Below are 61,537 nucleotides of genomic sequence, written 5' to 3' on the forward strand. Positions count from 1 at the left end.
TGGGGCCACAGTGTCTCCTGACCCCTCCTGTCTCAGCCTCCAGTATTTATGCTGCAGTAGTTTATGTGTCGGGGGGCTGGGGTCAGTTTGTTATATCTGGAGTACTTCTCCTGTCCTATTCGGTGTCCTGTGTGAATCTAAGTGTGCGTTCTCTAATTCTCTCCTTCTCTCTTTCTTTCTCTCTCTCGGAGGACCTGAGCCCTAGGACCATGCCCCAGGACTACCTGACATGATGACTCCTTGCTGTCCCCAGTCCACCTGGCCATGCTGCTGTTCCAGTTTCAACTGACCTGAGCCCTAGGACCATGCCCCAGGACTACCTGACATGATGACTCCTTGCTGTCCCCAGTCCACCTGGCCATGCTGCTGCTCCAGTTTCAACTTCCACCTGACTGTGCTACTGCTCCAGTTTCAACTGTTCTGCCTTATTATTATTCGACCATGCTGGTCATTTATGAACATTTGAACATCTTGGCCATGTTCTGTTATAATCTCCACTCGGCACAGCCAGAAGAGGACTGGCCACCCCACATAGCCTGGTTCCTCTCTAGGTTTCTTCCTAGGTTTTGGCCTTTCTAGGGAGTTTTTCCTAGCCACCGTGCTTCTACACCTGCATTGCTTGCTGTTTGGGGTTTTAGGCTGGGTTTCTGTACAGCACTTTGAGATATCAGCTGATGTACGAAGGGCTATATAAATAAATTTGATTTGATTTTGATTTGATTTGAGATGCAGTGCCTTAGACCGCTGCGCCACTTGGGAGTTCTCAGATTATGTATTGTAAACACTGGGCAGGCAAAGGGCAGGTGGAGGACAGGCAGAGGTTTGTAATCAGGTCAGAGTCAGGCAGGTACAGGGCGGCAGGTAGGCTCAGGGTCAGGACAGGCAGAGGTTTGTAATCAGGTCAGAGTCAGGCAGGTAGGCTCGGGGTCAGGGTAGGCAGAATAGTCAAAACCGGGAAAACTAGGAAACAGGAAGATGGGAAAGCACGCTGGTAAGATCTGACAAGACAAGATGAATTGCAACAGACAAACAAAGAATATAAGTATAAATGCACAGGGGATAATGGGGAAGATGGGCAACACCTGGAGGGGCGTGGAGACAAGCACAAAGACAGGTGAAACAGATCAGGATGTGACACATTATAAATAGCAATATGTTCAGTTCAATTGTTTGTATTGATCAGACATGTATTTGATCATAGGCCAGCATAGCCAAAATGTTGATCAACATGAAACTCATGAGAAAGAACATTTTTATTAGAGCCATACGCCTAATATAGGAACCTGTTCACCCTACAATGTGCAGTACCCCATTGATTCGTCCAATTTGTAACACTCATCTCCCGTCTGAATGCTTGTAAAAAATAATACAAAGTAACAAAGTGTCATGTCATATAACATAGAAGTTAATTACTTAGGCTTTAGGAAATACAACCATCTACAGAGATTGATGGGGAGTGGAGTGGGAGAGGAGAGGGACCCATGTGCCCCGATTCAATTAAGCAGGCTTCAGTCACCCACTTGGCTTCAGTCACCCCCAAGATTTAAGCTGGAGACAAATCCAGCTATATACTCCTCCTTGTCAGGCCTCTCAGACTGGACAGAGGGGTCCTGGGAAGGACAGCTCGCACAGCTTCCCCACATATAGGTGCTGCATCAAGGGTGACCTCATTTAAGAGACAAAAGGAGTGTGGAGTGTGTTTTTCCGGCATGCTGTTAGTTTGCTAGCTAAAAGTCACAACACAGATAAAAAGGGGTATCAGTATCGTTCTGCCACGTTCTGCTTGAGCTACAGTATCTTACGGTTTGCAAACAAAGCCGTATGATGCGCACATGTGGTTTTAAGGAGTTACATATTTAAATGAGTTGAGATTATAAGACGCTACCATTGGTGTATAATATGTCCGGCAATAAATGAAGTTGCATTATCCTGGAAGTAATGCCTGCTTCCTGATTCGAGAGTTACTGGAAGGGACCAGTAACTTTATGATCAACTTGTCAGTGTAAAAGCTGCAGTCATTTGACAATACTTGGGTCAACCTACTGGTTTCATTGAATTTGATGAAAATCATGATTTTCACTATTAGTGACCTTTAAATGTTACTGTACGTGGTGGTTCCAGGATGACAGCCAATGAGGGAGCACAGAACAGCAGAAGAAGATAGAAGTGGTGGAGAAGCCATTGGGCCACGCAGGCCAGTCAACTGATACTGTTAGTTGTTGAGCCAGGTACTGGAGCTAGTTACTGGAGTGACAGACAGTAGCTTCATCTCATAGTACCAATACAGATTATGGCCCCTTAGGTGTAGGTTGAAGTTTCACTTAGGTACAGATCTAGGATCAGCTTCCCTGGCCCATTGAGAGAGAGGGAGGGGTGTCACAGACCATGTGATGCACTGTGGACCTTTTGAACCGATACTAGATAGGAACATTTCATACTCTTATGAACTTTAACATATTGCTATTCTATATTTATAATATTTCAGTATTACAGAAAATGCCTGATCATACATGGCTCAACTGTTTTTCTATTAATCTATTGCTTTTATTAAACCTTCTTCAATTCAAACAAATGACTGAATTGGACTTTTCTGCTGTGGAAAAGCACATAGAGACAGCCTCAATTGTAGTTTAAAGTCGGTAACTCATATGCCTTTTGCACCCTCATGAGGATGTGGTCGGCGACACTTTGCTTCTTGAATGTCCAATATCTTGAAACCTTGACTGCTGACATGCATAACATTTTGGCGCTGTATTAACAGTGGACTAATGAAAACCTTTTTGGAGTGGATATTTCCTGTAAAGCCTCCAGGTTTGATACATTATGAGGCTATTGTAATGCTTTGTAAGACGTGTCATGTCATGAGCATGTATGCCTCTCTTAAAATATCTTATTACCTGACTAATGATCCTGACTAATGATGATCCTGATCCTGACTAATGATCCTGACTAATGATGATCCTGATCCTGACTAATGATCCTGACTAATCCATTTTGTGTCAGGTGACATTTTGATACATAGAATAAATAACTTATCACAAGACATTATAAAAATTCATACATGCTTTTAACAAGCTATAAAGCATTTATATTGGCAGGCTTTAAGTAAAGTGAAAGACACATGAGTTCCATGAACCACACGTAGCCTGCTGGTGTTACTTCTGTCAGTGTGGTTTGAGCCAGAAATAGATTTTAATTGTAGCTTAACTCAACAGGAAACACAGATACAAGCAAAGAGACTTTTTACACAGTATCCTCTTTTCTACCTTTGTATGGACAATGAAGCCCCCTTTGACTACCATCAGTGTTAAAAAAAGTATCTAATTTGGGGGTTTGGATTGATGACCTGCATAACATGTTCAACCAAAAAAATGTCATTCAAACAGAAGGGGGAACTAACAAAGAGTCACTAACAACAACCAAAACGAATCAGGTTATAGGAGGGGTTCTGAAAGACACTCAGGTGGGGTTATAGGAGGGGTTCTGAAAGACACTCAGGTGGGGTTATAGGAGGGGTTCTGAAAGACACTCAGGTGGGGTTATAGGAGGGGTTCTGAAAGACACTCAGGTGGGGTTATAGGAGGGGTTCTGAAAGACACTCAGGTGGGGTTATAGGAGGGGTTCTGAAAGACACTCAGGTGGGGTTATAGGAGGGGTTCTGAAAGACACTCAGGTGGGGTTATAGGAGGGGTTCTGAAAGACACTCACAGGGGTGTCCACTGAAAGACCACACTAAAAATAAAATGGTTCTTGGAGGACCTTTCAGGATAATTGAAGGTTAAAATAATTCCTTAAGGTTAATTTAAGAACCTAAACACTGCCATCAGTTCTAATTATTTTGACCTTTGTAGACTTAAGGGGTGCTTTGATGAACCCTTTTCAAAATAAGGGTTTGTTTTGGAACTAGCAGTGCGCTCGTGAGTAAAGGGCGCTCGTGCATATAATTGAAATTGAGAACGTTGGTCAAAAGATGCACTGGGAAGAGGGAAGCGTGTGGATGGTTGGAAACGCACAGATAAGAGATGACTTACAACTGATCAATGTGAAAGGTGAGTAAACATGAGCTATTCGCTAGCTAAGATAATAATTCATCAAACAACTCTATCATCAAAAAGCTCTACTGAACAAAATTATAAAGGCAACGTGTACAGTGTTGGTCCCATGTTCCATGAGCTGAAATAAAAGATCCCCAAAAGTTTCCATAAGCACAAAAAGCATATTTCTCTCAAATGTTGTGCACAAGTTTGTTTACATCCCTGTTAGAGGGCATTTCTCATTTGCCAAGATAATCCATCCACAGGGGTGTCATATCAAGAAGCTGATTTAACAGCATGATCATTACACAAGTGCACCTTGTTCTGGGGACAATAAAAGACCACTCTAAAATGTGCAGTTTTGTCAGATAACACAATGCCACAAATGTCTCAAGTTTTGAGGGAGTGTGCAATTGGCATGCTGACTGCAGGAATGTCCACCAGAGCTGTTGCCAGAGAATTGAATGTTAATTTCTCTATCATAAATCGCCTCCAACGTCATTTTAGAGAATTTGGCAGTACGTCCAACCGGCTTCACAACCACAGACCCCATTTAACCACGCCAGACCAGGACCTCCACATCCGGCTTCTTCACCTGCGGGATTGTCTGAGACCAGCAACCCTGACAGCTGTTGAAACAGGAGTATTTCGGTCTGTAATGAAGCCCTTTTGTAGGGAAAAAAATAATAATTCTGATTGGCTGGGCCTGGCTCTCCATTGGGTGGGCATATGCCATCCTATGCTCACCCATGGCTGCACCCCTGTCCAGTCATGTGAAATCCATAGATTAATGCCTAATTCATTCATTTCAATTGACTGATTTCCTTATATGAACTGTAACTCAGTCAAACCTTTTCAGGCTGCGTTTATATTTTTGTTCAGTATAAATAAACAGTAACCAGCGCTCTTCCTGTAGTACAATACATGTTACAATGATATTCAATTATGATAAATTAAATACTGGTATTTCAATGCACACCTCAAACTACTGTGCTAATGCTACGCTCGGTTGCAGCAGCTTTTCTATAATAAAACAATGCTAGTGGCAAATAGCAAACCCACAATGGGAACAATAAAATAGCATAATATTCACAATAGCTCGGAAACGCTGCATTTTCCCGTAGCATCCCTACACAACTGGTGCTGTAGCCTCCAATGAAACGGCGGGAGAAGTTGGCAAACCCCAGGAAACGTTGTAGCTGCACCCTGGACGTCGGGTTGGGACCAATTCACTTCTGCTTTCAACTTTTCAGGGTCCATCTGGACATTTCCTTCAGTGATGACATATCCGAGAAAGGTGATTGCAGAACGGTGGAACTCGCACTTCTCCGCTTTCACAAATAACTGGTTCTCCAGGAGGTGCTGAAGGACTTGTTGAACATGGAAGACTTGTTCTTGGGCAGAACGGGAAAACACCAAGATGTCGTTGAGGTTTACGAACACGAATCAATTTAACATGTCCCGGAGCACATTGTTTACCAAGGCCTGGAAGACAGTGGTGAGTTGGTGAGTCCAAACAGCATGACCAGGGACTCATAATGTCCACTGGCAGTGTTGAAGGCTGTCTTCCACTCATCTCCTTCGCATATCAGAACCAGGTGGTATGCATTCCGAAGGTCCAGCTTGGAGAAGATGGTAGCCTCCTGGAGAGGTTCGAAAGCCGAGGAGAGGAGTGGTAGGGGGTTACGATTCTTGACCGTTAAGTCATTAGGTCTCTTAACAGGGCAGGTGGCAATATAATGTCCCGCAGCCCCACAGTACCGATAACAGTTGGAACTCAGTCTACGGGAACGTTCCCTAGGCGATAGTCCAGCTCTGCCCAGCTGCATAGGCTTATGAGTAACCGACTCACTCGTCGCCGATGATTCGAGGGAACTCGGGTGGCTTCGGCTCCTCTCGGAAGTACACACTTCAGGGACCTCTGGATTCCTTCAGAGGTGAGCAAGCAGCAGATGAATGAATGTTCCTGAGACCTGACCTCCTCTCACTCCGACGTTGTCGTAGACGCCCAACAATCCTAATCGTAAGGGCGATGAGGGAATTGAGGTCCAATGGTAACCCCTGCGCTGCAAACTCGTCTTTTATTTCCCCCGAAGGAAGGTATTGAACAGAGCCTCCAGGTTCCAGGCACTCTCAGCGGCCAATGTGTGAAACTCTACCACGTATTTTCTGCTGGCTTGCCCCACCACCACAGAAAGCACTGAGCTAGGCTGAAACACCTGCATTTTGGAGCTCCATTACTCAAGAAAACAAAAAAAAGAGACCATGTTTGTAAGCGGCTTTATTAACTCAATGATATATATATATTTTTTACATTGTTTGCAAACTGATATGTGACACGTACTAATGCCAAAATAACATGCAAAACAGGCAAGCCCATTGCTAAAAATGTTGGGCTCAAACACCTGCCCTGAATGACGGGTCCCACTGCATCTAGGCACCATTTACAGATCATTTCCGATTTAGCTAGCATATGCAGCATTTATTGTGAAAGCTGTCTCAGTGAATGCAGGAACATTGGCTTTAAAAGATGCTTAGCCAACAAAGGGCAATCTAATAAAATCGGAGTTAATCCCAGCCTAGAATAATGTTAAAATGCATTATTATTGTTGGCTAGTCTTTTCCCCCACCACAGCATATAAACTCTCAGGCATGGAGGTCATGGTGGCCATGGGGAGGTCCACAGGCAAAGGCTGGTGGTTAACAGGCTGGGGTTGGGGTAGTCCCACCATACTGTAGATGGTGGGTGATGCTGGACCTGGAGATTCCTGCTCTTCACCACCTACATGACTGTTACCTGGAGTCTGGAGAATAAAAACATACAGTAACATTTTCACTGTGAATTTATGAACGGTGACCCGGTTATAAAACAAGGTCATTAATTACCTCAAATCAATAAATGTAATATTTCTCAGTGGCTGTTCAATGCGCTAAAATGTAAGCATTAAATGAACGTAACGTTATCTTTAATTAAGAATGTATACATTTTCCAATAACGTTTTAGTTTTTTACCTTGAATGTAGCATACTCTGTGTTTATAATTTCCTCTTCGTCACCTATAATTCAACAACAAAAATAGAATAAATATTTAAAAGTAAGATGTTCAGAGACGCCCCATATATATATATGAACTGTTTAATATACACCACATTGTAACGGGATCTGGACACCCCTTCAAATGAGTGAATTCGGCTATTTCTGCCACACCCATTGGTGTATAAAATCGAGCACACAGTTGTGCAACCTCTATAGACAAACAATGGCAGTAGAATGGCCTTACTGAACAGGTCAATGACTTTCAACGTGGCAACATCATAGGATGCCACCTTTCCAACAAGTCAGTTTGTAAAATTTCTACACTGCTAGAGCTGCCCCGGTCAACTGTAAGTGCTGTTATTGTGAAGTGGAAACGTCTAGGAGCAACAAAGGCTCAGCCACGAAGAACTGGTCATCGGGAGCTTCATGATATGGGTTTCTATGGCCGAGCAGCCACACTCAAGCCTAAGATTGGAGTGGTGTAAAGCTTGCCACCATTGGACTCTGTAGTAGTCGAAACTCGTTCTCTGGAGTGATGAATCACGCTTCACCATCTGGCAGTGCGACAGATGAATCTGGGTTTGGCCGATGCCAGAACACTACCTGCCAGAATGCATAGTACAAACTGTAAAGTTTGGTGTAGGAGGAATAATGGTCTGGAGCTGTTTTTCATGGTTTGGGCTAGACCCCTTAGTTCCAGTGAAATCTTAACGCTACAGCATACAATGACATTCTAGATTATTATGTGCTTCCAACTTTGTGGCAACAGTTTGGGGAATACCCTTTCCTGTTTTCAGCATGACAATGCCTCTGTGCACAAAGTGAGGTCCATACAGAAATGGTTTGTTGAGATCAGTGAGGAATAACTTGAAAGACCTGCATAGAGCCCTGACCTCAACCAAATTGAACAGCTTTGGGATGAAATAGAATGCCGACTGCGAGCCAGGCCTAATCACCCAACACCAGTGACCGACCTCGCTAATGCTCGTGGCTGAATGGACGCAAGTTCCCGCCGCAATGTTCCAACATCTAATGGTATGCATTCCCAAAAGAGTGGAGGCTGTTATAGCAGCAAAGGAGGGGACCACCTCCATATTAATGCCCATGATTTTGGAATGAGATGTTCGACGAGCAGCTGTACACATACTTTTGGCCAATGTAGTGTATATATACAGTACCAGTCAAAAGTTTGGACACACCTACTCATTCAAGGGCTTTTCTTTATTTGGACTATTTTCTACATTGAGAATGCAGAAAGTGTGAAAGCTGTCACTGAGGCAAAAGGTGGCTACTTTGAAGAATCTCAAATATAAAATATTTGTTTAACCCTTTTTTGGTTACTACATGATTCCATATGTGTTATTTCATCATTTGGATGTCTTCACTAATATTCTACAATGTATAAAATAGTAAAAATTAAGAAGAACCCTTAAAATGAGTAGGTGTGTCCAAACTTTGACTGGTACTGTATATACACTACCGTTCAAAAGTTCGGGGTCACTTAGAAATGTCCTTGTTTTTGAAAATACCATGAAATTGATCAGAAATACAGTGTAGACATTGTTAATGTTGTAAATTACTACTGTAGCTGGAAACGGCAGATTCTTTTGAGTTCCTCTGTCCAGTGTCTGTTCTTTAGCCCATTTTAATATTTTAATCGTTATTGGCCAGTCTGAGATATGGCTTTTCCTTTGCACCTCTGCCTAGAAGGCCAGCATCCTGGAGTCGCCTCTTCACTGTTGAGACTGGTGTTTTGCGGGTACTATTTAATGAAGCAGCCATTTGAGGACTTGTGAGGTGTCTATTTCTCAAACTAGACACTAATGTAATTGTCCTCTTTCTCAGTTGTGCACCAGGGCCTCCCATTCCACTTTCTATTCTGGTTAGAACCAGTTTGTGCTGTTCTGTAATGTCTCACATTGATTAGCCTTCATTTCTCAGAACAAGAATAGACTGACGAGTTTCTGAAGAACATTGTTTATGGCCATTTTGAGCCTGTTATCAAACCCACAAATGCTGATGTTCCAGATACTCAACTAGTCTAAAGAAGGCCCGTTTTATTGCTTAACAACAGTTTTTAGCTGTGCTAACATGATTGCAAAAGGGTTCTAATGATCAATTCGCCTTTTTATAATGATAAACTTGGATTAGCAAACACAACGTGCCATTGGAACACAGGAGCGATGGTTGCTGAAAATGGGCCTCTGTACGCCTCTGTAGATATTCCATTAAAAATTAGCCGTTTCCAGCTACTATAGTCATTTACAACATCAACAATGTATTTCTGATCAATTTTATGTTATTTTAATGGACAAAAAAATTGCTTTTCTTTCAAAAACCAGGACATTTCTATGTGACCCCCAAACTTTTGAACGGTGGTGTAAGTGTACTGTATATGTATTTGTGTGTGTATATGTATGTCGATGTGTGTGTGTATATAATATATACAAAATTGACATTTAATCACATCCTGTTCTCACAATAGTTAATGAAGTTTGATCCTGAGCTTACCTTAATTTATCTTTCGCCAAAGAACAATGCTAATCAGGACGAATAATCCAACTATGATGAGGACACCGACAGGTATCCAGACTTTGACATCGGAGTTGTCGTCCGCTTCCTCCCGCGATAGTTCCTCTGCTTCCTCCCACAAAATATAAAAATCAGCAAAGCATATATTTTTTATTTCACCTTTTTTTTTTAACCAGGTAGACCAGTTGAGAACAAGTTCTAATTTACAACTGCAACCTGGCCAAGATAAAGCAAAGCAGTGCGGCACAAACAGAGTTAGACATGGATTAAACAAACATACAGTTTGTAGCCTGGTTCCTCTAAGTTTTGGCCTTTCCAGGGAGTTTTTCCTAGCCACCATGCTTCTACACCTGCATTGCTTGCTGTTTGGGGTTTTAGGCTGAGTTTCTGTACAGCACTTTGATATCAGCTGATGTAAGAAGGGCTTTATAAATAAATGTGGTGACCAGTGAGCTGAAATAAGGCGGGGCTTTACCTAGCAGGGTCTTGTAGATGATCTGGAGCCAGTGGGTTTGGCAACGAATATGAAGCGAGGGCCAGCCAACGAAAGCATACAGGTCGAGGTGGTGAGTAGTATATAGGGTTTTGGTTACAAAACGGATGGCACTGTGATAGACTGCATCCAATTTGCTGAGTAGAGCGATGGAGGCTATTTTGTAAATGACGTCGCCAAAGTCAAGGATCGGTAGGATGGTCATTTTTTACGAGGGTATGTTTGGCAGCATGAGTGAAGGATGCTTTGTTGTTTTTGAAGCAGATTCTAGATTTCATTTTGGATTGGAGATGCTTAACGTGAGTCTGGAAGGAGAGTTTACAATCTAGTCAAACACCTAGGTATTTGTAGTTGTCCACATATTCTAAGTCAGAACCGTCCAGAGTAGTGGTGCTGGATGGGCGGGCAGGTGCAGGCAGTGATTGGTTGAAGAGTATGCATTTAGTTTAACTTGCATTTAAGAGCAGTTGGAGGCTATGGAAGGAGAGTTGTATGGCATTGAAGCTCATCTAGCGGTTAGTTAACAGTGTCCAAAGAGGGGCCAGAAGTATACAGAATGATGTCGTCTGCGTAGAGGTGGATCAGAGAATCATCAGCAGCAAGCGCGACATCATTGATGAATAGAGAAAAGAGTCTGCCTGAGAATTGAACCCTGTGGTACCCCCATAGAGACTGCCAGAGGTCCGGACAACAGGCCCTCCGATTTGACACACTGAACTCTGAGAAGTAGTTGATGAACCAGACGAGGCAGTCATTTGAGAAACCAAGGCTGTTGAGTCTGCCGATAAGAATGTGGTGATTGACAGTCGAAAGCCTTGGCCAGGTCGATGAATACAGGTGCACAGTATTGTCTCTTATCGATGGCGGTTATGATCAGGTTTAGGACCTTGAGTGTGGCTGAGTTGCACCAGTGACCAGCTCGGAAACCAGATTTCATGGTGGAGAAAGTACGGTGGTATTCAAAATGGTTGGTGATCTGTTTGTTAACTTAGCTTTCGAAGGCCTTAGAATGGCAGGGTATGACAGATAGGTCTGTTGCAGTGTGGGTCTGGAGTGTCTCCCCCTTTGAAGAGGGGGATGACCGTGGCAGCTTTCCAATCTTTGGGGATCTCAGATGATATGAAAGAGAGGTTGAACAGGCTAGTAATAGGGGTTGCAACCAATGCAGCGGATAATTTTAGAAAGGGTCCAGATTGTCTAGCCCGGCTGATTCGTAGGGGTCCAGATTTTGCAGCTTTTTCAGAACATCGGCTATCTGGATTTGGGTGAAGGAGAAATGGGGCGGCTTGGGAAAGTTGCTGTGGGGGGGGGGTACAGGGCTGGTGTAGCCAGGTGGAAAGCATGGCCAGCCGTAGAAAAATGCTTATTGAAATTCTCAATTATAGTGGATTTATCGGCGGTGACATTGTTTCCTAGCCTCAGTGCAGTGGGCAGCTGGGAGGAGGTGATCTTGGTTCCTTATCTTCCCTGAAAAGTTGCATATTCCTGGTGCTATTCGATGCTAATGCAGTACACCACAGGATGTTTTTGTGCTGGTCAAGGGCAGTCAGGTCTGGAGTGGAGTTTATATGACGTCTAGTTTATTGTGTGTGCATGTACAGGTGTCATTGATGGTGGAGTCAGTTCACTGTCAGGACTGGAGGCACAACTCACTGAAAACATATAGAAACCATTTATTGTTAGTGCTTTAACCTTAGTACATAAGCTAGAGTCCCAATGAATATGCATTTAACCTGCACACCATGTTTAGCTCTATTGATTGATACTGTAACTATATAATAAAATAGAAAAAAAACTGTCAAACATACCTTCGACTTTTATCAAGTATCTAGCAACGTTTCTGTCTTTTTCACCATTCACTACTGCATCATAAAGTCCACTGTCTCCTTCCTGGAGGTTCTTCAGTAGCAGAGAGAAGTCTCCCTCACTAAATTCAGCCCTACCTTGGTAACTTTCAAAGGTAACTTTTGGGGGGTACTTTACAACATTGGCTGATGTGTTAAACTTCCAAAATATCACATCAACATCTTTCAGTGTGACATTTGTCTGGACATTCAGACGAACATCCTGTCCCTTCTGCACAAACACAGAGGTCTCAGCACTGGGCTCTGAAATAAACACACAGAATACTTCATGTAAAAAAAGATGAAAAAGCCCATCGTACAATGTGACAAATACAGCAGTAGGATATATGAATTTAGTAACGCAACCTCCTAAAGGAATATGTGGAAATGGATTGTTTTTGCAAATAGCCAAACTGACTGACACATCGTAATAACCCAATTTGCAGACTTTGTAGTTTGGGCTAGAATTTCTCTATACACCCTATTTGCTAAATGGTTTAAATATTAACCCATTAAGAAGATCAGCTGCCTTTAGATCAACAGAGTCAAAACTTTTGTTACAAGTCATACAGAAGTACTTTTACAATAAAGAACTGGGATATGATACGCACTATCAACTGTTCAGTTGGGGCGGCAGGTTGGGCCAATAACCAAAAGGTTGCTGGATCGAATCCCTGAGCTGACAAGGTAAAAATCTGTCGTTCTGCCGCTGAACAAGGCAGTTCACCCACTGTTCCTTGCTAGGCTGTCATTGTAAATGAGAATGTGTTCTTAACTCACTTGCCTAGTTAAATAAAGGTTAAATAAAAATAAAGTTCAGTTTCAGAAACCGTTCAGTAAAAGCAACTTGATGAAGTATACCTCCAGGAAGTACAACCTAATCTGCCTAAAAGCATAGATAACTTGGGTGCTCAAGAGAGGGGGTCTTTTTCAGCCTACATATTTGTGGTTGGCTGACAGCTGAGCATTGCATTTCCGGTAGTGAGAAGTTCCATGCTACAAATGGTGTAGTTTCCTGTCACTGACTTTACTGTAATGACACTGAACTTGTTCTTACAATAGTACAGTATGCTATCACAACCAAACATTGTTGTATTACTCATTGTTGTATTACAAAACATATTTAAAACCACAGTATTTTTTAAATGTGCCCTACAGTTAATTACATACTGTACTTTCAATTTAAAAGTCTATCAATTACTTGGTTGTAAAAATCAACATATCATGTGACTTCATCTAAGTTCCTGTGTCACCCACTGGCTAGACATCCAGTACACACTGGCTAGACATCCAGTACACACTGGCTAGACATCCAGTACACACTGGCTAGACATCCAGTACACCAATACACTAATAAAATGGTCACCCAGACCATTTACATTTGTTTTTACACTGCTGCTACTCGCTGTTTATTATCTATACATAGTCACTTTACAAATGACCTCGACTACCCTGTACCGGTACCCCCTGTATATAGTCTCGTTGTTATGTACATTTCGATTGAGTGGAGTTTGTTGTTTATTAAGTAAATATTTTATTCAATCTATTTATTGAACTGCATTATTGGTTAAGGGCTTGTAAATAAGCATTTCACGGTAAGATCTACACCTGTTGTATTCGGAGCATGTGACATACAATTTGATTTGGACTGGTTATAAGCAGAGTAATCAGTACAAATTATACTGCCTGTTACTTACCAGATTATATACACATGTCTAATCAATATTAAATATCACTATACAGATGTTTTAGAAAATGTTTTTACCTGAATGATGGAGTAGAGTTAGTAGAATAGGGAGGGTGAAACGCACAGTCGCCATACTTTGACAAATGACTAAACCTAAATGAGGAAGTTGTCACATAGGCCTAGACTTCCTTACTCTAGTAGGTTTTTATACCCATAAACAAAAAACATTGTTTACAATTCTAATGTTACATGGCATGTGAAACAACTTGATAACCTGTTTCCAATACATTTGAAATGTATTTAGGAACTTTATTTAACCAGGAAGGGCTCATTGAGATATACAAGCTCTTTTTCAAGAGCGTCCTAGCCGAGATAGGCAGCACCAAGTCATTACAAAAATTACAGACACATGAAAAACTACAAGTAATCTAGTAAAAACCATTGAATTCACAAGAGTATAAACAAAATCATAAAACAGCTAATTAAAAACATTGACAGGTCAGGGAATCAGCCTCAAAATCCTTCATCAATGATTTAAAAACACCAATCGGGACAAGTTCTTCCAGTTTAAAAGTATTTTGTAAGACGTTCCAAGACAATGGCGCAGAGTACATAAAAGCCCTTTTACCGAATTCAGTTTGGACATTTGGAACAGTTAGCTGGATAAAGTCCAGCGAACGAAGAGAGCACCCACCACATTTCTGAACAATAAAAATGCCCCCCAAAAAAGGTAGTAAACCCAAAATGGCTTTGTAAATAAAAGTATACCAGCGCCGGAGGCTACGAGTGACTAGAGAAGGCCAGCCAACCCTGGTATACAAAATGCAGTGGTGCGTAAGGGTTTTGCAGTTTAAAATAAATCTCAAAGTGCCATGGTAATGAGTGTCAATTGATCTCAAACACTGAGCGGAAGCATTTATATATAAAATATCCCTACAGTCTAGTAAAGGCATAAATGTAGCTGATACTAGCCTCCTGGCTTCAAAAGAAAAACAGGCCTTATTCCTAAAATAAAATCCCAATATCAGCTTCAATTTTTATATAAGTTGTTGAATATGCAATTTAAAAGAGAAGCAGTCAATTAAAATTCCAAGACAGGTAGTAATAGGTGAAAGGTTTCTTGCATTAAAAAAACCCATTAGTTTAGTTGTCAGTATTGAGGATAAGCTTCAATTGACACAAGGTATGTTGAACAGCATGGAAAGCAGTTGGCAAGTTCTGGAAAGCTTATGTAAGAGACGAGGCACAACAGTAAATGTATCAAATCCAGGAAAAGGGCCTGAGCTGGACCCAAGGAAAGAAATACAAGTATTCAAAAACACCCCTAAGCTAGACTAGACTATTTCAACAGCTAACTAACCAAAAATACAGTGGGTGGTCCACCCAGTTCTAACTAGTGTATTTAACTAAGTTTACCTACGGGTAGTGTATGCCCATGGGCGACTTGTCTTGGTTCCCCCTTTTCCCCACGAGCAAACAAACACTATAACCAAAAACAATACTCACAGGTGAGGAAAAAGTGATATGGAGGTGCTCAAACAAAAGAGAGCTCAATACATAAGAGATACAGACATAGTAGGCGAGAGTGAACCATAGAGATCTACAGGCATATGGCATTTACAGAGAGACTGAGCTCTAGAGAAAACAACTGACAGGGTTTTTAAACCAAGGGAAAGGAACTGTGATTGGGTAGGAAACAGGAGGAGGTGTGTTTTCTGATTGATGATTGATTGGTGACTGATTGGGGAGTGATGATTGCCACCTGTGAGGGGAGAAGGAGAGAAAAGAAATACACACACACAGGATACACACAGGATACTTGTATCCGTAACAGTAAATAACAGTATCATCAGCATAAAAATGAAGTTGTGCATTTTGGACATTTTTGTCTAAATCATTTATATAAATAATGAATAAGAGAGGACCAAGTACAGAGCCTTGGGGCACACCATTAAAGACAGACAATTTAACAGACATAAGCCCGTCAAATTGAGTCCGCTGAGTTCTATCAGACAGATAGTTAGCAAACCATGCAACTGCATGCTCCGAAAGACCAACACTCGACAATCTCTGCCTTAGTATAGCATGATCAACTGTTTCAAAAGTGCTGTTTTTTGTCAAGGGCTTCAGTGATATCATTTAAAACCTTCATGGCTGCTGTAATTATGTTATGCTTCTTTCTGAAGCCTGATTGGTACATTGATCAAATAGCGTTAGTAAATAAAAACTCTTTTAGCTGTTCACTTACAAGGGTTTCAAGTATTTTCACCAGGGGTGACAGCTTTGAGATTGGCCTATAATTATTTTAAAGAGTTGGATCTCCCCCTTTTAAAAGTGGTAGGACAAATGCTGATTTCCAGACCTTTGGAATGTCATTACATTCCAGGGTTAGATTGAACAGATATGTAAATTGTTCAGCTATGAAATCAGCTGCCAGATTTAAAAAGCAGGGATCAAGAAGATCAGGACCTGCAGGCTTTCTCTGATCTAAGGATTTCAGGGCTTTATGTATCACCTGCACTGAGAATGGCAAAAAGCTAAAAGTTTGACCAGCTCCCACTGGTTCATCCACACAGGGTTGTACAGAGACAGAGGACAGCCTACCAGATGATACAAAGTGCTCGTTGAAACAATTCATCATTTCAGTTTTGTCATATATAGCAACAGAGTCCTTAAAAACACATGACGGTAATTTATTAACATTACTGTTACCAGACATAGACTTAATAGCCTTCCATAACTTTCTAGGGTCATTCAGGTTATCAGTGGTAACAGACATAAAATATTCAGACTTGTCCTTCCTGAGAAGAAAAGAACACTTGTTTCATAACTGCCTAAAAATAAGCCAATCAGCATCAGAACATGATTTCCTTGCTTTAGCCCAGGCTAGATTACGGTTGTGAATAATACAGCTCAGAAGAAAACCATGGATTATCCCGCCCTTTAACCCTGAACCTGCGGAATAGGGCAGGAATAGGGCGGAATATGTTTGTTTACTATTTGGAAAAAAACATAATGAAAGAATTTCCAGGCAGTTTCCACATCAGGGATAAACTCAATCTGCTCAAATCAAAATAAAACAAATCATGAAAGAAAGCCTGCTCACTAAAACACTTCAAATTTCTCTTACGAATAAAACGTGGGTTTTAGATTTGTTATTGTGTAGTTATTGTCAAGAGGTGAGTGTAGCTGATGCATCGAAGTCAGGCGCAGGAGAGCAAAGATGAGTGGACAAAGCAATTTACCTAGGCAATAATTTGCACAGAACGCAATAGCGTCACAAGTGAGGGTGAGGGGGGTGACCCGGAGGGTGAGGTGCAGGGAAGTCGTGACAGTTATACTATTTCCAACACCTTTTTAGACTGGGCATTTCTGATAGGGCAGCCCCTACCAAATTACTGACACCTAAATAGGGGAGCCATGCCTTTCATTAACTAGCAGAAAACAAATAATTCAGTCGACGTTCATACCGGTCATAGATTATGGTGATATTATCTATATGACTGCAGCTGCCACTGTATTGAAGTAATTGGACACTGCACTTTATTAAGGGCGACAGGTTCAGTACACCTCACTGCACTTTATTACGGGCGACAGGTTCAGTACACGTCACTACACTTTATGAAGGGCGACAGGTTCAGTACACGTCACTACACTTTATGAAGGGCGACAGGTTCTGTACACGTCACTGCACTTTATGAAGGGCGACAGGTTCTGTACACGTCACTACACTTTATGAAGGGCGACAGGTTCTGTACACGTCACTGCACTTTATGAAGGGCGACAGGTTCAGTACACGTCACTACACTTTATGAAGGGCGACAGGTTCAGTACACGTCACTACACTTTATGAAGGGCGACAGGTTCTGTACACGTCACTGCACTTTATGAAGGGCGACAGGTTCTGTACACGTCACTACACTTTATGAAGGGCGACAGGTTCTGTACACGTCACTGCACTTTATGAAGGGCGACAGGTTCAGTACACGTCACTACACTTTATGAAGGGCGACAGGTTCAGTACACGTCACTGCACTTTATGAAGGGCGACAGGTTCTGTACACGTCACTGCACTTTATGAAGGGCGACAGGTTCTGTACACGTCACTGCACTTTATTAAGAGCGTCAGGTTCAGTACACCTCACTGCACTTTATTAAGGGCGTCAGGTTCAGCACACCTCACTGCACTTTATTAAGGGTGTCAGGTTCAGTACACCTCACTGCACTTTATTAAGGGCGACAGGTTCAGTACACCTCACTGCACTTTATGAAGGACGACAGTCTCACATTGAATGACGCTGGAGAGACGAAGCAGGTACGGGGAGGTAAACATTTAATAAATAACGGACATGAAACGAGACAAGAACAGCATCAGGAACTAATACTTAAGACAAAAAACAATCAATGCAGCAGCAGGGAACAGAGTAAGGGAACTGACAAATATAGGGGAGGAAAAAAACAGATAAGTATGTCCAGTTGAGGCCAATATCGCTGATGCGCGTGACGAGGGAAGGCAGGCGTGCAGTGGGCGATGAAGGGCAGCCTGGCGCCCTCAAGCATCAGCGGGGAGAAAACCGGGAGCATATGTGACATATTTTTGGTCTAAACTCCACTCGCCGTGTTTGGAGGAAGAAGGATGAGTACAACCTCAAGAACACCACCCCAACCGTGAAGCATGGTTGGTGGAAACATCATTCTTTGGGGATGCTTTTCTGCAAAGGGGACAGGACGACTGCACCATATTGAGGGGAGGATGGATGGGGCCATATATCGCGAGATCTTGGACAACAACCTCCTTCCCTCAGTAAGAGCATTGAAGATGGGTCGTGGCTCTGTCTTCCAGCAAGACAACGACCCGAAACACAGAGCCAGGGCAACTAAGGAGTGGCTCCGTAAGAAGCATCTCAAGGTCCTGGAGTGACCTAGCCAGTTTCCAGACCTGAACCCAATAGAAAATATTTGGAGGGAGCTGAAAGTCCATATTGCCCAGTGACAGCCCCGAAACCTGAAGGATCTGGAGAAGGTCTGTATGGAGGAGTGGGCCAAAATCCCTGCTGCAGTGTGTGCAAATCTGGTCAAGAACTACAGGAAACGTATGATGGAGAAATATCCTCTGGTCTGATGAAACAAACATTTTAATGTTTGACCATCGTTATGTTTGGAGGAAAAGGGGGGAGGCTTGGACACAGTTCAAGTTGTCTGGGTAGCCATTTGATTAGATGTTCAGGAGTCTTATGGCTTGGGGGTAAAAGCTGTTGAGAAGCCTTTTGGTCCTAGAATTGGCGCTCCGGTGCTGCTTACCATGCAGTAGCAGAGAGAACAGTCTATGACTGGGGTGGCTGGTGTCTTTGACAATTTTTAGGGCCTTCCTCTGACACCGCCTGGTGTAGAGGTCCTGGATGGCAGGCAGCTTGGCCCCAGTGATGTACTGGGCCATACGCTCTACCCTCTGTAGTGCCTTGCAGTCGGAGGATTAGCAGTTGCCGTACCAGGCGTACCAGTGATGCAACCAGTCAGGATACTCTCAATGTTGCAGCTGTAGAACCTGAGGACCCATGCCAAATCTTTTTAGTTTCCTGCGGGGGAATAGGCTTTGTCGTGCCATCTTCACGACTGTCTTGGTGTGGTTGGACCATTCTAGTTTGTTGGTGATGTGGACACCAAGGAACTTGAAACTCTCAACCTGCTCCACTACAGCCCCATCGATGAGAATGGGGGCGTTCTTGGTCCTCCTTTTCCTGTAGTCCACGATTATCTCCTTTGTCTTGATCACGTTGAGGGATAGGTTGTTGTTCTGGCACCACCCGGCCAGGTCTCTGACCTCCTCCCTATAGGCGGTCTCGTCGTTATCTGTGATCAGGCCCACCATTGTTGCGTGGTCTGCAAACTTAATAATGGTGTTGGAATAGACCTGCCAGTTGGTCAGCACATGCCGGGAGCACACGTCCTGGTAATCCGTCTGGCCCAGCGACCTTGTGAGTTTTGACCTGTTTTAAGGTCTTACTCACGTGAGCTATGGAGAGCGGGATCACACAGTCGTACGGAACAGCTGATGCTCTCATGCATGCCTCAGTGTTGCTTGCCTGGAAGCGAGCATTGAAGTGATTTAGCCCGTCTGGTAGGCTCGTGTCACTGGGCAGCTCGCGGCAGTGCTTCTCTTTGTAGTCTGTAATAGTTTGCAGGCTCTACTACATCCGACGAGCGTCGGAGCCGGTGTAGTACTATTCAATCTTAGTCCTGTATTGGCGCTTTGCCTGTTTGATGGTTCGTCTGTGGGCATAGCAGGAGTTCTTATAAGCTTCCGGGTTAGAGTCCCGCACCTTGAAAGCGGCAGCTCTACCCTTTAGCTGAGTGCAGATGTTGCCTGTAATCCATGGCTTCTGTTTGGGGAATGTAAAGTCATTGTCACAGTCTGTGGCGTTGCCATCATCATAATTGTCCTGATTTGGGGAAAGCTAAATAAACAGACTCTTACTGCTCCTACTGCAGGATTACCCTTATTATCGTAACTTATATTAATATGAAGTAAACTATATGAAAACTGTTGATTTCAGGATGTGATGATTTCACAGTATTTACATAGCGACTCTGAAGATCAAATTTTTACATATTTGTTGGATTGTTATGTGGTTGATTTATAGGATATGCTATGGTGGGGAAAACGACTAACAATAATCAGACATTTTTTAATGTCGTCTTACTCTCTTTAGGGAGCAGACTTTGTGAGTTTTGTCAATCGAGCTTTCTCAATCAATGGATAACATTTTCACTTCTACTGCAACAATTCATCTTGTGCTAAAAGCAGTGCACCAAGACAATAGCAACATCAAACACCTTTAGTAAAGACCGACATGCATAACTAGCTGGCCAGCTTGTAAGTAAAATAGTCTAGCAGTATCCATAAGAATGAATCATTGTCCATCATCCCACTTCTCCCTTTTATAATAGAATTGGTCAGTGCTCGCCACACTCTACCGTCTCCACCATTTTCAAAGTGATGGAGTTTGGCTATATCACCAACCACACTCCATTATCTCCACTAAATTCAAAGTGATCAAGTGTGTGTGTGTGTGTGTGTGTCTGTAAATACAGTGGTGTAAAGTACTTAAAGTAAGAATACTTTGAAGTACTACTTAAGTAGTTTTTTGGTGGGTATCTGTACTTTACTATTTATATTTTTGACCACTTTTACTTTTACTTCACTACATTCCTAAAGAAATATTATTTTACTCCATACATTTTCCCTGACACCCGAAAGTACTCGTTACATTTTGAATGCTCATCTAGGCTAATTCATGCACCTATCAATATAACGCGTTGTTACCCCTACTGCCTTCCAACTGGCTGACTTAATAAACACAAATACTCGGTTTTTAAATTATGTCTAAGTGTTGGAGTGTGTCCTTAACTGTCCATAATGTTAAACTATATATACATTTGTCCCGGATGGTTTGCTTCATTTCAGGAATTTGATGTATAGCATTTACTTTCACTTTTTACTTTTACCATGACAGTTGAGTACTTTTTCCACCACTGTACTTAATAAATACATTTTAAACCAAATATTTTTACACTTTTTCTCAAGTAGTATTTAACTGGATGAGACCAGCCTCCACCTGTGGACCTCCCCATGAACCCCATGCCAGAGAGTGTATATGCTACGGTGGGGAAAACGACTAACAGACAATAATCAGGAATTTGAACATCTTACTGTCTTTAGGAAGCTAACTTTGGGGGACCTAAGCGAGCTTTGTCGATCAATAGATGAAATGTTCACTTCTGCATAGCTACTGCAACAATGAATCTTGCGCTAACAGCAGTAGCGGCATCAAACACCTTCAGTAAAGACTGACATGCACAACTAACTCCCCAGCTTGTACGTATGGGCCAAGTCATTCAGTCTGTCATGGAAAGAGCAGGTGTCCTTGATGTTTTGATCATTGAAGTGTATGGTCTTGTGGATGGGCATTTAAACTCAGCAAAAAAAAGAATCGTCCCTTTTTCAGGACCCTGTCTTTCAAAGATAACTCATAAAAATCCAAATAACTTCACAGATCTTTATTGTTTCGTATGCTTGTTCAATAAACATGTACCTGTGGAACGGTCGTTAAGACAGTAACAGCTTACAGACGGTAGGCAATTAACGTCACAGTTATGAAAACTTAGGACACTAAAGAGGCCTTTCTACTGACTCTGAAAAACACCAAAAGAAAGATGCCCAGGGCCCCTGCTCATATGCGTGAACATGCCTTAGGCATGCTGCAAGGAGGCATGAGGACTGCAGTTGTGGCCAGGGCAATAAATTGCAATGTCCGTACTGTGAGACACCTAAGACAGCGCTACAGGGAGACAGGACGGACAGCTGATCGTCCTCGCAGTGGCAGACCACGTGTAACAACACCTGCACAGGATCGGTACATCCGAACATCACACCTGCGGGACAAATACAGGATGGCAACAACAACTGTCCGGGTTACACCAGGAACGCACAATCCCTCCATCAGTGCTCAGACTGTCCAAAATAGGCTGAGAGAGGCTGGACTGATGGCTTGTAAGCCTGTAGTAAGGCAGGTCCTCACCAGACATCACCGGCACCAAAGTTGCCTATGGGCACAAACCCACCATCGCTGGACCAGACAGGACTGGCAAAACGTTCTCTTCATGGTCTGGGGCCATGTGTCACAGCATCATCAGACTGAGCTTGTTGTCATTGCAGGCAATCTCACCGCTGTGCGTTACAGGGAAGACATCCTCCTCCCTCATGTGGTACCCTTCCTGCAGGCTCATCCTGACATGACCCTCCAGCATGACAAAGCTACCAGTCATACTGCTCGTTCTATCCGTGATTTCCTGCAAGACAGGAATGTCAGTGTTCTGCCATGGCCAGCGAAGAGCCCGGATCTCATTCCCATTGAGCACGTTTGGGACCTGTTGGATTGGAGGGTGAGTGCTAGGGCCATTCCCCCCAGACATGTCCGGGAACTTGCAGGTGCCTAGGTGGAAGAGTGGGATAACATCTCACAGCAAGAACTGGTCAATATTGTGCAGTCCATGAGGAGGAGATGCACTGCAGTACTTAATGCAGCTGGTGGCCAAACCAGATACCCTCTACCACTTTTGACCCCCCCCCCTTTGTTCAGGGACAGATAGTTCAATTTCTATTAGTTACATGTCTGTGGAACTTGTTCAGTTTATGTCTCAGTTGTTGAATCTTGTTATGTTCATACAAATATTTAAATAAATGCAGTTGACAGTGAGAGGACGTTTCTTTTTTTGCTGAGTTTATCTGTCGTCTACATGTGACTCTTAAGACTAAAAGGCTTCAGGCATAGCGTTTTACAAATAATAGGTTAATATCCAAAGCCACATCTCGACACACATATCTTCACATTTCTCTCAAGTGCTGACACTCATCCACTCATCTCTTTCAACTCAGTTTACCCGACAGGAAGTTCCCCAACACTAACTTGACACATGCCAGAGGCAGAAATAGAAGTGTGTGCTTGTAAGAGTCACTGGGGGTGTGTCCCAAATGGCACCCTATTCCCTATGTAGTGCACTACCTTTAACCACAACCCGAAGGACCCTGTTCAAAAGTAGGGCACTACATAGGGAATAGGGTGCTATTTGAGTCTAAAGGCTCTCTGATTTAAGACAGAGTTGTGAGCTACAACATAGAATAGACCTAGAACGCATCCTTCTGCTACCGTTGATTCCTCCAATTCGCTCTCCTTGATTACCTAGAAAAATATTATTTCCTATAAATGCAAGCATTTCGCTACACCCGCAATAACATTTGCTAAACGTGTATGTGACCAATACAAAATGTGCATCCAGCCACAAAAACAAACTGACTAAAGAGACGAAAATCATCCTAAATCATCGTTGTTATTTCACAATGATACACAATCACATACAATATGAATAGAAAGCATCATTAAAACCTTTCCTTCATTGTTAAAGTGCTTTAAGGTTAAAATCACAACTCTATAGAGGTGCCAACGTACTTAATAAAGTGCTGACTGCGGTCCTCTGTATCGACAATAACAGATACATCTGTGCAGACTGACACCTATACACAGCAACTTAAAATAGCATGTTCTCCTGTCTTCTTCATTTCCAGTCAGACCAGTGCTTTAGCTGGCATATTCTACAGTACATTGGCACATAACAACAATAACAACATCATCATGAAATCTATAGTGTATATGTTTTGAAAGTGTATGGATGAACAGATGGTCCAGAAGAAAGACTAAAGTGCATCCCAAATGGAACCCTATTCCCTATAAAGTGCACTACTTTGACCAGGGCCCATGGAGCTCCATAAAGGGAATTGGATGGCATTTGGGACACAGCGGAAGCATTCAGGGCATTTCCATGGCCTCCTCCGTCCCCAACACACTGAACTCCTTTACATCTCTCTCTACATACCAATATCATGTAAATTAACAAGTAATGAATTCATCATTTGAAGAGTTGTAGTAAATGGTAACAGACCCTGCTTAGAATCCAGTATATGCCAGACCTGGGTTCAAATAGTATTTAAAATCTTTCAAATACTTTTGAGCATTCGCTTGAGTCTACCTGAAGTGCTAAATGGGCAGAGTTGACCAATGTCGGGACAATTCTATTGGTTCCATTAAAACAGGAAAGATCAATCAAGCACAGATTAAGTATTTGAGATTATTTCTGTCAGGATTTGGCCAGGGTTGTTCCGGTTTTTGGTCACTAGATGCCCCCATTGTGCCTTTTGACCTTTTGTTTTCCCTTGATCCCCATTATTATTTGCACCTGTGCCTCGTTTCCCCTGATTGTATTTAAACCCTTTGTTTTCCTCAGTCCTTTGCTCTGTGTTTGTATGTTAGCACCCAGCCCTAGTATTCTGTTAACTCTTGTTGATCCCGGTGGACGCTCTTGTGGAATTCTGTTTTTTGTTCTTGTTTATTTATTTTTGAGTATCTTTTGAGGCTTTTTGTGCTATACCTATCACCTTGTGGATTTACCTTTTTTGTCTTGGAGGATTTCCTTTGTTCTTGTGGAATTCCTTTTGAGGTTGTGGAGTTACATGTGTTCCTGAAGGACTTCACTTTTTACTACATTATATACACCGTCTCAAGTACTGCTGTGTCTGCCTCATCTTCTGGGTTCTGCCGACTATTCGTGGCTCAGTTGGTTAAGTGACTGTTTCTCACTCTGGAGACCCGGGTTCGTAACCGGGTCCTGACAGAAACACAGAGCCAAAAATGAACCCAGAGGCAGCCAGTTCCCAGGACCTTGTTGCCATGCTGTCCCACCACCAGGAGACTGTCCAACGCCACGAAGCCGCCCTGGTTCAGCAAGAGGCCTTAATGGCTAGACATTCTCATCTTCTGTCGGAGATGCTGACTTCCATAAAGCAGATATCTGATCGACTTACCTCGGCAACAGTTCCCGTCCCAGTACCTCAGATTCACGTACCCATGGCAGTTAACCCTCTGGCTGAACCTCGTCTTCCACCTCCCCAACGGTTCTCAGGTGATCCAAGTGCTTGTAAAGGGTTTCTCACCCAATGTTCTCTCTCCTTCGAGCTGCAACCCTCGTCGTTCCCCACCGACCGGTCTAAGATCGCATATATCATCACCCTGCTGTCGGAAAAAGCCCTGGCCTGGGCTACTGCTGTGTGGGATGCCCATAGTTCCTGCTGTGCCAGCTACTCTGCCTTTGCTGAGGAATTCAAACGAGTGTTTCAAGGCCCAAGCAGTGGTCCTGACTCAGCCAAACAGCTCCTGACTCTCCACCAAGGTCGGCGCAGCGTGACGGACTATGCCATCCAGTTCCGCACGGTGGCAGCAGCGAGTGGTTGGAACAACGAGGCGCTCACTGTGTGCTTTCTGAAAGGCCTTTCCGACACTATCCAAGATGAACTGGCCACTCGGGAACCACCGGACAATCTCGAGTCCCTGATCAAGTTGGCCTCACGCATTGACCAGCGTCTGAGAGAGAGAGAACTCAACCGTAGACCTCTAGCCCCTATCAGTCCCAGCTCCGAGTCCCCACCTTTATCCTCGCTGGCTCCACCGAACCCATGCAGATTGGACGCATCTCCCAGGCTGAGAGAGACCGCCGGATGAGGGAGCGACGCTGTCTATATTGCGGCAAACCGGGCCATTTCCGTTCCACGTGTCCCGGGCTCCAGGGAAACGCTCTGTCCCGTACAGACCGGGGGAACTGTAACGGGAAACATAACCTCCTCCCATCCGTCCAACTCCCGTCTGCTCATTCCAGTCACCCTTTCCTGGGACAACCACAAGCTTCACCTTCAAGCCTTGGTAGACTCTGGAGCCGCAGGTAACTTCATGGATGGTGTCTGGGCGAAGGAGAATGGCGTTCCCTTTGAACCTCTAAGTGACACCATGAGGGTTACTACATTGGATGGAAGCCCTTTGGGATCTGGACTTGTCACTCATGTCACTACCTCCTTGCGACTTTCAGTTTCACAACACAAGGAATTGATGAACTTTCATTTGATCTCCTGTTCCGAGTTCCCTCTCGTCCTTGGATACCCCTGGCTTCACAGCCATAACCCTCACATCGACTGGTCTGTGGGCACTATCAAGCAGTGGGGTCCTACGTGCCACCTACATGTATTTTCCCGAATTCCCCGAGTTCTACTCCCGAGTCTTTAGAATCCATCGACCTGACCCGAGTTCCCGAGTGTTACCATGACCTCAAACTGGTATTTAGCAAACAGAGGGCCACCATGCTACCACCCCATAGACCTTATGATTGCCCCATCGAACTGTTTCCGGGCACTTGCCCCCCAGGGGTCGGATCTTTTCCCTATCTCCACCCGAACGAGCTGCTATGGATACCTACATCAAGGAAGCTCTGAAAGCAGGCCTCATGCGTCCATCCACCTCCCCGGCGGGAGCAGGGTTTTTCTTTGTGGCCAAGAAAGACGGTGGATTACGTCCTTGCATCGACTACCGGGGACTCAATGCCATAACCGTCCGTAACCGTTACCCGCTACCCCTTATGGCCACAGCCTTCGAGCTGCTCCAGGAAGCAGTTGTTTTCACTAAGCTTGACCTGCGGAACGCATACCATCTTGTGCGGATCAGACCTGGTGACGAGTGGAAGACCGCGTTCAACACGCCTACTGGTCACTATGAATACTTGGTGATGCCCTTCGGCCTGACCAACGCCCCAGCGGTGTTCCAAGCGCTCATAAAACGATGTGCTTAGGGATATGCTTAACATATTTGTGTTTGTTTACTTGGATGACATCCTCATCTTTTCGAGCTCTCTTCAAGAACACACAAAGCATGTCAGACAAGTACTCAAACGCCTCCTAGACAGCCATCTGTACGTTAAGCCGGAAAAATGTGAATTCCATTCATCCCGAGTACAATTCCTGGGATTTGTAGTGGAACCCGGTCGAGTCCAAATGGACCCCAGGAAGGTAGGGGCGGTAGCGGATTGGCCCACCCCAAATCCGTTAAGGAAGTTCAGCGTTTCCTGGGCTTCACAAACTTTTACCGCAAGTTCATCAAGAACTTCAGCTTGGTGGCAGCCCCTCTCTCAGCTTTAACCAAGGGTGGCAATGCAAGGTTTTTGTGGGGAAGAGAAGCTGAGACGGCCTTCCAAGGACTCAAGAAGCGCGTCCTCTCTGCTCCCATCCTGATACTACCGACTACGGATGAACCGTTTGTGGTGGAGGTAGACGCCTCAGAGGTTGGTGTTGGAGCTGTCCTGTCTCAGAGGGGTGAAGACAAGAAGCTTCATCCGTGCGCTTTCTTCTCACACCGGCTTACCCCGGCTGAGAGGAACTACAATGTGGGGGATCGTGAACTCCTAGCGGTTAAGATGGCATTGAAGGAATGGAGACACTGGCTCGAGGGGGATTCTCACCCGTTTCAAGTGCTTACGGACCACAAAAATCTGGAGTATATCCAGCAGGCGAAGCGGTTGAACTCTAGACAAGCTAGATGGTCTCTTTTCTTCAATCGATTCCAGTTTATCCTCACCTATCGGCCCGGGTCGAAGAATCTCAAACCGGATGCCCTGTCCCGAGTCTACGCTCCTGCCATTCGAGATGACACGGACATGCCTGTCCTTCCTGCTGCTAAGATCGTGGCTCCGATTTCGTGGCAAGTTGAGGATATCGTGAGACGAGCTCAAGCTATCGAACCGGACCCGAAAGGGGGTCCTGCCAATCGGTTGTTTGTCCCCAAGGCAGTGAGGACTCAGGTCCTTCTGTGGGGGCACTCCTCTCGCCTCACCTGTCACCCGGGCGTAGGTCGCACCTTGGAGTTCATCCAGCGTAAGTTCTGGTGGCCTACCATAAGAGAAGATGTTGCCTCTTTCGTCAATGCCTGCCCCGTGTGCTGCCAGGGCAAATCTTCTCACCTCCGCCCTCAAGGACTTCTTCACCCTTTACCTATTCCCCACAGACCCTGGTCCCATATCTCGTTGGACTTTATTACTGGCCCTCCATCCCATGGCAATACTACTATCCTAGTCATTATCGACAGGTTTTCAAAGGCGGCCAGGTTCGTCCCTCTGACTAAGTTACCTTCTGCCAAGGAGACGGCTGAGTTGGTAATTAATCATGTGTTCCGAGTCTTCGGCATTCCTCAAGATATGGTTTCTGACAGAGGTCCCCAGTTCGCCTCAAGGTTTTGGAAGGCCTTCTGCCAACTCATGGGTGCTTCTGCCAGTCTATCTTCAGGGTACCATCCGGAGTCCAACGGCCAAACAGAGGATGAATCAAGAGCTGGAAGCCACCCTCCGATGTATGACTCGTAACAACCCGTCCACATGGTCGTCCTTCATTGTTTGGGCCGAATACGCGCACAACACCTTGCGCTCCTCCTCCACTGGTATGTCCCCGCACGAGTGTCAGTTTGGCTATGCCCCGCCCCTCCATTGTTCCCGGACCAGGAGGCAGAAGTCAGAGTGCCTTCAGCCTTGACGTTCGTCAGACGCTGTCGGCTTATGTGGAGGAAGACCCGTCTTAATCTTATGCGTTCCTCACAGAGGTACCAACAACAAGCCAACAGACGTCGCCGTCCCGGGCCTACCCTGCGCCCCGGCCAGAGAGTCTGGCTCTCCACAAGAGACTTACCACTACGGGTGGAGTCTCGCAAGCTGTCCCAAAAATACATCGGTCCCTTTAAGGTTGCCAGGAGAGTTAACCCAGTTTCTTATCGCCTACACTTACCCAGATCCCTTAAGATTAATCCCACATTTCACATTTCCTTATTAAAACCTGTTGTTTTTTCTCCCCTTGTCCCGGCAGACAGACCTCCCCCTCCGCCTCGTGTCATTGGAGGCCAGCCGGCTTATACCGTCCATCGCATACTGGATTCCCGCCGGGTGCAGCGGTCCTGGCAGTATCTGGTGGACTGGGAAGGCTACGGTCCCGAGGAGCGCTCCTGGGTTCCTGCCAAAGACATACTGGACCCTGACCTCATTCGTCAGTTCAGGGCTCTCCACCCTGAGAGAGCTGGTAGGAACGTCAGGAGCCGTTCCTAGGGGGGGGATTCTGTCAGGATTTGGCCAGGGTTGTTCCGGTTTTTGGTCACTAGATGCCCCCATTGTGCCTTTTGACCTTTTGTTTTCCCTTGATCCCCATTATTATTTGCACCTGTGCCTCGTTTCCCCTGATTGTATTTAAACCCTTTGTTTTCCTCAGTCCTTTGCTCTGTGTTTGTATACCTTTTTTGTCTTGGAGGATTTCCTTTGTTCTTGTGGAATTCCTTTTGAGGTTGCGGAGTTACATGTGTTCCTGAAGGACTTCACTTTTTACTACATTATATACACCGTCTCAAGTACTGCTGTGTCTGCCTCATCTTCTGGGTTCTGCCGACTATTCGTGGCTCAGTTGGTTAAGTGACTGTTTCTCACTCCGGAGACCCGGGTTCGTAACCGGGTCCTGACAATTTCAAATAGTATTTGAACCCAGGTCTGCTGTTTGTGTCTGTGTGTAGGCTCTCAGTCCAGCCATTATTATGAGCAGTCCTCCCATCAGCATCCACCACTTTGTGCGTCCCAAATGGCACCCTATGCACTCTAGGCCCTGGTCAAAAGTAGGGCACTAGTTAAGGAATTGGGTGTCATTTGGGACAAAGGCAAAGAGTCCTGCACACGGACACTCTGACTTGCTTCCACAAAGCATGTTGACCAGAAGTTGGGCAAGGCGAAGCGGAAGAGAAGATGATGAAACAATTAGAAATCTGAAATTAAAGGGATTCTGGACCAATTAAATGAAGGGAAATTCTGGACCAATTAAATTAAGGGAAATTCTCTGCTAAAACATTGTGTTTATTTAGAATACTTTTTTTTTTTACGACACGACTGTACTGTTGATTCCAACAAGAAGGACTTTCAGTGGACAAAGAGTGAACTTCTATCTAGAAACAGGATATGGTGATAAGAGTTAGCAAGGAAGGCCAACATTCACTTACTGGTTTCCCTGCACTTTTCAAACCTTCCCTTGTTGAACTGAAGAGGCGATTCCTCAACTCATAGAAGGCAGTTTAATAAAACATTTGATTGTTTATTGTTAAAACCAACCTGTTTCAAATGGCCCATAGCTTTCCTCTGGGTTTTACAGATATACAAATGAAGCTTTTTATTGGCCTTCACTTTAATGCTGCTCTTTATCTTATTCTGAATGTGTTATTTAACACACTGTGTTCCCCAATATGTGTATAATTGATGTTACCAGGCAGGGACTGTAGTTTACTGCAATAGTATAGTAATACGGCCGCTGGCTAAACACACAATGTTCTTTCCTCTACATATTACTTAAACTAATGCACATACACACGACATAGAACACAACGCACACCCACACACACACACACACACACACACACAAAGTGAGGTTAAAAGTAAACACAGAAATTGCTCCGCTACAATGCAGTGTTCTAATGAGTGTTCATTACACATCTCTGGTAACTCTGCAACTCCTTCATAATTACAATGATAGTATTGAAAATGTTCTCCGTGTCCCTGTCTTCACTCTCTCCCTCACTCTCACACACACACGCTCTCTCTTTCTCGTCCTCCCGTTCTGTCTGAATGTGCGCAAACTATCTACGCAAACCATCAAGATAACAGATTGTTAATAAAAACTTCACCAAAAGAAGTGTAAACGTAACCGACCAGTACCTTTCCAGTAGGATGTATTCCGTCTCCATGACAACACATCTACTCTTGTACTGTGGTATTATCACAGTAATATCAACTGAATCAAAACTTTTCTCCCTCTAAACTACAAAGGTGTGTTGCATGTTTCTCTCTCTCTCCTTCTCCTTCTCCATCCTATCCCCATCACCTTCTTTAAAACAGTTTTTAATTTGCATATCTGAAGAAGTGCATGATATTGTTAATCCCTCCCTGTTCACAGACTTTCCCCACCTCACTAAAAACTGCTATGGTGAAACCCCTTCTGAAGAAAAATTTGCATGATTCTTCAGTCATCGGCTAATCTCCGGCATTCAATTCTTAAGCAAAATTCTGGAGAAATTGGTGTTCAAATTGATTTTTTTGAAGTGCTAACAGTATTTTAGAAAAATTACAACTCAGAGAAAATTCACCTCACATGTGGTGTTCCACGAGGTTCGATTTTATATAGAGTCCCACACCTTGACAGCGGCAGCTCTACCCTTTAGCTCAGTGTGAATGTTGCCTGTAATCCATGGCTTCTGGTTGGGGTACGTACATACAGTCACTGTGGGGACGACGTTCTCGATGCACTTATTGATAAAGCCAGTGACTGATGTGGTGAATTCCTCAATGTCATCAGAAGAATCCCGGAACATGTTCCAGTCTGTGATAGCAAAACAGTCCTGTAGTTTAGCATCTGTTTCATCTGACCACTTTTTTATAGACCGAGTCACTGGTGCTTCCTGCTTTAATTTATGCTTGTACGCAGGAATCAGGAGGATAGAGTTGTGGTCGGATTTACCAAATGGAGGGCGAGGGAGAGCTTTGTACACGTCTCTGTGTGTGGAGTTAAGGTGATCTAGATATTTTCCCTCTGGTTGCACATTTAACATGTTGATAGAAATTTGGTAAAACTGATTTAAGTTTCCCTGCATTAAAGTCTCCGGCCACTAGGAGCGCCGCCTCTGGGTGAGTGGTTTCCTGTTTGCTTATTTCCTTATACAGCTGACTGAATGTGGTCTAGGTGCCAGCATCTGTCTGTGGTGGTAAATAAACAGCCACGAAAAGTATGGGTGAAAACTCTCTAGGCAAGTAGTGTGGCCTGCAATTTATCACAATATACTCTACTTCAGGCGAGCAAAATCTAGAGACTTCCTCAGATTTCGTGCACCAACTGTTTACAAATATTCACAGTTTTTGATGTCCCATTGGTAGGAAATTCATGATCGTACCTCGTCTAGTTTATTGTCCAATGATTGCACGTTGGCGAGCAGTATTGACTGTAACGGCAGCTTTCCCAGTGGCCTTCGCCAGGTCCTGACCAGGCATCCGGCTCTTTGTCCTCTGTACCTGCGTCGCTTCCTCTTGCAAATAACCGGGATATCGGTCCTGTGGGGTGTTTGGAGAATGTCTTGTGCGTCGTCTTTGTTGTAGAAGAAATCTTCGTCTAATCCAAGGTGAGTGGTCGCTGTCTGTCACGCCCTGGCCATAGAGTGGCTTTTATTCACTATTTTGGTTAGGCCAGGGTGTGACTAGGGTGGGCATTCTATGATCTTTTTTTCTATGTTTTTGTATTTCTTTGTTTTTGGCCGGGTATGGTTCTCAATCAGGGACAGCTGTCTATCGTTGTCTCTGATTGGGAACCATACTTAGGTAGCTCTTGCCCACATGGGTTTGTGGGTAGGTAATTTCTGTATTATTAGTTTCCTTACATAACTGTTCGTTTTCCTCTTTGTTATTTTTTGTTTTAGTGTTCTGATTTTTAATAAAATATCATGAACACGTCTCACGCTGCGCCTTGGTCCAGTCATTCACAGGAAGAGGATCGTTACACTGTCCTGATATCCAGAAGCTCTTTTTTGACGTAAGATATGGTTGCAGAAACATTATGTACAAAATCATTTACAAATAACGCGAAAAAAATTGGTTGGGCGCCCATAAAACTGCTGCCATTTATTCCTGGGCCATTTTATTAAATAGTGAATGAAGACATTAAAACTATGAAATAACACATATGGAATCATGTTGTAACCAAAAAAGTGTTCAACAAATCAAAATATATGTTATATTTGAGAATCTTCAAAGTAGCCACCCTTCGCCTTGATGACAGCTTTGCACACTCTTGGCATTCGCTCAACCAGCTTCATGAGGTAGTCACCTGGAATGCATTTCAATTAACAGGTGTGCCTTGTTAAATGTTAATTTATGGAATTTCTCTCCTTCTTTATGTGTTTGAGCCAATCAGTTGTGTTGTGACAAGGTAGAGGTGATATATAGAAGATACACCTATTTGGTAACAGACTAAGTCCATATTATGGCAAGAACAGCTCAAATAAGCAAAGAGAAACACCAATCCATCTTTACTTTAAGTTTCTTCAAGTGCCGTCGCAAAAATCATCAAGCGCTATGATGAAACTGGCTCTCATGAGGACCACCACAGGAAAGGATATGTTCATTAGAGTTACCCGCCTCAGAAATTGCAGCCCAAATAAATGCTTCACAGATTTGAATTAACAGACACACCTCAACATCAACCATTCAGAGAAGACTGCGTGAATCAGGCCTTTGTGGTCAAATTGCTGCAAAGAAATCACTACTAGAGGACACCGAAAATAAGAAGAGACTTTCTTGGGCCAAGAAACACGAGCAATGGACATTAGACCGATGGAAATCTGTCCTCTTGGTTTGATGAGTCCAAATTTGAGATTTTTGGTTCCAACCGCGGTGTCTTTGTGAGACGCAGAGTAGGTGAACGGATGATGTCTGCATGTGTAGTTCCCACCGTGAAGCATGGAGGAGGAGGTGTAATGGTGTGGGGGTGCTTTGCTGGTGACACTGTCTGTGATTTATTTAGACTTCAAGGCACACTTAACCAGCATGGCTACCACAGCATTCTGCAGCGATACACCATCCCATCTGGTTTGCGTTTAGTGGGACAATCATTTGTTTTTCAACAGGACAATGACCCAACACACCTCCAGGCTGTGTAAGGGCTATTTGACCAAGAAGGAGAGTGACGGAGTGCTGCATCAGATGACCTGGCCTTCACAATCACCCGAACTCAACCCAATTGAGATGGTTTGGGATGACATGGACCGCAGAGTGAAGGAAAAGCAGCCAACAAGTGCTCAGCATATGTGGGAAAATGTGCTCTGCATATGTGGAAAGATGGTTGAGAGCATACCAAGAGTGTGCAAAACTGTCATCAAGGCAAAGGGTGGCTACCTTAAAGAATCTCAAATATAAAATATATTTAGATTTTACTTAACACTTTTTTGGTTACTACATGATTCCATGTGCTATTTCATAGTTTTGATGTCTTCAGTATTCTACAATATAGAAAATAGTAAAAAATAAAGAAAAAACATTGAATGAGTAGGTGTGTCCAAACTTTTGACTGGTACTGTAGGTTTTTGTTGTAAAAGTGCACTAACTAAGATATAGCTTTTTCTTCCACTCTGTATAGTGCACTACATTTGGGCGTGCCCATTAGTGCCCTCAATGCCCCTTTATTCTCCGGCAAGAGCGTCTGAACACAGTGTCCTGCTGGAGGGAAACACATCAAGAGAAACGTCTGTGAAGGGAATACAGCTGCTCTTCTGGTCTGCGTCCCAAATGGCACCCTTTTCCCTATACAGTGAACGCCCATAGGGATCTTATCCAAAGTAGTGCACTAAATAGGGAATAGGATGCCATTTGTGAGTCAGACCCTGGCTAATGATTGAGAGGGTGACCCAGCGTTTCTCGAATGAAAGACAGAATGAATAAGATGCAGGGGAAAATGTGAATACAATGGACAGGAAGGGCTACTGGCCAGATAAAAAAGGACACACACACACACACACACACACACACATATATAGACACACACACACACACACACACATACACACATATAGACACACACATACACACACACATACACACACACACACATATAGACAAACACACACACACACACACACAAATATAGACACACACACGCACACACACACACACACAAATATAGACACACACACACACGCACACACAAATATAGACACACACACACACACACAAATATAGACACACACACACACACACACACACACACACAAATATAGACACACACACACACACACACATACACACATATAGACACACACACACACACACACACACACACACATACACATACACACACACACATATAGACAAACACACACACACACACACACACACAAATATAGACACACACATGCACACACACAAATATAGACACACACACACAAATATAGACACACACACACACACACACACAAAAATATAGACACACACACACACACACACACAAATATAGACACGCACGCACACACACACACACACACACGCACACACACACACACACACACACACACACACACACACACACACACACACACACACACACAAATATAGACACACACACACACAAATATAGACACACACACGCGCACACACACACACACCAGAGTGTAGAGTGTTACCTCCTCTTTATTCATCTGTTGGCTCTCTCCAGTCTTTTGATGCCGTTTCCTATTCTGTCATCTGCATTAGCATTCACTTCCTCAGCACACTCTGTTTACGTTCCAAATGGCACTCTATTCCCTATATAGTGCAGGGCCCTGGTCAAAAGTAGTGCTTTTTTTTTTTTACTTTGCGACCTTTTGCCACATTTCAGGCTTCAAACATAAAGATATAAAACTGTATTTTTTTGTGAAGAATCAACAACAAGTGGGACACAATCATGAAGTGAAACGACATTTATTGGATATTTCAAACTTTTTTAACAAATCAAAAACTGAAAAATTGGGCGTGCAAAATTATTCAGCCCCTTAAGTTAATACTTTGTAGCGCCACCTTTTGCTGCGATTACAGCTGTAAGTCGCTTGGGGTATGTCTCTATCAGTTTTGCACATCGAGAGACTGAAATTTTTTCCCATTCCTCCTTGCAAAACAGCTCGAGCTCAGTGAGGTTGGATGGAGAGCATTTGTGAACAGCAGTTTTTAGTTCTTTCCACAGATTCTCGATTGGATTCAGGTCTGGACTTTGACTTGGCCATTCTAACACCTGGATATGTTTATTTTTTAACCATTCCATTGTAGATTTTGCTTTATATTTTGGATCATTGTCTTGTTGGAAGACAAATCTCCATCCCAGTCTCAGGTCTTTTGCAGACTCCATCAGGTTTTCTTCCAGAATGGTCCTGTATTTGGCTCCATCCATCTTCCCATCAATTTTAACCATCTTCCCTGTCCCTGCTGAAGAAAAGCAGGCCCAAACCATGATGCTGCCACCACCATGTTTGACAGTGGGGATGGTGTGTTCAGGTGATGAGCTGTGTTGCTTTACGCCAAACATAACGTTTTGCATTGTTGCCAAAAAGTTCAATTTTGGTTTCATCTGACCAGAGCACCTTCTTCCACATGTTTGGTGTGTCTCCCAGGTGGCTTGTGGCAAACTTTAAACGTCACTTTTTATGGATATCTTTAAGAAATGGCTTTCTTCTTGCCACTCTTCCATAAAGGCCAGATTTGTGCAATATACGACTGATTGTTGTCCTATGGACAGAGTCTCCCACCTCAGCTGTAGATCTCTGCAGTTCATCCAGAGTGATCATGGGCCTCTTGGCTGCATCTCTGATCAGTCTTCTCCTTGTATGAGCTGAAAGTTTAGAGGGACGGCCAGTTCTTGGTAGATTTGCAGTAGTCTGATACTCCTTCCATTTCAATATTATCGCTTGCACAGTGCTCCTTGGAATGTTTAAAGCTTGGGAAATCTTTTTGTATCCAAATCCGGCTTTAAACTTCTTCACAACAGTATCTCGGACCTGCCTGGTGTGTTCCTTGTTCTTCATGATGCTCTCTGCGCTTTTAACGGACCTCTGAGACTATCACAGTGCAGGTGCATTTATACAGAGACTTGATTACACACAGGTGGATTGTATTTATCATCATTAGTCATTTAGGTCAACATTGGATCATTCAGAGATCCTCACTGAACTTCTGGAGAGAGTTTTCTGCACTGAAAGTAAAGGGGCTGAATAATTTTGCACGCCCAATTTTTCAGTTTTTGATTTGTTAAAAAAGTTTGAAATATCCAATAAATGTCGTTCCACTTCATGATTGTGTCCCACTTGTTGTTGATTCTTTACAAAAAAATACAGTTTTATATCTTTATGTTTGAAGCCTGAAATGTGGCAAAAGGTCGCAAAGTTCAAGGGGGCCGAATACTTTCGCAAGGCACTGTACATACATACATACATACATACATACAGTGCTGGGAATCAAACCCACTGCCTTGTTGTTACAAGTGCCATGCTCTACCAACTGAGCAAGAAAGGACACACAACAGAAGTGTCAGTGTAACTAATGGCTTACAATACAACTCACAGTTCACCATTTGGCCAGTAGAAGGCGCCAGATGCCTACTCCTCCTCTCACCTTAGTTAATGCAAGGATGCAGGCTGATGTAAGAACCAGTTGGGTCGGTACCACTCCTGGACCACCCAAGTCAAGCTATTAGGCAGTTTAGGTCAGTCTTTGTACCTGGCACCCTATTCCTTATATATTGCACTATTTTTGACCAGATCTCTATGGGCCCTGGTCAAAAGAAGTTCAGTATAAGAGAAGGCCAAGAGGGTGCCATTTGGCCAGTCTTTCTCTGTGCATAACTTATTTGAACCAGTGACAGATTTGGCTGACAAGCCAATGTAAACACAGCTAAAAGGCCACTGATCTGAATACCAAATAGCAGTTACATAACATTAGGCTATGTAGGCTACATACCAGAACACATTCAGCTCTGTTCTATTCAACCAGGTCAGCTACTGAATGAACACAAACACACTAACACATATCTGATTTTAAATTCATGTGAAACGTTTGGCCCCCAATGAGTTTTGTGTTTAGGATGACATTGTAAGAGGTAAAACGATGTGAAAGAGGTGTGTACTGTACCCAGGCCAATAATTATATGGTATACATTGGAACACAATTTTCTTAAAGGGGCAGCGTCCTATTTTGAGATGTAAGAAAATCTTCTCAAAATCAATTTAGAAACAAAAATGTACACAATTAATACAATGCAATTCTAAAGAATGGAGTGAACGTCATTTTAATACTTATAATAACCAAATATAGCCTATGAATAGCTGCATATATAGAGAAAACAAGACCCCAATGCATTTAAATACTACACCATGTCCCGGCCAGTAGAAATTCTGTTCGGGCCAGTAGGTTTTGGATCAACTGGCCCGATCGAGCCAAAAAAGTTAACGTTGGACCCTATCAAAGCCTACGAATAGGACCCAGACCTGACCAGGTCATGAGATTTGTAAAAACTCCAGACCCCAGAAAAGAAACACAAATTTTGACACACCACTTTTGAACCTGTGCTGCCACGTCCGTTGTCTGTCTGTCTGTCTGTCTGTCTGTCTGTCTGTCTGTCTGTCTGTCTGTCCGTCCGTCCGTCCGTCCGTCCGTCCGTCCGTCCGTCCGTCCGTCCGTCTGTCTGTCTGTCTTTGTGTGGTGAAGGTCAGGTTGGGTCTGTATTATGCAGTTGGGAGGTGCATAATAACATACCTTATGTAGCCTAGTTGTAATATGTTTAGTCTATGTTTATTGATACGTTTATTGATTAAAAAGATGGCGTGCAATCTGTTTCCAATCAAATTTTATTGGTCACATACACGTGTTTAGCAGATGTTATTGCAGGTGTAGTGAAATGCTTGTGCTTCTAGTTCCGACAGTCCAGTAATATCTAAAAAGTAATATCTAACAATTTGACAACATATACCCAATAGACACAAATCTAAAGTAAAGGAATAGAATTAATAATATATAAATACATTGACGAGCAATGTCAGAGAGGCATAGACTGAGATCAAGTAGATAGTATAGATGACAGTATATATACAGTTGAAGTTGGAAGTTTACGTCGCTTAGGACACCTACTTTGTACATGACACAAGTAATTTTTCCAACAATTGTTTACAGACAGATTATTTCACTTATAAATCATTGTATCACAATTCCAGTGGGTTAGAAGTTTACATACACTAAGTTGACTGTGCCTTTAAACAGCTTGGAATATTCCAGAACATGATGTCATGGCTTTAGAAGCTTCTGATAGGTTAATTGACATCATTTGAGTCAATTGGAGGTGTACCTGTGGATGTATTTCAAGGCCTACCTTCAAACTCAGTGCGTCTTTGCTTGACATCATGGGAAAATCAAAAGAAATCAGCCAAGACCTCAGAAGAAAGATTATAGATCACCACAAGTCTGGTTCATCCTTAGGAGCAATTTCCAAATGCCTGAAGGTACCACGTTCATCTGTACAAACAATAGTATGCAAGTATAAATACCATGGGACCACGCAGCCGTCATACCGCTAAGGAAGGAGACGCGTTCTGTCTCCTAGAGATGAACGTACTTTGGTGCGAAAAGAGCAAATCAATCCCAGAACAACAGCAAAGGACCTTGTGAAGATGCTGGAGGAAACAGGTACAAAAGTATCTATATCCACAGTAAAACGAGTCCTATATGGACATAACCTGAAAGGCCATTCAGCAAGGAAGAAGCCACTGCTCCAAAACCGCCATAAAAAAAAGCCAGACTACAGTTTGCTCCTGCACATGGGGACAAAGATCGTACTTTTTGGAGAAATGTCCTCTGGTCTGATGATACAAAAATTGAACTGTTTGGCATTAATGACCATCGTTATGTTTGGATGAAAAAGGGGGAGGCTTGCAAGTCGAAGAACACCATCCTAACCGTGAAGCACGGGGGTGGCAGCATCACGTTGTGTGGGTGCTTTGCTGCAGGAGGGACTGGTGCACTACACAAAATAATAGACGTCATCATGAGGAGGGGAAATTATGTGGATATATTGAAGCAACATCTCAAGACATCAGTCAGGAAGTTAAAGCTTGGTCGCAAATGGGTCTTCCAAATGGACAATGACCCCAAGCATACTTCCAAAGTTGTGGCAACATGGCTTAAGGACAACAAAGTCAAGGTACTGGAGTTGCCATCACAAAGCCCTGACCTCAATCCCATAGAAATCTGTGGGCAGAAGCGAAAAAGCTTGTGCGAATAAAAAGGCCTACAAACCTGAGTCAGTTACACCAGCTCTGTCAGGAGGAATGGGCCAAAATTCACCCAATTTATTGTGGGAAGCTACCCAAAACATTTGACCCAAGTTAAACAATTTAAAGGCAATGCTACCAAATACTAATTGAGTGTATGTAAACTTCTGACCCACTGGGAATGTGATGAAATAAATAATTCTCTACTATTATTCTGACATTTCACATTCTTAAAATAAAGTGGTGATCCTAACTGACCTAAGACAGGGAATTTTTACTGGGATTAAATGTCAGGAATTGTGTAAAACTGAGTTTAAATGTATTCGGCTAAGGCGTATGTAAACTTCTGACTTCAATTGTATATATGAGATGTGTAATGCAATATATGTAAACATTATTAAAGTGACATTAAAGTGGCCAATGATTTCAAGTCTATGTATGTAGGCTGCAGCCTCTCTGTGCTTGTGATGGCTATTAAACAGTCTGATGGCCTTGAGATAGAAGCTGTATTTCAGTCTCTTGGCCCCAGCTTTGATGCACCTGTTCTGACTTCGCCTTCTGGATGATAACGTGGTGAACAGGCAGTGGCTCGGGTGGTTGTTGTCCTTGATGATCTTTTTGGCCTTCCTGTGACATCGGGTTCTGTAGGTGTCCTGGAGGGCAGATAGTTTGCCCCCGGTGATGCGTTGTGCAGACCTCACTACCCTCTGGAGAGCCTTACGGTTGTGGGCGGAGCAGTTGCCGTACCAGGCGGTGATACAGCCCGACAGGATGCTCTCAATTGTGCATCTGTAAGGTTTGTGAGTGCTTTTGGTGACAAGCCAAATTTCTTCAGCCTCCTGAGGCGCTGTTCCGCCTTCTTCACCACACTGTCTGTGAGGGTGGACCATTTCAGTTTGCTGGTGATGTTGTACGCAGAGGAACTTAAAACTTTCCACGTTCTCCACTGGTGTCCTGTCGATGTCGATTGGAGGGTGCTCCCTCTGTTGCTTCCTGAAGTCTACGATCAGTCTTCTTCTTCTGCTTTTATGGAGTGTATATAGTGCAACCAGGTTTTAGGCTATTGCTTCTCATGATGACACAAATATTTGACAGTAAATAGCCACCCATTGTTTCATAAGACCTGTTTTTCTTCTTCTTCAAAGCCTGAGGTGATGCTGCATTCACGTCATGTCGGAAACTTGGAAATTCTGAAATGTTTGACTTTCTAATGAAGAAAGACTTGACATGAACGCAGCATAACTCTCATCCGACATAACTCAAAACTCATGGAAACCATGTGTTTGATGTGTTCGATACCATTCAATTTATTCTGTTCCAGACATTAATATGAGCCCTTCCTCCCCAATTACGGTGCCACCACCACTTGGTGCAGTTTAAGGCCATGTGGAGGAGAGTGACAGGGGTGGTGGAGATGGGGGTGTGAGCAGGTGGGTCTGGGCAGGGGTGATGTTGTCAATGTTTGTGTCTGGCTGTATGTTGTTATTTGTACGTGGATGTTTTGTATTGTAAAAAATATATATACACTACCGGTCAAAAGTTTTAGAACACCTACTCATTCAAGGGAATGCCAAGAGTGTGCAAAGCTGTCATCAAGGCAAAGGGTGGCTAATTGAAGAATCTCAAATATAAAATATATTTTGATTTGTTCAACACTTTTTTGGTTACTACATGATTCCATATGTGTTATTTCATAGTTTTGATTTCTTCACTATTATACTACAATGTAGAAAATAGTACAAATAAATAAAAACCCTTGAATGAGTAGGTGTTCTTAAACTTTTGACTGGTAGTGTATATATCTAATTTTAACTCAGGTTCCGAGTTTCCGAGTTGTATTGAACACGGCATAAACTCCGAGTTTCCCACTTGTAAAGTGATTGAACCAATAGGAAGCTCGAGTTTCCGAGTTGTCGTGAAATCACCAAGGGAACAGCAAATGCGGCATGATCACCCGAACAACGCCCGCGTGACAGTCCAATAGGAGCGCGAGCTGTCACCATACGTCACACAGGGATGTGGCTCGTGTGGAGGGGACGGAGGTTTATATACCCTCAAAGTAAACTTCCGAAACTTTTAGAAGCGTCAGTACTGAGTTGAGTTAGGTATTATTTAAATAGGCCTATTTATCTCTTTACAAACGTTTCACACATTTAGTCTCATTGAGTCTATCCAAACTTGTCAGGTCAGTTAGTCGGTCCATAATTTATTTGAAAAGTAATTTTTGGCAACTTGCAGGAGCATCATCATGTATCCAGAATCTACAGTGGGGTAAGTGTTTTCCTACAATATCCACTGTTCATTATATCTGCGGATTCAGATATCAGAAGCATCAGTAATAATAATTGTGAACCTTATATGGTGCTGTATAATTCCATTCCATTTAATGTTATGAGTGAGTGTGGACTAATATAGATTCATGTGCGTACTTAACGGAAAGCCGTGGTCTTTTGCGCTTCTGTAGCCTGCTATACTGTATTATTATTTCTGGTCCAGTCCTAGGTTAATTTGTCAACACTTTTTCTCGGAAGAGCAGTTTTACCAGGTGACAGGCGCTAAATGAATGGTTAAAATAACATCTGTCTATAGTGGTATGTGTAGGGTTTTACTGTGTCTTCAATTCTAAAGTCTACAATTATATCATGCCAGAAGGCTAATGCATAATTGGATTAGGCTCCATTGCAGACATTTACTGGGCTGCGGAAATTCCTCAACATGGAAAATGTGGCTGTAACTTCGCGCTTGGTTCGTCACGTAGCCCAACCCCATGAAAGGAATCTGTTACTAGACCTACACATGCCATGGGGTGTGTTAACATTGTGGATGCTGGTAGTAACCTTTTACTGTTAAACCAGAATCAGATGGAGAGTATTTACAATAGGCGAGAGCGTGCGTGTGTGGGAAGTCCTTGGAAAATGTTCTCAGTTGTAATCTTGTTGTAATGTTATATTACATAATAAAAGGCTGCTTCAGACACAGCTGTGTTTCTCAATTCCCTTCTAGCTCCACCGCTTTAACTCACACTCAGGATTTGACCCAAATGGCACCCTATTCCCTTTATAATGCACTACTTTTGACAAGGACTCATAGGACTCTGGTCAAAAGTAGTGCACTATGTAAGGCATAGGGTGCCATTTGGGCTATGAACACAGATGGTCATGCCCATCTCGCTGTTTTCTTACTATGAGGCTGTTTTCCCACACATTTCCCACCTCTCTCTCTCTGTCAATTACATTTCTATTTGTTTTCCTCTCTCTCTCTCTCTCTCTCTCTCTCTCTCTCTCTCCTCCCTTTTCTCTCTCTCTCTCTCAGGTGCAGCTTTGAGGAGTGCAGTGCTACAGCTGAATGGCTCCTGTCCCGGACAGAGATACGCCCCCTGGTGGGGATAGTTTGTGGCTCAGGCTTGGGAGGCTTGGCAGAAATGCTGAAAGACCAGATGGCATTTAAATACAGCGACATTCCTAACTTTCCCCAGAGCACAGGTGTGTAGTTTTGTATGCGTGTTATGTATGTATACTTATCTCTAATCTCTAATACACTGTGTGTACTGATCTAACTGGTTTTTGTGTGTTCCAGTGCATGGTCACGCTGGCAGGTTGGTGTTTGGCATGCTGAAAGGGAAAGCATGTGTTTGTATGCAGGGAAGATTCCATCTCTATGAGGGATACCCCATCCATAAGGTTTGTTGATGTTTATATATACACTGCTCAAAAAAATAAAGGGAACACTAAAATAACACATCCTAGATCTGAATGAATGAAATATTCTTATTAAATACTTTTTTCTTTACATAGTTGAATGTGCTGACAACAAAATCACACAAAAATTATCAATGGAAATCAAATGTATCAACCCATGGAGGTCTGGATTTGGAGTCCCACTCAAAATTAAAGTGGAAAACCACACTACAGGCTGATCCAACTTTGATGTAATGTCCATAAAACAAGTCAAAATTAGGCTCAGTAGTGTGTGTGGCATCCACGTGCCTGTATGACCTCCCTACAATGCCTGGGCATGCTCCTGATGAGGTGGCAGATGGTCTCATGAGGGATCTCCTCCCAGACCTGGACTAAAGCATCCGCCAACTCCTGGACAGTCTGTGGTGCAACAGTCTGTGGTTGGTGGATGGAGCGAGACATGATGTCCCAGATGTGCTCAATTGGATTCGGGTCTGGGGAACAGGCGGGCCAGTCCATAGCATCAATGCCTTCCTCTTGCAGGAACTGCTGACACACTCCAGCCACAGGAGGTCTAGTATTGTCTTGCATTAGGAGGAACCCGGGGCCAACCGAACCAGCATATGGTCTCACAAGGGGTCTGAGGATCTCATCTCGGTACCTCTGGTGAACACATGGAGAGCTGTGCGGCCCCCCAAAGAAATGCCACCCCACACCATGACTGACCCTCCGCCAAACTGGTCATGCTGGAGGATGTTGCAGGCAGCAGAACGTTCTCCACGGCGTCTCCAGACTGTCACGTCTGTCACATGTGCTCAGTGTGAACCTGCTTTCATCTGTGAAGAGCACAGGGCTTCAGTGGCGAATTTGCCAATCTTGGTGTTCTCTGGCAAATTGCCAAACATCCTGCACGGTTTTGGGTTGTAAGCACAACCCCCACCTGTGGATGTCGGGCCCTCATACCACCCTCATGGAGTCTGTTTCTGACCGTTTGAGCAGACACATGCACATTTGTGGCCTGCTGGAGGTCATTTTGCAGGGCTCTGGCAGTGCTCCTCCTGCTCCTCCTTGCACAAAGGCGGAGGTAGCGGTCCTTCTGCTGGGTTGTTGCCCTCCTACAGCCTCCTCCACATCTCCTGATGTACTGGCCTGTCTCTTGATAGCGCCTCCATGCTCTGGACACTACGCTGACAGACACAGCAAACCTTCTTGCCACAGCTCGCATTGATGTTCCATCCTGGATGAGCTGCACTACCTGAGCCACTTGTGTGGGTTGTAGACTCCATCTCATGCTACCACTAGAGTGAAAGCACCGCCAGCATTCAAAAGTGACCAAAACATCAGCCAGGAAGCATAGGAACTGAGAAGTGGTCTGTAGTCACCACCTGCAGAACCACTCCTTTCTTGGGGGTGTCTTGCTAATTGCCTATAATTTCCACCTGTTGTCTATTCCATTTGCACAACAGCATGTGACATTTATTGTCAATCAGTGTTGCTTCCTAAGTGGACAGTTTGATTTCACAGAAGTGTGAATGACTTGGAGTTACATTGTGTTGTTTAAGTGTTCCCTTAATTTTTTTGAGCAGTGTATATATATATATATGTGTGGCCTAGTTACAGTTGTGACTTAAATCGGCTTGTAAATAATGTGCAAATATTGTACAATCCAGGTGTGCAAAGCTCTTAGAGATTTACCCAGAAAGACTCACTGCTGTAATCAAATCAAATCACATTTTATGTCACATGCACCGAATACAACATTTTACCTTACAGTAAAATGCTTACTTACAAGCCCTTAACCAACATAGCAGTTTTAATAAATAAGTGTTAAAGTATTTACTAAAATAAACTGAAGTAAAAAATAAAATATATATATACAGTGCCTTGCAAAAGGATTCGGCCCCCTTGAACTTTGCGACCTTTTGCCACATTTCAGGCTTCAAACATAAAGATATAAAACTGTATTTTTTTGTGAAGAATCAACAACAAGTGGGACACAATCATGAAGTGGAACGACATTTATTGGATATTTCAAACTTTTTTAACAAATCAAAAACTGAAAAATTGGGCATGCAAAATTATTCAGCCCCTTAAGTTAATACTTTGTAGCGCCACCTTTTGCTGCGATTACAGCTGTAAGTCGCTTGGGGTATGTCTCTATCAGTTTTGCACATCGAGAGACTGAAATTTTTTCCCATTCCTCCTTGCAAAACAGCTCGAGCTCAGTGAGGTTGGATGGAGAGCATTTGTGAACAGCAGTTTTTAGTTCTTTCCACAGATTCTCGATTGGATTCAGGTCTGGACTTTGACTTGGCCATTCTAACACCTGGATATGTTTATTTTTTAACCATTCCATTGTAGATTTTGCTTTATATTTTGGATCATTGTCTTGTTGGAAGACAAATCTCCATCCCAGTCTCAGGTCTTTTGCAGACTCCATCAGGTTTTCTTCCAGAATGGTCCTGTATTTGGCTCCATCCATCTTCCCATCAATTTTAACCATCTTCCCTGTCCCTGCTGAAGAAAAGCAGGCCCAAACCATGATGCTGCCACCACCATGTTTGACAGTGGGGATGGTGTGTTCAGGGTGATGAGCTGTGTTGCTTTACGCCAAACATAACGTTTTGCATTGTTGCCAAAAAGTTCAATTTTGGTTTCATCTGACCAGAGCACCTTCTTCCACATGTTTGGTGTGTCTCCCAGGTGGCTTGTGGCAAACTTTAAACGTCACTTTTTATGGATATCTTTAAGAAATGGCTTTCTTCTTGCCACTCTTCCATAAAGGCCAGATTTGTGCAATATACGACTGATTGTTGTCCTATGGACAGAGTCTCCCACCTCAGCTGTAGATCTCTGCAGTTCATCCAGAGTGATCATGGGCCTCTTGGCTGCATCTCTGATCAGTCTTCTCCTTGTATGAGCTGAAAGTTTAGAGGGACGGCCAGTTCTTGGTAGATTTGCAGTAGTCTGATACTCCTTCCATTTCAATATTATCGCTTGCACAGTGCTCCTTGGAATGTTTAAAGCTTGGGAAATCTTTTTGTATCCAAATCCGGCTTTAAACTTCTTCACAACAGTATCTCGGACCTGCCTGGTGTGTTCCTTGTTCTTCATGATGCTCTCTGCGCTTTTAACGGACCTCTGAGACTATCACAGTGCAGGTGCATTTATACAGAGACTTGATTACACACAGGTGGATTGTATTTATTATCATTAGTCATTTAGGTCAACATTGGATCATTCAGAGATCCTCACTGAACTTCGGGAGAGAGTTTTCTGCACTGAAAGTAAAGGGGCTGAATAATTTTGCACGCCCAATTTTTCAGTTTTTGATTTGTTAAAAAAGTTTGAAATATCCAATAAATGTCGTTCCACTTCATGATTGTGTCCCACTTGTTGTTGATTCTTTACAAAAAAATACAGTTTTATATCTTTATGTTTGAAGCCTGAAATGTGGCAAAAGGTCGCAAAGTTCAAGGGGGCCGAATACTTTCGCAAGGCACTGTATATATATTTAAAAAATAAGAAAAAAATGAAAAATAACAATTAAGGAGCAACAATAAACAGTAGTGAGGCTATATACAGGGGGTACTGGTTCTGAGTCAATGTGCGGGGGCACAGGTTAGTCAAGGTAATTGAGGTAATATGTACATGTACGTAGAGGTAAAGTGACTATGCATAGATAATAAACAGAGAGTCGTAGCAGCGTAAAAATGGGGGGTGGGGTCAATGAAATTGTCCAGGTAGCATTTTAATAAGCTGTTCAGGAGTCTTCTGGCTTGGAGGTAGAAGCTGTTAAGAAGCCTTTCGGACCTAGACTTGGCACTCCGGTACCACTTGAAGCTCTCAACTTGCTCTACTACAGTCCCGTCGATGAGAAAGGGGGCGCGCTCGGTCCTCCTTTTCCTGTAGTCCATAATCATCTCCCATGTCTTGATCACTTTGAGGGAGAGGTTGTTCTCCTGGCACCACACTGCCAGGTCTCTGACCTCCTCCCTATAGGATGTCTCATTGTGGTCGTTGATCAGGCCTACCACTGTTGTGTCGTCGGCAAACTTAATGATGGTGTTGGGAGTCGTGCTTGGCCACTGCCAAAGTATTCACTGCCAAAGGTGTGAATACTTATGTAAATAATATTTAATTTACCAAATTTGCAGAAAAAAAGCTAAACATGTCTTCACTTTGTCATTATGGGGTATTGTGTGTAGATGGGTGGGACATATTTTTTCACCCATTTTGATTCAAGCTGTATCACAACAAAATGTTGAATAAGTCAAGGAATGTTGAATAAGTCAAGGAATGAATGTTGAATAAGTCAAAGAATGTTGAATAAGTCAAAGAATGTTGAATAAGTCAAAGAATGTTGAATAAGTCAAAGAATGTTGAATAAGTCAAGGAACGTTGAATAAGTCAAAGAATGTTGAATAAGTCAAAGAATGTTGAATAAGTCAAGGAATGTTGAATAAGTCAAAGGGGTATGAATACTTTCTGAAGGCACTGTATGTATCACTGCCTGTTTTCTGAGTGTTTTTGTGTGTTATTTAAGTCCTAGTATTGGATTCCTCTCATTCTTTTTGAGCACCTCTCTTACTTTCTTTTGTTTGCTGAAGTGCAGAGGCCTACCTGAATCACATCGTATTTCACAGTATAGCTGGTTGTGCATTTGAATGTTATTAGGATCCCCCATTAGTTGATGCCACGGCGTCAGCTAATCTTCATGTGTCAAAAAAAATAAAATAATAATAAACAATTACAATTTAAATTGCCAAATGTTGCAGGTCACAATGCCCATGCGGATTTTCAAGCTGCTGGGTGTGGAGACTGTCATCCTGACCAATGCAGCTGGAGGCCTCAATCAGGACTACAAGGTTGGGGACATTATGATCATCAAAGACCACATCAACATGCCTGGGTTCGCTGGGAACAACCCACTGGCAGGACCCAATGATGAGAGGTGTGTGGTTATGTATATAGGGAACGGTTAAGGACGTACAATAGAGTGATTACGGAATGCAAATTAAAAAGGGTGCCGACGCCCAAAAATACCTGTTTTACTTTAATTAAGCAAATGTAATTACTAGGTAATGTTTTTGAGGCGTGTACCCTTTTTCCACGAATGGTTTATCAGGGACTGAAAACAGGTTTGGTTAAGTTACCACCTTCTCCTCCTCCTAGGTTCGGGGTTCGGTTCCCCTCCATGTCTGATGCGTACGACAGGGAATTTCTGCAGCTGGCACAAGGTGTGGGGGCGGAGCTTGGCTTTGGTGACTTCCTGAGAGAGGGAGTTTACTGCGTCCTGGGCGGGCCCTCGTTCGAAACCATCGCTGAGTGTCGTATGATGAACAGACTGGGGGCTGACGCTGTGGGTGAGTCCTGGAGCAGCTACACCAAATTATCACAACACCTCAGCACTACGACAATCATCTTCTACTCGAGCAACAATTTAAACTTCTAAAACTTCGTCCACTGCAATAAAAATACTTTTGCAAGCACTCCGTTGTTCTTGTAGTTTGCTCTTGCAGCATTTCATGCAGAATTATGAAGAATGCAACTCTGCAACTTTTGAATTACATTGTCAGTTAGTGCATTGCTTTTGTCCTCCTCGTTCTCGTTGTTCTAGGCATGAGTACGGTGCACGAGGTGATTGTAGCGCGTCACTGTGGGATGCGTGTGTTCGCCCTGTCCCTGATCACCAACCAGGCTGTGATGGACTACGACAGCCAGGAGAAGGCCAACCACGAGGAGGTCCTGGAGACAGGCCAGCTGAGGGCAAAGCAGCTAGAGCGACTGGTGTCCAACATGGTGACCCACATAGAGCACAACAATAACGACGCCTGATAACTCTGACTGAATCTGGTTACACCGTGTGTGTATGGGGGGAGGGGGGCATTCCGTAATCACCCTATTGTATCTGGCCACGCTGTTCTTTTTCTGTACTTTAACATTCTTCAAGGTAGCTGTTTGTTGACAACGTGAATCATTGTTTAATGTGTGTTATGGAAACATGACAATTCGGAGTAAAGTACTATTATTTATGTGCCCTGCACTAAACGTTTATAAACAGAGCTGTAATTGAGGTGAATTGACCCAGTGCACTGACAATTTCATGTGTTAACTTTATATTTATTTTTGTTCAGTTCAGAAATACTTTCCCATTTCCTAACAAGTGTGACTAATATGTAGATTTTAAAATTACATGATATAGTAAATTACCAAAACGTAAGGGTGTTCCCATAATATAGTGGGCTCTAAAGTGCGACCAATTTGGTCGCAAACGCAACAAAATATTTTGCTGTGCGAACTGCAGTTTTAATTTTGGAGCACAGAGAGAATGGTAAAGGGATAGCTTCTCAGGAGATCCGTGATTCTAGTAAAGAGGTTCAGTATGAAGATGATTAGAAACTGCTTCTCCAATAGAAATCCCAGATCATGCATGTAGTTATGCGATGTCCTGGCAAAGTTGGCTAGCTAAACTCATGTGCGGAAACACATCATTGGGTCGAACTGTCGTGTTGCACTGAACTGTGCATTTGCATTCCGTCAAATCAAAGGCACTCCTTCGATATAAATGAAAACGTGTACGTTTGTCACTTTCACAAGGTTATGAAATGTTCAGCTACTTAACATTGGCTCGAATCTAGATTGAAAATCGAGAAAATTAACGACTAAGGAAGAATTTTCCACTCATTGATTTCCCAAACCCCAGTCTGGTCTGTCGAGTCGGCTTTGCGACTCGTTCCTGGAACTATCACAATGGTGTGCCTCTCTTGAGTTTAGAAACTCTGTGATCATAGCAATGAGTGAATGACGGTTGTGACTAGAGTAACTTCACGTAGCAGGTTAGGAGAGCATTTGAGCTAACCCTAGCCATTTTATACCCTTAACCTAAGTATCGTAATCAACCACGTTAGTTATCCTAACTTGCTGCATATTTTTTCCCCCCTAACTTGGTGCATAAGTTCTACTAACATGCTATGAAAAAGCCACTTCCGGTAATGGCCGTACCCCTTTCTATTCAAAACCATGAATGTCAGATCTTTTGCCTGTAGACATCACAAACTTGACACTCTTAAAGAGACACTGTACAATTTTCAATGTAATGCATCTCTATAAGAAAAATAGTGCTTTTGCATAATGTAGAAACCTTATATTCCCCACATGACCTGTATTTGTATCAACATTTGAGCTTTTTATAACAAACCAATGTATTTACATCATTAACATATTCGTTTCTAGGGCACAACATGTGCTTCAGAAGTAAACAGAATTAATATAGGCTATATATGCTCTAGAAAAAACCCTTGCACTTCTGATTTTTTTTACAGTTGGGAGCACCAGTGCTACCCATGACATGTTTGAATTTAGAGCACTGACTGTAACGTGCTGTAGAGTAGCAGTGTGTTGGTGTATTAACAATTATGTTCTCAAATAAGTATGTTTAATACTTATTTATAGAAGCACGTTTTATCGTGTAATGTATGCTTTTTAGTCAACGTCTTAAAAGGGGTTAAACTAGATTATTTTACCTTTCAAACAGTGGGTAGTTTTAGCTTTGCCTTTATAAGAATGCTCATGAATGTGTATATCGATGGGGATTGAAAGGTGAATATGGGGTATTTTGTTGGTGCTACACTCAAGTCTTACTGTCACAATAAACGGAGTCAACTTGATAGACTGTGGTGTTCAAGCGCCACTTTGTTTTCTATGTCTCTGTAGAATTACTGTGTTGTCTCACCACAACTGTCAATCCAGGAAGCTCTTTACCATTTTCTCACCCAACATGTTTTAATGCCATGTTGCACCTCCAGCCAGCAATTTCCATGACGTCAGCGCAATGTTTTCTTATAAATACCCATACAAGGTCATGAGTAGGTTCTGTTTTACAAGCTGTCCTCCCCATACCTTTAAGAGCATGGGGTTGTGTCCCAAATGGCACCCTATTCCCTATATAGTGCACTGCTTTTAACGTGTTCACTGTATAGGGAATAGGGTGTCATTTGGGATGTGACCCAGATCCTATCATAATTAACCCTTTTTGTCTTATGCCTAATGTGTAAAGTATGACTGCGCCTGAGAACTGTGCTGTCAAGGCCTAAATCAAGTTCAACCAAACCTAGTTGCTTTTTAAAACTAGCATCACCTTAATTGTAGAATAACACAAAGGTCGCATTTCCCTGCTCAGACATTGCACGCCAGACAGTGCAGTCAGGCACCAGATTGTTATAAAACGATGTAGTTATCTGATACATAAAATACCTGTTGTAAGATCTGGCATGGGTCAGCAACGTCAGAGCAGGGGAACAGACTAAATCTGGGGGGTAATGCCCAGAATAGAGGTATCAACTATATGACACTTTTAGATCAATTATTGACCCCAATAGTCAGGAAACATCCATTTCCTCTTTCTTATCAACACAAGTGACAAATGTTTCTGCAACCTTCACAAATAGTCAGAATCAACTACAGGATTTGGTCTTTTACCAGGCTTGGAGCTGCTGGTCCTTTACCAGGCTTGGAGCTGCTGGTCTTTTACCAGGCTTGGAGCTGCTGGTCCTTTACCAGGCTTGGAGCTGCTGGTCTTTTACCAGGCTTGGAGCTGCTGGTCCTTTACCAGGCTTGGAGCTGCTGGTCCTTTACCAGGCTTGGAGCTGCTGGTCTTTTACCAGGCTTGGAGCTGCTGGTCCTTTACCAGGCTTGGAGCTGCTGGTCTTTTACCAGGCTTGGAGCTGCTGGTCCTTTACCAGGCTTGGAGCTGCTGGTCTTTTACCAGGCTTGGAGCTGCTGGTCTTTTACCAGGCTTGGAGCTGCTGGTCCTTTACCAGGCTTGGAGCTGCTGGTCTTTTACCAGGCTTGGAGCTGCTGGTCTTTTACCAGGCTTGGAGCTGCTGGTCTTTTACCAGGCTTGGAGCTGCTGGTCTTTTACCAGGCTTGGAGCTGCTGGTCTTTTACCAGGCTTGGAGCTGCTGGTCCTTTACCAGGCTTGGAGCTGCTGGTCTTTTACCAGGCTTGGAGCTGCTGGTCCTTTACCAGGCTTAGAGCTCCTGGTCCTTTCCCAGGCTTGGAGCTGCTGGTCCTTGGCAGGGCTAGAAGCTGTAGTTGAAGCACTCTGGGCTAAAGTTTCCCCTAGGTACAGCTCAACGATCAACTTCCCCTTCCCCAATCCTAACCTTAACCATTGGTGGGGGAAATGCTAAACTGGATCAGCATCGAGGCATCTTCACCTTACTCCGGTGGGAGCAGGCACAGTAATCAGGAAGTGACGTCAGTGTTTGTAAATGGTTAGGAATACTCAGGCCATTGTTTGCTCTGTAAAGGGCATTTATACTGTATCTGCTGTGTACTAAAGGTTCCCCCCCAGAGACGTGAAACTATGCACACACACATAGCCACATCAACATTGAGCCATGTCGTAGCCTGGGTACCAGTCTGTTTGGCCAACATTCCACTCCTTATACTCCATGGCATATGACAAGGAGTGGAACGTTAGCTAAACAGACCGGTACCCAGGCTAGTCATGAAGTTAACTGTTGCAAAGTTACTCTGCCATGTTTAAAACAGCAGCTTCAGATCATACTGTAACTTCTCAAATATATACAGAACAAAAAATAAAAGCTGTTGCCAGAGAACTGAATGTTCATTTCTCTATCACAAGCCACCTCCAAAGTCATTTTAGAGAATTTGGCAGTACATCCAACCGGCCTCCCAACCACAGACAACGTGTAACCACGTCAGCCCAGGACCTCCGCATCTTCACTTGCGGGATCGTCTGAGGAGTATTTCTGTCTATAATAAAGCCAGTTTCTGGGGAAAAACTCATTCTGATTGGGTGGGCCTATGTCTTCTCAGGCCCACCCATGACTGCGCCCCTTCCAAGTGATGTGAAATCCATAGATTAGAGCCCCAATTAATTAATTTAGACTGATTTCCTTCTATGAACTGTAACTAAGTAAAATCTTTGAAATTGTTGCATTTATATTTTTGTTTCAGTATATATCCGCAAAGCCCTTACTTATTGGAAAAGCATCATAACACCAATATTTCTGTAATAAGACAACCTCCACAGAGTTTTCTATATTCTCTTTGACTCCGCTCTGCTGAAATGAGTGATTCGCCATTACAGTAAAGGAGAACTTCAAATGGGGGTTAGTTCCTGTCGCAAAACTGCACTAGGGTGACTATTAGTTTGCTCTGTTCTGAAAGTTGAGTACCACTGCCCTCTGGTGTGTAGAGATTTACACAATTTACAATTACACAATCCAATACAGCAGTCAAGACTCTACAAAGGTTTCCCTGATTATTAATTGGTTCCACAGCATACTGTGTGCGTCTATGTGACGTGGCCGAAAGTAGAGCACTATATAGAGAAGATGGTGCTATTTGGGACACAGACATTGTTATATGACATGAATAGGTAATAAAACATTTTGCCAGAATACTTGATTATGGAGTACCGATTTTCATAGTTTATTTAAAAGGCCTGATGCAAAACTATTCGATGTGTATTTTATTTAATGAAATGTTTCTGTAGTGTTGAAAATAGCATAAAACATCAAAGTTCTAATTTTTCTTGAACTATTTTCATTGCTAAAGTAAAACCAATAACTATCTTAAATTCAGCTTTGAGGACCATATTTACAGACTTAGTGGATAGAGGTTTAATAATAATAATAATAATAATAATAAATGACCCACTCAGCTATACCCAGCATGAATAATCCTGTGCCTCTTCAGATGGTGCAGAAGAGTGAAAGTCTTGCCACACTGAGAGCAACCATATGGTCTCTCTCCACTGTGGACACTCTGGTGCGTCTTGAGACTGCTCTGCTGGGTAAACCTTTTCCCACACGTGGCACAGCTATAGGGTCTCTCTCCCGTGTGAATGCGGTGGTGTATAGTCAGGTGCGAGGAGCAGTGAAAACTCTTCCCGCAGACGGTGCACCGAAACGGCCTCTCTCCCGTGTGACTTCGCTGATGTATCTTGAGATAGGACAGGCGACTAAAACTCTTGCCACACTGCGAGCAACTGAAAACCTTCTCTGTTATGGCTGTACCCCAGTGATTTTTCGTATTATAATGAGGCATAGAGAAGCTTCTGAGGCCACCTGGTGTAAAAGTGTTATTGTTCAATCGAATCCCTAAATGGGAGGCAGTTGGTCTGTCAGTGTCACTCAGTCCAAAGCTTCGCTCTGCTGTGTGTCCAGTGTCTTGAGGCCTGGACGGTGGGATGTGATTATTCCTCTGGGAGAACACCTGATCTCTCTGCCTGGTCTGCTGCTGTGAATGGTTGATCTGCGGTCGGCACTGAAAAGAACTAGACACAGACTGAGATGCACTTACTTTCTCTTTCTGAAAGACTTTGTTGTACATTGATCCATTGCACGATCTATGTAAAGGTGAGATGGCTGATTTACTAGGGCCTTCCACTGGGCTAGAGAGGGGCTGTGGCTGAGGCTGAGCCTCGGAGCGATCTGGAAAACTCTCTGAATACTGGTCGGCTACATAAGAGAAATCAGGAAAGTCAGTCTCTATGACTATGTCATCATTCCCTTGAACTATAGACGACCACAGTTGACTGTCTCTTTCATCCATTACAAATTCAGAGCTCACGGGGTTCTGCTGCTTTACTGTGCTCCTCTGACATCCAGCCTGACTGAATCTAGAATGTTGTTCTTCCTCCTTCTCAGTCTTTATTACAAACTCTAGAACACTGGTCTCCTCCTCGCCACAGTGCCCAGACTGAGACTGGCACAGCTCACTAAGCTTCTCTTGGCCTTCTGCCAGCTGCTCTTCCAGGAGGATTAGTGGGTCCTGATTCTCCTCTTCTTCCAAGTCCTGATGATTCCCAATGGGAAGCTTCTGAATGGCATTATTGACGTATGCAGTGTTTCCTAGATAGAAGGTGCAAAGACAATCGTTATAATTGCAAAGCAAAATAAATGATATATTTGTAGTTACTTACATTATGTCAAGAATTGCATGCCCTTCTTATATGTCCCAAAAATATATAATTGCAAAGCAAATGTTATCAAATGAAGGTTCAACACCATGGCCAGTAGAACACTGTTTGGAAACAAAGTAGCCCAAACCCACCCTATTCCCTACATAGTGCACTCCATTTAACCCAAGCTTTACGAGCCCCTGTTAAAAAGTAGTGCACTATATAGGGAATAGGGTACCATTTGGGACAGAGCCAGTGTTTTGAAAGGAAGTAGGCCAGTCCAATGAACCCAATGAATGCAGTTACCCTGCCCGATGAATGCAGTTGCTCTGTCCAATGGCCCACTGAATGCAGTTTCCCTGTCCAATGGCCCACTGAATGCAGTTTCCCTGTCCAATGGCCCACTGAATGCAGTTGCCGTGTCCAATGGCCCACTGAATGCAGTTGCCGTGTCCAATGGCCCACTGAATGCAGTTGCCCTGTCCAATGGCCCACTGAATGCAGTTGCCCTGTCCAATGGCCCATTGAATGCAGTTGCCCTGTCCAATGGCCCACTGAATGCAGTTGCCCTGTCCAATGGCCCATTGAATGCAGTTGCCCTGTCCAATGGCCCACTGAATGCAGTTTGCCTGTCCAATGGCCCACTGAATGCAGTTTGCCTGTCCAATGGCCCATTGAATGCAGTTGGCCTGTCCAATGGCCCATTGAATGCAGTTGGCCTGTCCAATGGCCCATTGAATGCAGTTGGCCTGTCCAATGGCCCATTGAATGCAGTTGCCGTGTCCAATGGCCCATTGAATGCAGTTGCCGTGTCCAATGACCCATTGAATGCAGTTGCCCTGTCCAATGGCCCATTGAATGCAGTTGGCCTGTCCAATGGCCCACTGAATGCAGTTGCCCTGTCCAATGGCCCATTGAATGCAGTTGGCCTGTCCAATGGCCCACTGAATGCAGTTGCCCTGTCCAATGGCCCACTGAATGCAGTTGGCCTGTCCAATGGCCCATTGAATGCAGTTGGCCTGTCCAATGGCCCATTGAATGCAGTTGCCGTGTCCAATGGCCCATTGAATGCAGTTGGCCTGTCCAATGACCCATTGAATGCAGTTGCCGTGTCCAATGGCCCATTGAATGCAGTTGGCCTGTCCAATGGCCCATTGAATGCAGTTGGCCTGTCCAATGGCCCATTGAATGCAGTTGGCCTGTCCAATGGCCCATTGAATGCAGTTGCCGTGTCCAATGGCCCATTGAATGCAGTTGGCCTGTCCAATGACCCATTGAATGCAGTTGCCGTGTCCAATGGCCCATTGAATGCAGTTGGCCTGTCCAATGACCCATTGAATGCAGTTGCCCTGTCCAATGGCCATATGAATGCTGTTACCCTGTCCACTTGGTCCTCTGTGTTGCTCCCTGCTCCATGATCCATCATCCTGTCTCTCTACCTTAATGAAAGGGGTTTCTATCTCTGCAAACTAGAAGAATGAAACTATTAGACAGTATGCATTGTCAATTTGTCAGGTTTCAAGTCTAAGATTTAATTGGGTTATGGGTTTTCTAGAGACGTGTCCCTTTCGGCTCCTAGTTGAGCAAAGGGCCTCAACAGACATGCACCATCAAGGCCCCTCGGTCTACTCGGAGCTGAAAGGAATACGATACTACCAATCTCTGATTCAACTACACAAGAATCAGTCTATGGAGCACAGACCTTAATTTCTCCCAAAGCTGACCCAAACGCATCCTCATCTCCTCGCTGACTGGGTCTCCAGTCTGAAGCACAGCTGTCCATGTATTTCTCTGAAACAGAAAATTATTACAGACATAAAGGAGACTCCCAGGACTCTCCAGTAGTATTTTTTTGACAGGTAGGCAACCATAAGATTCCGACCTTATTTATGGTCACTGTAAGTACATCTTCCCAGTATGGTCCGGAGCCTGGCGAGATATGGTTCGGAAAACGTTGTGTGTGTGTGTGTAACCTTTATTTAATTAGGTTAAATTAAGATAAATGAATTAAGAACAAATTGTGCGCCGCCCTATGGGACTCCCAATCACGGCCGGTTGTGATACAGCCTGGATTCGAACCAGGGTGTCTGTAGTGACGCCTCAAGCACTGAGATGCAGTGCCTTAGACTGCTGCACCACTCGGGAGCCAAGTTTTCTAATCAACGTTCCTCAATCCAGGGATAGAAGATGGCGCTGTACTACTAATTGTCCAAAATGATACAATGAGAAGACTGAAATACTGATCACTTTTACTTAAACTGCCCTTTTTTGTCCTCATGCTAGACTAAAGCAACCCATTGGATTCCACAACACTTCAGGTAGTTACTCACCTCAACGCTAGGCGTCGTATTTTCACGGAATCCATGGGCTGCTATAGTCTAGGTAGACTAACATTGGGACGAAAAAAGGCAGTTTAATAAAGAAATAGCACTATTTCAATATTTTCGAGGTAACATTTTGATAATGGGAAAATTAGGATTGCAGCGTCATCTTCCATCCCTGGATTGAGGTACATTTCCAGAGCCATATCTAGCGTCTGCTCTGTGGTGTCCTGAGCTAGCAACGGTAGCCTGACAACTACATTTCAAAACAAACCAATTTAAAAAATCGGCCCAATAACAATCTATTTCTCTATCTAATGTTTTGCCTTGAATAAACACAACCACATAAATACTTAGCTAGGTATCAGAATAACCTTATCTAATTTATAACAATAGAGGCCTAGCCTGTACGACTGAGCGCGGTGGAGCTAACGTTAACTAGGGAACATAACAGTAACGTTAAAACTTCTGCGTACCACAACATTTGGTACATTACTCACCCGTGTGTCGTGAAATCCGCGCAATCTTCAGTTCATTATCCACCATGAGCAGTTTTCTCCGCAAAATTTCATTTTCATTATGCTTCCGAGATATTTCGAAATGTAATACAGCACAGTTGTCATCGATAAGTTTGGCGATTTCTGCCACCGCTGATTTGGCTAAAACCTCCATGATCGAGGTTAGTTGTGTCTGAAGGGCAATACAGTTAGACATTTTGAGTGTCGTTTAAAACACGAGTTAATGTAAATGTTATTCTAAAAGCTAGCTAGCTACATCAGCCAATTTAAATGTCTGCAAAAAAATAAACCTAGCTAACGTTAGCTAGCTACTTCCGAGTCAAAATCTTCTTCTATCATATAATGGCTGTCAGCAAACAAATGTTAAAGGTGCATGCCACCACCTACTGTGCTGGAGTGTGTGGACAATCATGGTTTACAACATTAGTTCCACATTTCTAAATCTTCCAACATAACTCAGCACTTCTGAGAGAGAGAGAGAGAGAGAGATTATAATAGACCATGCCACAAATCCCTTCCAACCCTATCCAACCTCAATGACCTTATCTTTCCCTCTCTTCAACATACTTGCAACAATATAACACATGCTCCATCGTTTCATCAACCATACTCTCCAGACACAAACCAGTCACATGCTTGCTAACAAGATGTAAAGACGAGTTCAATGTATAATGTCCTAGACACGTTGAGCAAATACCACCTCTTCCTTCCTAATCTAACATTTGAATCTTGGTCCACCAACCTTGCTTTGGAGGGAATATAAATGCCGGCCCTTGGGCTCAGGGTCCCATCCTGTCTGCCACACAAAAAGGCTCTGATCTTACATTTGGCCTCACCTTTACCCAGTGGAACATTCATATAAATTATGACTCATTTTAAAGCTCATTTGGCTATGTGGTCTACAATTTCATTCCCTTCCACACCCAAATGGGCTGGGACCATGTAGAATCTCACTACTTCACCCACTATCTTAATTCTCCATAATAACATGAATGCCTCCAATAGTAGGTCACTCCTATTAGATTTGCCAGATGATAAACTATTCAACATAGACAGAGAATCTGAGCGTACTATATATCATTCTGACAGGTTGAACATCCTCCACCCACTGAAGGGCAATTACTATCGCCAACTGTTCAACTGAGTATACTGTCAGTTCGTCTGTTAGTATTCTACATATCTGCACATTAAATTCAAGAACATAAATGCCTACTCCTGTGTGCCTACTATCTGGGTCCTTGGATGTATCTGTGAAAAGCAGTAAAAATGCATAAAAACTTCTACCAATGTAATTGTCAACCAGTTTCCTTAAATCACTGACTTCTGACCAATATTTTATTCTCTACCAAGGTTAGATAAACAGGATCTGGGAGTAACCAGAGGAACATCCCTTATCAGCACAGAAGGGCCAACCTCCAAATCCCTCAAACCACTCTCATGAGCAAGCTTTCCAACCAAACCCACTGCCTTGTCTAGTAGTATATTCCCAACAGTCATCTAGAACGGTAGCAGTGAGATGATCCACCTCACAGCCTCTCAGCCTAACCCAATAAGCTAATGACAGTTTTTACTCTGTATATCCAAAGGCATCTCACCTGCCTCCACTAGTAAGACACATACAGATGTTGATTTAAATCCACCAATACATATCCTTAAAGCTATATACTGGATTCTGTCCAGCCTCTGAAGCCAAGTTGTCACCGCTGTTCCATAAACTATACACCCGTAATCAACTGTCAGAGCTCTATAAATATCCATCAACGATGGTCAGTCAGCACCACATTCATAACCAGAGACCGAGCACATAATATTCATCTTCTTACACTTTGTTTCAACATTTATGACATGATCTTTCCATGTATATCTCTTATTGAACCATAGACCCAAATATTTGTACTTAGAAACCCTCCCCATAGGCTGTCCATACAGAAACAACTGTATATTATCAACAAGAAGAACATACAGCAAGACTTTGTCTCTGCCCATTTTAAACCCCAGTAAATCTTGTTGAATAGATTTGGTCATGCGAGACATTCCTTCCCCTCTTCCTTATAGCTCCATCATCAGCATATAGGGAAGCCCCAATACTCCTACCTACATTGGAAAACAAATCATTAATCATAATATTGAACAAAATAGAACTGACAGCACTGTCTTGAGGAATATCATTGTCGACTACATAGGCATCAGATACAATAGATCCTATTTTAACTTAAAAATGTGATTAAATAAGAAGGATAAAACCCAGTTATATAATCTCCCACCAATACCAAGTCCTTCCATCTTAATCAGTAGGCCTTCTCTCCACATTGTGTCTTTTCAATATAAAAAAAGACAGTAGCAATTACTTCTTTCATGGCCGGAGTATTTTCAACTTGCTCACCTTTACTAATGTATCCAAAGTAGATCGACCTTTACGGGATCCACTTTGACAGTGACTCAATAAACATATATGTTCCAGGAAATATGACAATCTGATGACTATCATATTTTCCATCAATTTACACAAGTTAGAGGTCAGTGCTATTGGTCTAACTATCAGCACATGAAGGGTCCTTGCCAGGCTTTACAAAAGGTAATATTACTGCATGTTTACAACCAGGTAGGTATAAACCCCTCACTACAAATCCTATTAAATTATCCCAGGGGAACGTACATGACCTCATCAGGTACAGTAGATGCTTAAACATTACATAGTACAACTGATCATGACCTAGTGCTTTATATCCGCAGCCTATTAAGGTTGAAAATCAAATCAAATGTTATTTGTCACATGCGCATGTAGACCTCACAGTGAAATCCTTACTTACAAGCCCTTAACCAACAATGCAGTTTCAAGAAAGATCCCTAATAAAATAAGAAATGAAAGTAACATATAATTAAAGAGCAGCAGTAAAATAACAATAGCGAGGCTATATACAGGGGGCACCGGTTAGTCAAGGTAATATGTACATAACAGAGAGTAGGAGCAGAGTAAAAGGGAAGGGGGGGGGATAATGCAAATAGTCTGGGTGGCCATTTGATTAGCTGTTCAGGAGTCTTATGGCTTGTGGGTAGAAGCTGTTAGAAGCCTCTTGAACCTAAACTTGGCGCTCCGATACCACTTGCCGTGCGGTAGCAGAGAGAACAGACTATGACTGGGGTGGCTGAAGTCTTTGACAATGTTTAGGGCCTTCCACCGCCTGGTATAGAG

The 61,537-nt window shown here is 43.3% G+C and overlaps 3 protein-coding genes and 1 long non-coding RNA gene across 8 annotated transcripts in view; 2 read left to right on the top strand and 2 right to left on the bottom strand.

Moving 5' to 3' along the window:
* The window catches only part of LOC115114757 (SLAM family member 5-like), a 40,801-nt gene extending 37,900 nt beyond the window's left edge, over nucleotides 1-2,901 (top strand). Inside the window, exon 5 of the mRNA XM_065013733.1 lies at nucleotides 192-2,901. The gene's annotated coding sequence lies outside the window, so the exon portion shown is untranslated. The remainder of the gene's footprint in view (nucleotides 1-191) is intronic.
* Nucleotides 2,902-6,297: 3,396 nt separating this feature from the next.
* On the bottom strand, nucleotides 6,298-15,233 carry LOC115114003 (uncharacterized). 3 transcript variants are annotated; one of them, XR_010461831.1, is made up of 5 exons: nucleotides 15,133-15,233; nucleotides 11,904-12,203; nucleotides 9,582-9,710; nucleotides 7,047-7,090; nucleotides 6,298-6,838 (listed from the first exon to the last, which is right to left on the bottom strand). It is a non-coding gene; the product is annotated as an uncharacterized LOC115114003 (long non-coding RNA). The 3 variants fall into 3 exon arrangements; XR_010461830.1 differs by lacking the exon at nucleotides 15,133-15,233 and adding an exon at nucleotides 13,705-13,811 and having other exon boundaries at nucleotides 9,582-11,747; XR_003861177.2 differs by lacking the exon at nucleotides 15,133-15,233 and adding an exon at nucleotides 13,705-13,810.
* Nucleotides 15,234-41,936: 26,703 nt separating this feature from the next.
* Nucleotides 41,937-51,237, top strand: LOC115114758 (purine nucleoside phosphorylase-like). Its single transcript, XM_029643246.2, has 6 exons — nucleotides 41,937-42,161; nucleotides 43,203-43,372; nucleotides 43,467-43,570; nucleotides 48,346-48,521; nucleotides 48,743-48,933; nucleotides 49,188-51,237. The coding sequence occupies exons 1-6, from the start codon at nucleotides 42,139-42,141 to the stop codon at nucleotides 49,403-49,405; spliced, it is 882 nt and encodes a 293-aa protein (XP_029499106.1). The 5' UTR covers nucleotides 41,937-42,138; the 3' UTR covers nucleotides 49,406-51,237.
* Nucleotides 51,238-54,007: 2,770 nt separating this feature from the next.
* On the bottom strand, nucleotides 54,008-58,664 carry LOC115114760 (zinc finger protein 397-like). Of its 3 annotated transcripts, XM_065013734.1 has the most exons (5): nucleotides 58,327-58,664; nucleotides 57,836-57,892; nucleotides 57,208-57,296; nucleotides 56,884-56,974; nucleotides 54,008-55,455 (listed from the first exon to the last, which is right to left on the bottom strand). In XM_065013734.1, exons 3-5 carry the CDS (start codon nucleotides 57,286-57,288, stop codon nucleotides 54,260-54,262), a joined length of 1,368 nt encoding a protein of 455 aa, XP_064869806.1. In that variant the 5' UTR covers nucleotides 57,289-57,296; nucleotides 57,836-57,892; nucleotides 58,327-58,664; the 3' UTR covers nucleotides 54,008-54,259. The 3 variants fall into 3 exon arrangements, with proteins under 3 accessions (XP_064869806.1, XP_029499110.1, XP_064869807.1); XM_029643250.2 differs by lacking the exon at nucleotides 57,836-57,892; XM_065013735.1 differs by lacking the exons at nucleotides 56,884-56,974; nucleotides 57,208-57,296; nucleotides 57,836-57,892; nucleotides 58,327-58,664 and adding an exon at nucleotides 55,812-56,875.
* Nucleotides 58,665-61,537: the final 2,873 nt, after the last annotated feature.

This window comes from Oncorhynchus nerka, linkage group LG9b, assembly GCF_034236695.1.
Source record: "Oncorhynchus nerka isolate Pitt River linkage group LG9b, Oner_Uvic_2.0, whole genome shotgun sequence".
Lineage (NCBI taxonomy): Eukaryota > Metazoa > Chordata > Actinopteri > Salmoniformes > Salmonidae > Oncorhynchus > Oncorhynchus nerka.

Coding starts and splice junctions, on each gene's coding strand:
- LOC115114758 (XM_029643246.2), top strand. CDS start 42,139: ATGTATCCAGAATCTACAGTGGG. Junction 42,162..43,202: donor TATCCAGAATCTACAGTGGG/GTAAGTGTTTTC, acceptor TCTCTCTCTCAG/GTGCAGCTTTGAGGAGTGCA. Junction 48,934..49,187: donor ACTGGGGGCTGACGCTGTGG/GTGAGTCCTGGA, acceptor TCGTTGTTCTAG/GCATGAGTACGGTGCACGAG.
- LOC115114760 (XM_029643250.2), bottom strand. CDS start 58,540: ATGTCTAACTGTATTGCCCTTCAGACACAACTAACCTCGATCATGGAG. Junction 56,975..57,207: donor CAGCTTTGGGAGAAATTAAG/GTCTGTGCTCCA, acceptor TCATTCTTCTAG/TTTGCAGAGATAGAAACCCC. Junction 55,456..56,883: donor CAGAGGACCAAGTGGACAGG/GTAACAGCATTC, acceptor CCTTCTATCTAG/GAAACACTGCATACGTCAAT.